Source organism: Crocodylus porosus, unplaced genomic scaffold, assembly GCF_001723895.1.
Source record: "Crocodylus porosus isolate Cpor-Errol unplaced genomic scaffold, CroPor_comp1, whole genome shotgun sequence".
NCBI classification, from domain to species: domain Eukaryota; kingdom Metazoa; phylum Chordata; order Crocodylia; family Crocodylidae; genus Crocodylus; species Crocodylus porosus.
Window position 1 is genome coordinate 115246346 of NW_017728906.1, and position 72089 is coordinate 115318434.

The window sequence follows — 72089 nt, forward strand, 5'->3', positions numbered from 1 at the left end:
TTCAGATTGGATGTAAGGAAGAACTTTTTTATGGTAAGGGTTACCAGCATAGGTGACATGTAAGGGGGACATGGGGCAGGGCATGTGTCCCCACTGAGATTGGCCCTTGCTGGCCAGGGTGTGCAGGTGCCCCCCCGAGATTGGTGCCAGCGACATGGAGAGAAGTGCTGGTGGAACTTCTGGTCAGCAATGAGGTTCACAATGGGCAACACACTCAAAAGTAGAATGCTTAAGATAAATTATAGGAAATTGAGATAGAGGTGTGTCTAAAACCGTACATCTCTCTGACTTTAAAGTGATTAAATCAAAGTTATTCGATTGTGATTATGTAAGACTGTAGTTTTAAAAGATGGAAAACCCCTCTCTGCTCTTAGGCATGATGGTGTCATTTTGGGAATGGATGATTTTGTTTACTCCTCCCTTTTAAAATATTGCTGATAAGACTGCCCATTACATATAATGTAGGAGTTAAGAGAACTTTATGCATCCAGTGACACTTTCTGGAGGGGATTCAACCCAACATCTACTTTCAGGAAGCAGACTTAAGTACTTGATTAGTCTGTGATGGGGTGCTATTCTCCACCCCGCTTTTGCAGTTAAATTATACAGAAAAAAAATGCAAGATGAAAGGGACTCTACAGGACAAACTTTGAACACAAATCTTTGGGTTATGGATAAGGATACTCCCTGGAAGGGCACAGTCCTATTATCTAATCACTGCCTCCAGTATTGCTTAGATAAGGTCTTTAGATAAATCCAGAAATGAGTCCCCCTCTCTTCTGGGTGTCTTGCTTCATCACAATCATCTTCTTGCTTTCTCTCTTTCTGGTCCCATGAATTTTGCAGTATTTCAGTATAATACCCACGGAGGTATGCCCGCTTGCCAGTTCCTTCTCAATCCTGCCTCACCTCTCATCTTCCATCTACCATACCTTTGCTATTATTTATTGTTGATGGGAGGGGTTCTTGAAGGTTGGTAGTCACCTTGTGTGGTAAGCTGATCTGTCCATCCTGATCAGGCACAGCTGGAGCCTTTTGCCTTCTCACAGAACTTCCCCTTTAAGGGGACATGACCCATAGGTTTCTGGGGCACTTATAGGGATCTTGGCTTTCACAGCCTTGAGACCTTTCCCTCTGGCTGCACTCTTCTCTTACACCTGCAGTTGAAGACTTCAGCCTCCAGGGTTTGACCTTGTCTGAAGGACAATCCCCCTTTTTGGGGCCACCTGAATCCCAACAGTCTCTGCCCTTCTGTTTCAGGACCTGGCCTCTGGTGCTTATTGCAGAGGATCATCCTCAAGTTCCCTTGTCTTCGGTATTATCATCACACCTTACAGCCGCCTCTGGTCTGCCAGTAGATCTAACTAAAACCTAAACCTAGCCTCATGGCTGTAAAACAAAAGCTCCCAACCCTGAGCTAATACTTTCATGCAGCCAAAGAGTACCCCTTGGCTTTTTCTTCACAGCTGTCTGTTACTGCCTAGGCACTGGTCAGCCTGCCTCCTTTGGCAGCCTTATGAAGTGACTGGTCTTATGTGACAATTGTACATATGATGGCGACTTAATCCCCAAGGTTTTATTCTGTGCTCCCTAAATTGCAGTCTTCCTGGGTGCCTCTGGCAGGCACCACCATCACTGAAGGAAAGGCCAAGGCACCCCACAGCTCAGGGAATGACCAGAGCCTCCCACAGCCACTCAGCCCACTGGCAGCATACCCTCCAGCCATGGGGTGGGGGGGCAGGAAGGCTCCACAAAAAATAAAAGTTGGGCCACTTCTGGATTCGGCAGGAGCCTGCCTACTGAAGGGAGAAGCAGCAAGAGGCTCTATCCTCTTTTTTTTTTTTTTTTAAGCAGAACCTGTCCACCTCTCCTGCGGTAGGGGATGAGCTGTCAGATTAAAGGCTGCAACATTACAAGAAGCAATGTTGTAAACTAAACTACGTGGGGATGTGGCTTTTTTGCCAAATTAAAAATGCATTTGAAACCCCCAAACATCGCACACTTGTAATGTATCATGTTGTTAAGCCACACAAAGGAAATTTTTGTCACGTGTACATGGTGACAAGTTACACGTACAAGCAGACATATTCCCTGGACCAGTCCCCTTCCAGCTACTTGATTGGTCCTTTTGTCTCTCTTTCCTCTGTACTAGGTGCTGTTAATTGACTCACTATCTGCCTTTGCCCTGGTCCTTTGCCCACACAAACTATTTTAGAAGAACAGGTATGGTTCTTGGTTGTATAAAGCTTCAAAAGAAGAAATGGAAAGGGAACCCATTTGTAGCACGACCCCTCAAGAGTCTCGTGTTTAAGATATCTTCCTCAGGCATGTGGCTATGTGTTCCCTCAGACTCAGGAAGTTATTGAGTATGGACTTCTAATTTCTAAAGAAAGTCTCTTATCTTCTAGGCTATTGTGTAATAGTCAGGAATCAGTAGCATTTCTGGATAGGCTACATTTTTAATGGAATTGGCTGTGATTGCTGGTTTTGACTGAGATCAGTTCTGTCAGTCAGCATGAGGTATACCCTAAATTTATTTATTAAATTTGGTTCCTCAGAGGACTTAAGTGAGTAACATCTATATTATGAATCCTGATTGGAGTTAGCATGATATTAGTGGTAAAATGCTCAGGTTAGCAAAGCTGTTTGTAGTCATACATAGAAGCAGCACTCTAGGATACACATGCAGTTTGTATTTTGGTGGGTAAGTAGTACTTCTATGGTTGACTAGAAGCATTAAAGTGACATTTTGAGTTGCTTACACAGATTGGCCTACCCATTCACCGACTCACACTGCTCTCTGCTCCCAGACCTACAGGCTGTAGTAGGTAAACACAATTCTATCAAGTGTTAGACCTTGGCTTTTTTCACAGTCATTGTAAAAGCTACTCTGGTAAGTTACACATCAAGAAATTTCCTAAAAGGTGGAAGTGTGTTTGCTGTGTGTCATGTAACCCTTGGCAAAAGAATACTTTTTCCAGTAGCCTCTCCTGTTCTCACTTCTAAGTCTAAAGTTTAGTCATAAATACTTTCTCACAATAGGTCTCATGCAATTGATTAAGCAATTTTTTGCATTCATATTTCACAAGAGTATCACAGTATCGCTCACCTTAAGCATAAACCTGTGGTAAGGTGGACCACTTACTAAGAAACTGTTGTGAAATAGAGTTAGATATCAGATACATAATTGCCATGTTGATCTGCATTACCTATGCTTAAGTATAGTCTTTCTTCTTTAATACACCTGGCAATTACATCCTCATTAATAGAATCATGGGCTGTGTCCAGATGACTGCACATGTGCAGGGGCATGTATTTGCTGTGGAATAAATAGCAGCAGTGCAAATCTGTGCTGCTGTTTTTTGCTGCTGTGCACACAGCTGCATGTGGGCTTTGGTGTGGTGCAAAATGCTCTGCTTTGGGGAAACAGCCATTTCCCTGCTCCTCCCAGCTCCTGGCATGCAGGGGGACCTGGGAGGCAACTCAGGGGAGGGAGACAATCTGGTCACTGTACCTGCTGGGGCTTCTTTTTGCAGCAGGTTTTTTTGACAATCGAATGTCCCAATGTCAAATTTTGGCACTGCACTGTAAATTGTACTGCAAATTGCACTGCACTGCAAAAATGGTTGCATGTGCACTGTGTGTGGTTTGCAGTACCTCAGACAGCTATGACACACTGCAATCTATACATGTATACTCATGTGGATGTGTTAGAGTAGCTTGTCATATCTTACGCTTTACAGTTACACCGATTTACAGAGTGGTGCTAACAATTGGTGAAGAATGCAGCAGCAAATCAAGATTAACCCTTTCCTGAATGTAGAGCTCTGGGAAATATAAATGGTATTCAGTCTCATGAGGATCTTTCTGTTAAAAAGATCACTGAGAAGCTATTGTAGTTGTTTGACCTGTGTACACTGAAAACACAGGACATGTTTCTAAAAATGAGAGAGAGAGAGTTTCATTGTGGAATTAAAAAGAACTGTTACCCTTGTAGCAAAACCCCCAGTTTTTCGGTTTTTATTATTATCTTAAAATGCATTCCCTCCCCTTCCCCAACCATTTCTGACTTTTCTCTCCCTCTCTATTCCCTATAGATAAGTATAAGTGAGCTCAAAATTAGGATAAGCTTTCAGCATTTTTATTTTTGGTGGCAAGTTTTTGGTTTTGGGTGTCCATTGTTTTATAATTATGAAGTTTGTATTTATTTTTACTGTTGTATATTGTATTGTTATTTGTATTGATTTTTGTTGTTTCATATGCATATTTTATGGTTTAGGCCTGTGTTTATAAGTGAACCAAAGTAATGTCAAGTTTCCATTTTATATGTCAAGCCTCCAGCTTCTGTCCTCTGCCTCGGTATTCCATGTTGCAACAGTATAATTCATTGTACCCCTCCCATATAAATTGGTTCCTGGATGAATGAAAAACAATGGTAGGAGGCCTCTACTGAATGGCCTGTAATGACTGGGCCATTACCTCACATTGATTCATCCAGGAACTACAGACCTCACCCAGGAACAGATACAAGACGAGCTTTTGAAAAACAAAAGACCCTGCAAAACCAGCAACTCTCACCATTACAGACACCTGAAACTGCACATCCCTGCATGGAGAACACATGCTCAGTACGCCAAAGGCTGACTCTTGCCTGGGCATGCCTCCTGTCACTAGGGTCACACAAGGTCTGCCCCTATTAAAAGGGGCAATGAAGACAGATCCAGTGGGAATGCCATGCCATCTGGACCAAACCAGCTTCACGTCACCTATCCACCCCAGAGGCCCTGCTGGTGACCCCCTCTGGAAAACATCTACTGGACAAGGATCCCTTTCCAGCCTGGATAGGTAGATATTACCTACATACCTCCTTCTACAATTTGGACTCTCTCTTTCTCTCTCTCCTCCTGTTCTTCAGTGGACTTCAGCCCCTGCACCAAGCCTCTCTAACCCCTGCTGACATTGTGTGTGTGTGTGTGTGGGTGTGGGTGTGAGTGTGGGTGCAAGGGAACCAATTTGGCATTGTGTCACCATCTCCCCTGTTCAATAAAACCTCTGTCACTTGCAACCCTGAGTTGGGTCATGTTTTACTGAATCCCAGTCCTGTCCCTATCTTAATTCCAGCCTCATTTTCTCTCTCTGTCTCAGCTCCAGTTCCCACCCTCTCTGCTAGTTTCCCCATCTCCTCCCAATTCCATCTCCCCTTTTCTGCCACCTCTCAGCCTCTCCTTGCTTTCCTGCTGTCCCTGCTGCTTTTCCTGTGACTTTCTGCTGCCTCTCTCTCTGTTTTCAGGCTTCCCCCCTACACACAACTTCTGTAATTCCCACCCCACTCCTGCATCTTCCCAGCTCCTATTAGCTGTCCTGCAGTTCTCTCCAGCTTCCAGCACCTACTGCTTCTCTCTGCAACTTCTCTAACTGCCCCGGAGCCATCCTCTGGCTCCCCACGCCCAGAGTCCCTCTTTAACACCCACATTTTCCCTTAGTCCCATTTTCCCCTTCCCCATCTACGTTTTCAGCTCCCCTGTAGCTCCAGCTGCAGTCCCACACTTTGGGCAGGCATACTACCCTGTTCTGCAGGCTTTGGGCATTGTCTTTTAATCAATTAAGATCTATTAACCTAAAGTTACCCCCGAGCCTCAGTTCTTCAGCCCAGGCCCCTGTAGTCTACTGGTTCTAATCCTGGTCCTGGTAACTTTAACCCCATACACTTCTACTTTCCTACTTTAATCTTTCCCCAGGTATCCCAAGTACACCAAGCATATACATACATACATATCACAATACCCAACTTAGGAAATCACTTGTGTGTATGTGTAGGTGAGTGATATGTGTATAAATTAGTGAATACACACACATATATATATATATAGATATATGGATATAGATACTTTGTGTGTGTGTGTGTGTGGTATATGAATTAGTATATGTGTATTGAATGTGCAGGTGTTGGTAACTGGTAACTGATTCTGTCTAAATTTGGTGTGTGTAGTGTGTGTGTGAACCCAGACTAGTTATTTTGAATGAGTGTGTATCTGAGTTGCCAGTGTGAGAGTATGTGTATGCCTATATATATGGCATTGTGTGCATGATATACGAATTAGTGACCTGTGTCTAACTTTTGGGGTGTATAATGTATATGCCTGAGCTGGTAGTGTGAGTGTGTATTCCTAATAGAGGTGTATGCACCTAGTGAGTGTGTACTTAATTGATTTTTATATGTGCATGTGCAGTTGTACACCACACTTTCCTGTCTAACGGTACAATATTGAAATCCTGAGCAGTGACCTGACCACTCACGGCAACACCCTTTGTACAATGACAATGCCCAATATATGCTGGACCAGAAGCAGGAGCAGAAGAGTTCATTGTTTCAGTGTGTGAAGAGGAAGAGGCTTGGTTCATGAAAGTCTGGGGCTTTTCATGGAGTGGACAGACTGAAAGATCATGTAAGAACTATTGTATGTTACTGGTGGTAAGTCCAACCAGGAAAACATAAAAAGAAAGCAGCAACCAGGTGACTTTACAAACAATTTAAATAGAGTTTCTGGAAAATTTCAAAAAAACAATGAGCAACAGAAAGATTGACATTAGCAGAGATAATTGAAATTTTGAAAGTGAATGGCAATGATCCTGCTACACTAAAACGTACTAGACTATAGATATTTTATCTAGATATATATTAGTGGGGTTTCATTTTAGTCATGGGAAAATGTGGAATATGGGTTACTTTTTTTAATCTGAAAAGTGGGATTTTTTTTTTTATCAGTGAAAACCAAGATACCTGATCATCATCAAGCATCCCAATTCTTGACCTGAATCTTTAAATGTGTCAAATTGTGTATCATTAGTGAAGTACAGCTCTGAGAAAAGTGTAGCTCCTTTTACATGGGGCAAAATTATCCTTAAGTAGTATCTCTTGGATTCCTTTAGAAACCCTGGCCACACGCAGATGAGTAGCACAGACCACACATGCAGGCATGCCCTGCACTGATGTCTTGCAGCATGGGGGGCAGTTGAACCTGGGAGATCCTGGGGTCAAAACAACCCATAGCATATACAAGTGGGGTGGTACATGTGATAGCAGCCCACACTGCCCAAAACCGGAACCTGGTTGACTGGAGCCACACTCCAGCTGTGGGACTGGCTCCCAGCACTATAGAAGTACCATGGCTGCAGCTCCCCAAGGCTCCCAGGACCCCAGGTGAGGCAACTAGGGCCAGGCCAATGCTGACCCCAGCCTCCCTACCCCACTTTGGGTACTGTGATGTACACCAAAGGGTGCATGGCATAGCTGTTCCCCATGGGCAGGTAGCAGCAGAACAAAGTGTGCCACTGCTACTTGATTTTGGGGAAACCAAAGCCCATGCTTGTGTGGACGTTGCCATTGTGTATATGTGTCCAATTACCTTACCACCTCTTTGATATGGTTTCCAGAGATCAGGTGTTATTATACCTGATAAAATTATTGCTGATATATGAACATGTATATTGATTTGCATGAACTGAAGTCCAACACTGCCTGTCAGCTTTCTTAAGAATTAGTAGGTGATATAGCATGTATATATTGTATACTCTTTTTTCTATGGACAGTTTTATTTATCATGGGTTTTTTCCCCTGACTTCTTTGCAATTGTCTAATTTTATGAAAATCTACACCCTATGAACTTTAAAATGATATATTATATTAAATTAATCCCCTCACTGCTGCAAAGGGCAGGAAGTGGGGAAGGGGCAGGGGGTATAGGGTTGTCAAGCAGTTTCCCCCATTTGTGTCTGCCCCCCTGCTACCTCTGCACCCTGTAATGAATGTGCTCAGACTTAGATACATCAACAAAATGAAAACATAAGGATTTACAGGAGATGAAAGAAGAAAAGCTTCCAATAGGAAAAAAAATGAGTATTTGTATTTGGTATAATTCAAGGTAAAGAAAATAGGAGTATTCTGACTTAATTGAATTGTAAAGGAGCAGTTTTATGCACATCTTTTTTTATTCAAATGCACTTGTATAGTGAGCTGATAATATTTTACAAGCCTTCGTAATGGGTACATATTTCAGAATTCTAAACCTGTGCCAGTCCTTGATAGTAACTCTGACAAGACAGCACATTCCAGTTATTCATGAGTGTATAATCACTGTGTGAATGATAAGATGAGGAATTAAGACTTTTGCAAGGTTAAGCACACTCATCCACTTCGTCTTAGAAATTTTTGACAAATGGAAGATAAATAATTTAGTCAAAATGATTTTTCTCGCTGCTTTGAATTTTCTGAAAAGGCATGAAGAGCCTTATTTTTATATTTCTCCCTTATACTTATACAGTATTTTTATACTGCTCACTTATAACCCTAGATTACTACTCATGGGAGCACTCCTTTGAAACTATTGGAATTCTTTTTGTAAATTCCAATCAAAATGAACAGGGCAGAATCAGGCCCCAAACGTGTACATAGCACATCCAAAATTTGATTGTCACTAAATTATAAATGTGTAAACTCTTAGTTTATTAACAGGACACAAACTCTGTTTCTCCCCTTGTTATGTAATCCATGGTAAAATGTGTGTGGTGGGGGCTGGGGGTGGGTAGAGGGGAAGGGTAAGCAGCAGAAAAGGGAAAGGAGAGCACTTGTTGGAGATGTCTTGGGGTACAGACAGTGCAGCTCCCAGCTGTAACTCAGAACAATTTTTGCAAAGTGTTCTGAGTTACAACATTACCCCAGACTAAATAAAAGATCACTATTGGTTCAGGAGGGGTGGCGGATCTAGCTGCAGCTGGGAGCCTGCAGTCAGGTTCCCACAGCAACAGCCAGGCTCTCTTCCAGGGCTCCCTGTTTTCAGAATGGGAAGGGGAAAGGCAGTGGAGAGGACCTTGGGGGGAGCTCCATTTTTTCAGCTTTCCAAGGGGGGCTGAAAGCCACCCAGACTTCCTCCACTCCCATTCTGAAAACGGCAACAGGATGGGAGCTCCACAGACCTAAGTCACAAAAGATGCTACATTTTGAAATGTCTTTTATCTGATAACTCATAGAATCATAGAAAAGTAGAGTTCAAAGGGACCTGAGGATGTTATATAGTCTAATAGCTATATATTAGTGATGTTTCATTTTAATCATGGAAAAACGGGAATTTGGGGTTCCTTTTTTAAATCTGAAAATTGGGAATTTTAAAATTCTATTTTATCAGAGAAAAGCAGGATTCCTGATCATCACTGTCTCTGCACTAAACGCTTCTTCCTTCCAGAGGTCTTGGCTTCTTTTCCTTCTACCACAGATTGCCTCTTCCCCACTACTGTAGGCTTCCCTGCTTCAGTCATGCCATCTCAGACTCCCTCTGTCTCTGCTCTTTGAGGTTTCACACAAGTAGTCTCTGTGGACTCCAGCAGAGTCAGGCTGGCATACACTCAGACAGACACATATATGCTACAGCTTCCTGGCTTATATTTCCTTCCCTACCCCCAGCTTCTGGAAAGGGGGTTCAGAGGTCTTAGGAAAGGGATCCATCCAGCACCATTTAGAAGAAAGAGTGCATTTAACCAAATCACACCCAGCAATCAGACAGAGTAAAAAAACCCATACAAAGAAACTCTCCACATATAACAGCTACTCTTTCAACATATGATACCTAAACAAACAAGACAACCATATAACCATCACACACGTGTTGTTAAACTCACATACGGAACTCATTGTGTTATTTCAAAAGCTTCAACCACCACTGGAAATCTCTCTTCATTATAAAGTTTCAGACTTTAGGCCCAAATTTGGGTAATATTATTTTTCCCTGATTAAAAGAGAATGGAACACTACAAGCTCATAGGGAAATTGATATCTAACACTGTGTTGTTTTCTGTGGCAACATATCCTTGGAAAAATATCAATCCCTGCACACTCCAGTGACATAACTGTGGAAATAAAAAATGGGAGATAAAAATCAAGGACAATAATGAAACAGATGATCTGCTAATAAAACAGCAACATTTTGGCAATCAAAACCAGAAAAAATGGCAATGATATCTTGGACTAGAATGGCAAAAGAAATAACTGGTTTGCACTGCAGATGGCAAAAAAAATAAAAATTAAAAAAAAAAGACGGAAAAAAAAAAGAAAAGAAGCATCTTGTATACATACTTGTTGCAGAGAAAAAGTCCCATACTGTGTTGTGGAGTAATGGGAGCATTCCTAGTCATTTCTTCTGCAGAAGAATTTGCACAACTAAAACCCAAGCCTTATCAACTCAAATTTGGCATAACTCCAAAGATGTCTGCAGACCCCTGGGGTAGTAACCATCTATATAAAAAGCCCATAATACTTCTTTGTTTCTGGTCTGTGTTGTTATCACCTGTCCCAACCTTTGGATCACATACCTTGATTCAAACTATGTTATCAGACTTTTCCCTAAAGCCTGCTGGCTCCTGGAATGGAGGACAGTCACTTGATTCACATCACACCCACCCTCTACAACAAAAGGCAAACCTGACAGATCTTAAGAAAGAATAAGAACGTGAGGTGAACCAGTGGTTCAGGGATGTCAGAAATTTGGTTCAATATGGAGATATGAGGGAGTATTAGAAGAACTGAGAATATTTACTGTGGAGGAAAGATGACTGAGGAAATTGATAACTGATTTCAAGAACGGGGATTTGTTATAAAGAGGATGGAGTTCAATTATTCTCTGTAATCACTGAGAAGGGGACAAGAAACAATGGGCTTAAAATGAAGCAATGAAGGTTTAAGTCAGATATTAATACAAACATTCTAACTCTGAGGGTGGGCAAGAGTTGGAGTAGATTACCTCCAAAAAAATTGTAATCTCCATTAATGGAAATTGTTAAGAGGAGAATACACAAACACTTTTCGGTGATGCATTACACAGAAATAATTCTGCCTGACTGAAGTAGAGAAATTTCTGCGATCTGTTCTAGCCCTATGTTTCTATAATTCTGATTCAAGTGGAATTCTGCTTTCCTCCTTGTATATCCCAACTACACCTGTGTATCTCTGTGTTATGTTGGCATTGTTGTTCTGAGGCATATGGAATTCAAATGGCTTTTGGCTTCTTGTCATTCTTGATGTTCAGGTTGCTGGGCTCTGTGGGCTCTGGAAGTTTGGTGCTAACAAGCGGCCTCCTGGGGCATGTCCAGATGAGTGCACACATATGATCTGTGGTGCCTCAAAGCTGTCTCAGGTACCACAAACTGCACATGGTGCATGTGTACTCATTCACTATGCTGCAGCACAGTGCCAAAATTTGACACCAGGAGATCCCAGTGTAAAAAAAAAAGTGGTGCTATATATAGACATACCTCCCTTTGAGGCATGGTTCAGGAGTGCCTCAAAATGTTCTTGGCATCTAGCTTGGATAGATTCTTTGTCTTTGAGGAGCATCAAGCCATCCTGCAATTGCAGGAAAGTAGGACTATAGGTCATAGATGGCTTTTGTTGTCTGGAAACAGCTGCTCATGTCATGTTTGTCAGCACAGAGTTCAACTTCCTTGGCTTTATCTTGCCACAAGTGGTTTGATTTCTCCGATCCTCCTTTGAGCCTCGGCTTTGAGGATTTGATAAGTCTCCTTCTTCTACTGAGATGAGGTGTCAGTTTGCCTGGCAGAATAAGCCTTTCTCTTCCAGCCAGAGGGCATGGATCTGTGCAGCTCTTATTGAACCAGTCTTGGTATTAACATGTCATTTAGCCAATGGATTCAAAACAGGCCATATGGATAACAGTTTTAAACTTCTTTCAGAGTTCGTCAATGTTGCCTTCATTTGAAGCCAGGCCAGAGCATGTTTTATAGAAACACTGTTGTAAATCCTTACAGACCTTGACATCTTGAAGAAATTTGGTGTTAAGAATCCTTTACATTGCATTTTGCTGTTTTTGCTGTTTTGGAGCAATCCAGATGTTCATACTGGATCTGACAAGATAGTGATCTGTCCAGCAGTCCTCAGTTCCTTATATGGCTCATTTGACATCCACTCAATCTCAGTCTCTAACAATAACATACTTTAGGATGTTCCAGTGCCTAGAATCATAAAATCATAGAAAATTGGGGCTGGAAGAGACCTCAGGAGATCATTTAGTTCAACTCCCTGCTCAAAGCAGGACCATCTCCATCTAGATAATCCCAGCCAAAGTTTTGTCTAGCCTGGTCTTGAAAACCTCCAAAGATAGAGATTCCACAACCTTTATGGGTAACCTGTTCCATTGTTTTACTACCCTCCTAGTGAAAAAAAATCTTCCTAATATCTAACCCAAACTTCCCTTGCTGCAACTTGAGACAGTTGCTCCTTATTCTGTCATCTGTCACCACTAAAACCAGTCAAGCTCCATTGTCTTTTGAATTCCCCTTCATGTAGAGGAATGCTGCTATTAAATCCTTTCTCAGTCTTCTCTTCTAAACATGCCCAATAAATGTGGAAGTAAAGTCTGCAGGAGGTGGGATGTAAACTCAGAAATCTTGGCTTGGCAGATTAATGCTCTACCAATTGAGCCACTGAAGCCTGTAAAATTTTAACCCAGTGAGTGCCATAAATTGAGACTTAAGATCACTTGCCCACACCCAGATTTGCATTGCCATCCTTTTTGTTATAAGCATAACACTCAAGCCTATCAGCCACAGAAGAGATCACTGTTACCTTAAGGATGTCTTGTATTTGTCACTCTGTCTGAAGACTGTGTTTGTGATGACAAGATCATGTTCCACACATTTGCTCAAGAGACGGATGCCTTTGGAGTTGGCTTTTCCTATTCCCTCCTTCCCAATGGTGCCTCTCCAGAGTTCCAGGTCAAATCCAACTCTGGCACTGAAGTCAGTGAAGAGAATGATCTTGTCCTCCTTGCTAGTGTGAGTCAGTACTTGTGATGGATATAGTAGGTACTTTGAGACTGATTTGACAATTTCACCTATTGCACTTAATAGCGATGTGTAGATTCCTCAGTGCTTTGCAATATGATAATGTAGCACTTGATTTCTTCACTATGAGTCTATGCAGCTACCACACAGAAATTTGGAAAGTTGTATTGCACATTAATTGCAATTTATGTGGTGGTTATAAATAACCTGTTAAACATGAGTTGATTCACTGAACTGACCAGCATCAAACTTCAATCCTAAGAAGAATTAAAAAGTATTTCATAAAGCATGTTTTTGTTTGTTTTTCCAAATCCTGGCTTAGCATTTTATAGAACTTGTAAAAAACTATAAAGATTTTTTTTGTTAGTATCAGTATCTTCATCAGATTGAAACCAGAGTTTTCATCACAGAATAATTTTTCTGCAAATCGAAAGCCATGTGAGATATGTAATCCTGTCAAAGAGTGTGAGCTGTAATTAAAGTGCAAAAGTATGTAACAGTTTCCAGGAGCAAAATAACTGATGATCTGGGGTGATGCAGTAAATTAACCAACAAAGCGAACAAACAAGCAAACCCAACATACAGTTCACTGGAAACTAAAACACCCTGGGGGTTTAGACAAACTTTTAAAAGTGTAACTTGCATTTGCCTCACTGCTGATGTTTATTTTCACCCTAATTTGTCATCCTCCAGAAAAAGATTTTGCCTCTCAGCTATAGATTATAGTTCCAGTATCTTTCCAGGCTGAATGGAAAGAACACTTTTTAGAATTCTTTCTAGGCTATGCTCTTAGGTTTTGGGGCTGAGAAGTTCCTAAAAGACTGTGCATTCCAAGACTTCTAGGGGTTTAAGGATTTCTGGGAGATATACAAGAAGAAGAGGGAAGACCCAGGGCTTTGATTCTTTCACTTTCTCTACCTGGAGGGGAACCAGGAATGTGTAGTGATTGTGAAGATTTTAACTTAGCAATGAAGAAAGAAGACATAAAAATCTGCTCATCAGGTTTTCTGAAAAGATGGGTAATATCAAAGAGATTTGAGGCCCTGATCGGATCTAGACCGAGGCTTGGAAGGCTCACTCCCCACTATGGGGGGGGACCAAGAAATCCCTGGGGGAGTGAGCAGTATCCCTAGAGGTAAACAGGAACTTTACGATTTACTATGGCCAGCCAAAGCTGTGCAGTAAAAATGGTGAAGAGGAGCATTCAGCTTGGTCTGTCCCTACACCATATGCTCAATATGTAGGAAGAAGGGTCACACGGCAAAGGACTGTAAGGAGAAAAGCTGCTGCAACCTCTGTGAGGAAGAAGGAACTGTGTTCTACTCCTGCCCTCAGTCCTCTGCAAACACAGCAAGGCAGCAGAGATAGGAGGAGAACAAAGAGCAGCAGGAAAGGGAATGAGAGGCACTTGCAAAGAAGCTACAGAGCCTGAGAAGCAGGTGGTAGAATCAGAAGATCCAGGGACAGTCAGAAAGGGAAAGGGAGGATTGGGAAGGACAGGATGAGAATTCCCATTCCCTGGCCTCCCTCCCCCCAACCCACAAAACCTAAGAGCCAAGGGGAAAGAGGAGAAATAAAATGCAAAGAAAGGGACCACTACAACCCTGAAAAAGGGAGGAAGAAAAGAAAACAGCTCAGCGGAAGGAGGGTCAGAAAAGGAGAAAAATGAAATGGAATGGCAAGAAGTTAAAAGAAAGAAAGAAAGAGAAGGGAGGAGGAGAAGTGAAATGAGGGAGATGAAGGGTAGAAAGGAAAGATGCAGAGCCCCAGCCAAACATCTCTGCCAGCAGTCTCCCCTCCTCAGCTTTCTGCCAAGTACAAATCCCAGACTAAACAAGCTTTAGTTAAAGTGCCCCCACCTCCATTTTCCAGTGTGGGGATGCTAAAACACAAGATGCTGGAATTTGCTAAAGCATGGTAATTGCTAGGCCTGTGCGAAGTGGCCAGTATTCCATTAGGATGTGGCTGATTTGGAGGACAGTGATTCAATTCAGTGATTCAGATCACTGTCCCAAATTGATTTGGCTGAATCAGATTAGAAAGATTTGGTGCTAATTCGGTGTGATTTGGTCATAATCTATAATGGGGAATTGCTAAAATACCTATAACTTTGTCATTTTTTGTTTTTGCAGAATTGGATGAAAACAACAGGAATAGTATCCCACTTCTATAGCATGCATCCTGCCAAGTTTCAAGGAGATAGGTGCAGGGAATTCTGGGAAACTGCACCTCAAACTGTTGAAAGCAAAAATCCTGTCACTTGTGTGTGTTAACTGGGTTTTTGGTTGTAGCCATGTTGGTCTAAGGAACAGACAGGCAAGGTTCTTTGAGTAGATGTGATATCTTTTATTAGACAAACAGAATAGTTGGAGAAATATATCTTGGCAAGCTTTGGGGTTTAAAAACCCTTTGTCAGGCTTAGGAAGCATCTGCAGTTGGTATGTTTGCACCTCCTGCATAGATTGAATTAGTAAAGAAGCCAGAGGCTGGGCAGATATGCAAGAAAGCCGGTCAGTGAAAATGTAAATTGAGGCATCAGGGGGTGAGAGACTAACTGGAGGGGAAGGTGGGGGCAGGGAAGGGGGATGTAGCAGGTAGAAGTGGAGAGATATCTGGGGAGTCAGATGTCAGGCTGGTTATAGTGTGTCATGAATCCAATGTCTCTATTGAGTCCATGAGTTTTTATATCAAGGAGGTTGATTGGCATTGGCAGCACCTGTGGTGGAGGAGACTGGCTTGTGAATGGAGTGCTGGCACAGGACAGTGGATCTTTGTCTTCCATGTCCTCCCATCTCTGATTTTCTGCCTCCCTGATTTAGTTCACCAGCACCTCTCTCCAGTGCTTGAGGGTTTTGCTGCTGCACATGCTCCCCTTCACCTTCAGGTTGCCCATGGACCATATTGGACTGCAGTGGATCTAGCCATTTTTGATTTCTCCTTTCAGCTGTTTCACCAGTACCTGCACCTCTGGTGAAAGTGGCCTGCCCCAGCCAGGTACTTTGGTCCCCTGGAACTTATTTGTTTGGTTCTCAAGCTCCTTCACAATGGGGATCACCTAGCTAAGGAGGGCATCTCCAGTGCTGAGGCTCTTGGTGGCCTCAAGAAATAGCTTGAGGACCACCAAGATCTGGGAGATGGTATCCCACTCAATTTTGTTAAGAGGGTCGCTGATCCAAATCTCCACAACCAAGGCCATCTCATGGATGGCCTTCTGTTGTTCCACCAGCTTTTCCAGCATCAGTTATGAGGAGTTCCACCAAGTGTCTTTTTAAAAAAGTGTTGGGGAAAAATTACAACAAGTAAGAGGATTTTGGGGGAAGAATAAGTTGAAAGGAATGGACTAGATAGGGATAAATATAGGGATTCTAAGGCAAGGGTCATTAGTAAGGTATATCCAATCCTTTCCAAGAAGAGAGACTAACAAGAGACTGACTGAGGAAACTAGCCACTGCAACCAGTACCTGTCACATGCTGTTGCTTCCAGACAGAAATAGCTCAAAAAAGGCAAAGAAAGCCTTCACACAAGGCCTTATATGCTGTTTCTACATCCCACCCCCAGAGCACTGCGATCGGAAGGGAACTCAGGGAAAGATCACAGTCACTGGCCAGCTACAGATATCACTATCAGAGCAGTCTTTCCCCCTCTCCTTCCCCTCCCTCTTAATTTCTGTTTTCTTGCAAGATCACCTTCCTAATAACCAAATTGCTGAATCTTTTTTGAATCAATTTGGATGTTTTGAATTGATTCATATCTTTTAATGGGTCTCCTGATTTGATTTGAATTCAATGATTCAGCTGCCATATTGGTCTGAATCTTCTCTGAATCGAATTGGTAACCACAGCTTTGCATACCCCTAGTAATTATCATGCTCCAGCAGACTTGATTAATCAAATCTGCTCCAACATGTCCTGTAAGTACAAGAACTATCCCATGGCAGAGTTCTTTATAGTGTGCAGCAATACATATGTAGATGATGACAGGGATGGCTGAGACATAGGTGCTTCAGTGTTGGGGCTGTCTGCTAGCTAACCCCACACTGAAGCACCGTCATGCCCCATCCTGCCCTTCCACAATACATTGAGCTGGGTCAGAGCAGTCTGGGGCTGGTTGGAGATGCTCTAAGCTGAATTAACATGCTGAGGTCCCGGGTGCATGTGTGAACATGGTGCCCAAGAGCATAAACTCTGATGTGATATGCTCCAGAGTTTATTGTCCCATGCTGTGTAGCATGTTTAGATGCACCTGATATGTACTAAAAAAGGAAAGATAGATTATGATCAAAGCATATCTAGCCTAAATAAAGACAGATATTATCCATATACAAGAATGTTCAATGCCAACAAAAAAAAAAAAAATACCCAAGACCCTGCAAAGAATATTAAGCGGTGGGAGTGAGGCCCATTTAGCTGTTCTGGTTCAAACATTAGTAGAGAAACTGGTGTAGCAGTGCTAATTAAGAGCCCAAGCATCAAGATAAAGAGAACAAAAGAAGTAGGTGTGGGTGTGAATGCTATAAATAATGTGTGAAATGAATTAGAAAATGTTTGAAATCATAAATATCTATTTACCAGTGGATTGAGAGGAGAGGTGCAGATTCCTGGAACAAACTGGAAATCAACATGACTGAGGGAACACTTGGTAATTTAGTTTTCTTTTCTGGCAACAAACACAAGTCCAGAAGGGTGAGGGACAAGCAGGAAGAAGTTATCAAAGATTCTGACTTACAGGATACAAAAGAAAGGGGACCAGGGGGGAAAAAAGTAACCTTCACAAGAGGAGATGCAACAGGGAAATGTTTCTCACAGATTGAACTTATCCTGACATTGAAGCACTGGACAAAGAGAGAAGCAGAAATGATACTGTGTTTTTGTTTTTGTTTTTTTTCAGACCACTGAATGTTTACAGCAGGGTTAGAAGAAGGGGAACAAACACAGACAAAGAAAGGAATCTAGAAGCTAGACACCAAGTTACTGGAGGAAAAGGAGACCTGAGAAGAGTACAAAAAACTGTAAATAGGATGGAAAACACTAAAAGGGGGCTTTGGAATAGTAACAGACTGATACAAGAGTTCACAAAGGACTAAAAGAGTAAGAAAAGAACAAGCTAAAAGGAAGGAAGTACACAGGATGCAATTGCCGTGGGAACTGGTAAGGCAACACTAGCAGAGCATGCTAGGATTTGAAGTGAAAGAAGAACATGAGGAAACAAAAAGGAAATTGGAACAATGGTTTAAAGTACAAGGAAGGTGAGAAGTGTTTCTGCCATGAATTCAATGGGTGGAGGAAAAGGAAGACTGTACTGAGTACTTCAGCAAGATCAGAATGGGAGGGAAAGCGGGAATATGGTGCCTCCAAGGTGAGAAAGGAGAAGAACATATCAAAAGAAACCATACTGTGAATAGTAAAAGATTTCTATCAGGAACTATATGGAAAGAGAGAGAGGTAGAACAAGAGGCTAGACAGATCTGTCTGGAAGGACTGCAAAAGAAGCTAAGAGAAGAAGACCAACAACAACTGGAGGAAGAGTGGAAAATGCAGGAAAAAAGGCGAGTTTTTTAAAAAATGGGAGAACACCAGAAAAAGACAGACTGGTAAAAGAATTCTATGTAACTTTCTGGGACTGACTGGGGCCAGACCTGATAGAAGTCTACAATGAGAGATAGAGAGAAAAGACTGTTAGAAAGAATGAAAGGGGAAATAGGAACTCTGATACTCAATAAAGGAGGCAAAACCCAGATAAAGAACTGGGGACCAATAGCTTTGTTAAATTTTCACTACAAGCCAAAGTGATAGTGAGCAGACTAAAAGAAATTTAATCTTAAGGATATGGTGACAGCAGGTGCATCTATATGTGCACTTTAATGTGCAGTTGCCTATTTTTCTGTACATCAAAGCATCACATCAGAAACTGTACTAATATGATAATGCACAGTAAAAATGGGCTACAAGATATTAAGCATCACTAAAAGAGCATGCACTTCCACTGCTGTGCATTAGGAAAGCATAATGAGCACTTATTTAGTACCTCATATTAGAGGAGGGGCACGCAATTATTTTGCCTGGAGGGCTGCTTAATGAGTTTTGGTGAACTGTCAAAGGTCACAAGGGTAGTGCAACCCCTCAACAAGTGCCCTGCCCCCCAGTCACCATCTTGAGACCAGATATCCCACCCCTTACCTCCTGACCTTTGCCACTGGAAGTCCCATGCCTTGCCTGAAAATACTTCTTCTTTTTTGGGGGGGGGAGGGGTTCCATCCTCAAGTCAAAAATCCCCAAATTGTGTATAAATAAGCAGACATCTACAAAAACATATTTTATTTCAAAAAATATTTTTGTCCTGATTTGTGTATTTTTTGTTGTGTATATAAAGGCGATTGTATAATACTTCAAAATAAAGTCTTACTTTTCTACATTGTAGGGGAGGGTGTGGGCTTTTCTGGGTTGCTGCCGGTGTATATGTGTGGTGTGTGTATGTATATGTGGGGGGATAGAGAGGTATGGGTGTGGGTGGATGGATATGGAGTTTGTGGGGGGGCTGCATGTGTGTGTGTAAGTCCATGTGTGTGGATCTGAAATGTTAGGGAGGGCATCAGACAACTCCTGGCTGCAATGTGGGGTTCATGGGACTCTGGTTCTGTGCCTCCATGTGCAGCTCCTGCTTAGAGTACCAGGAACCCTTTGAGCTGGCCCAATCTGATGGTGTGGGACTCCCCACAGCTTCTAGCATTAGTGTGCCATCGGGCCAGACTGACTCCATGTGAGTCCTGATGTTATACCAGGTAACTGTGCACCACAGGCCTGGTCCAGCTGGGTCCATGCCATGCTTCATAGGTCCTAGCACTGCAGTTGGAAACCTCATGGTGCCTTGAGGGGCTGGACCAAGCTGGGCCACCTTAGTATCATGTTACCAGGAACTGCATGGTGCTGGTAGGTGCACAGTTGGCTCTGTGCCATGCCGTGCAGTACCCTACTGCAACACTGAGACTCCTGCTGCACTCTGTGCTGAAGCTGGAAACCAGGCATTGTGACATGGAGCCAGCTGGCATGGCATGGAGCCAGCTGAATCAGCTGGGCACCTCCCAGCAGTGTGCGGTTTCTAGGTACAATACCAGCACCACAGAATGCAGCAGGAGCAGGAGCCAGCCCAGCCCAGTCCCTGCAGTTCACAGCTGGCTCCTGCTGCTGCTGAACCTGTCCTCAGGGCCCTGCTGCCACTTTCCCTCCATGTCTGCTACCACTGCCTTTCCCATGCTGCTTCCCTTCCTTCTCTGCCCACCACCACCACATAGAATGGCCTGGTGGGCCAGATTTTCCCCTCCCCTACATTAGAGGTACTAAATTTAATGAGTAGTAGCAAAAGCACATTAATGAACATGTAGATGTTCCCAGTGTGTACAAAACTAGATGCATAAATCAACTTTGTGGAATTGGACAGGTTGCAATTGAACCACAGGTATTATCCTAAAATTACAGAAATACAGGAGTTGAAAATCCCTTAAATGCCCTAGAGGCACAATAGGATTTAGGCTGATCTCCTTTCTCTTCTATGTTTTATATCCCTATAATTTAGGTGAGACCATTAACATTTTGGGGTGGTGGTAAATATTCAAAATCTCATTCTAGATATAGAATTTATGTGATCTATTAAAGACTTTTGCTGTGGAGAAATGTTAACTGCAGCTCTCCCAGTTCGGTAGCATAGAAAAGATTCATAAGGTGCATTTGAATAGTTAAGTATGTTTGTAAGATGTCATGGCGATTGATTGAGCAGTCATTCTCCAGAAAAAATTCACAATTTTACATTGTTTAGCAAAAACTTGTTGCAGACATAGACTGTACCAGCCCTGTAGGCATTTTGAAATTATAATGTGATTTTCTGTTGGATCAGGAGTTCAGCTGAAATTTTGTTGTTATTTATTTGGAAGGTAAGGAAGACATTAGGAAAAATGCTGCTGTCAAAAATATGAATAAAGTGAATAATCATTTATATTAGATATAATGCTCTAACATTTGTGCTTAACAAGCACAAATTTATAGCAGATTAAGCATCATCATGTTCTTGTGCTCAACTGTATGTTCTGATTATAAAGTTGTCATTTAAAGCATGTGGAAGTAAATGCTCCAAACAACTGGATCAGATATTTTTCTGAAGTCCTTATTTCCTGCTTTACCTAGAAATAATAAATAAAAAATAATAATAATAATTGTGTGTGCATGTATCTGAGTGTGAGAATGTGGTGGTGAAGAATGAATACACTGATGAAAGTAACATTATCTGAAAAAAGCATATTTGCTGACTAAAGTCATTATAGCCACCACCATGATCAGGTGTGAAGAGGCTCCTATTACTCTAAGGGTGAAGAAGCAACATGAAGAGCCCCAGGAGGAGGAAACCTTCCCATTATGAATGGCAAAGGAACAAGCACCTGGGGATTTACCTACTACAAGCAATATTACAGCAAAAACCAGCAACATTAAGTTTTTCCGGGGTTGAGCTGGTAAGATAAATCAGGAAATAGCCAGGGAGTCACATGACCAAAATGGGGCATGGCTTCCAGCTATATAAACCCAGGGCCTGAGTCAGAGCTGTCAGTATGGCTCTGGGAGCTTCTGAGGAAAGACCTGCAGAAAAGCTGATGTGTGAACTATTCTAGGAGATATGCAAGTAGAAGGTTGCTGGCATTTCAAGGGAAGACGATTCAGGGTAGTGGGGAGCTGAGTGATACTGATATGGCATAAGAGCTGAGATTTGTGCTTAGACCCAACTGGGAATGTATATTATAGCCAGAGGGCTTACTTTAGGTTACAGATCAATATCGGTGGCTTGAATGGAACTAGGAATGAGTGGGTTGGAGGTCCTATTAGTGCTGGAAGGGGGGAGGGTGAAGCATGAGCCATGAGCCCTCCTGGAGGTCAGGCTGAGGAAAAAGACAGGGTCCAGGGAGCTCAGCATTGCCCAAGAAGCCTAAAATGATCCCAGAGAGGAGAAGAGCTTGCATCCAGGGGGCCTGGAGCCCAAGAAGCTTGGAAAGAACCCAGAGAGGGGCAGAGCTTGGATTTAAATCTGTCAGAGGCAACAAAGTCAGGGAGCCCAAAGTCTGGGAGTGGCAGAAATAAAGGCCCCAGAGGTCAAGAACAGGGGCTGGAGCCCAGAAGCCAAGTCCAGGACAGTGGGCCTTGGCTAAGGGACCAGCCAGAGGAAAGGGGTGGAAGCTGGCAAGACCAAATCCCCAGAAAGGGAGTAAAGGCCTGAGGTGGCCTAGTGGCTTGGGGGCAAGTGCCCCACTTGATTGATAATGACACAACACCGGCAAGGTGTGGTCACAGCTCAGCTGTAGAGGAGGTACAGAGACTGTGATTAGCCCATAAGGAAATGAGTGCCTTAGGGCATGTGTGTGCCAGGACAGCTAGCTTAACAGGAGAGATTGGTATGATCAGGGAATTTGGTAAGAGGGGATCTGCTGGTGGGAAGCCTCCCTCTTTTACTCTCTTAATAAGAACAATGTGTGGCAGGCAAGGAATAAAGAGAGGGTATTTTAGAGATAAAGCTAGGCAGGGACCATGTGGCCACTGGGAGGCATTGTGGCTGCTCCTGGGGTGTGGTACTGTTACACAGGCTGAAAGTGGTGATATTTTAATATGTGTTGTTAGACGGTAATCATAGACAACATACAAAAATTTCATGCAGGTATCAAGTTCATAGATCTCTGGGAAAGCCAGAAAAGTCATCTTGTTCACTTTAAATCACATGATTTTGTAGAAAATTAAACTAGTAAACATACTTTAAAAAGACATCTATTATAATGTATTATTTACCTATGGACGTTTGTGAACTTGAAAACAGTAAACAGGGATTAGAAATTGTCTGCAACTTGTGAACTTTAACATACACTAAGTGAATATTAACACAAACTTTGACACAAGATTAAGGTGGGGAGAGGAGGGATCTACAGGACTATCAAGCTCAGTCGTTTGCTCTTCCAGGCACGATAGCATATAATTCCTTCAGTAAACATTTTAGTTCCATTTTGAACATAGTTTTGAATGTTGAACCCTTTTCTCCTACTGGGAACTGTTCCGCGCACCACTTTAGGAGGGATGAGGACAACATTGAGAGGGTCCAGAGGAGGGCCACCCGAATGATCCAGGGACAACAGGGCAGACCCTACAATGAGAGACTGCCGCACCTGAACCTGTTCAGCCTTCACAAGCGAAGGCTGAGGGGGGACCTGGTGACTGTCTATAAACTCACTGGGGGGACCTGAAGGGTTTGGGAGAGACCTTGTTTCCCCTATCACCCCTTGGCATAACAAGGAATAACAGCCACAAGTTGTTGGAGAGTAGGTTTAGATTAGACATCCATAAGAACTACTTCATGGTCAGGGTGGCTAGGATCTGGAAGCAACTTCCAAGGGAAGTGGTGCTGGCTCCTACCCTGGGGGTCTTTAAGAAGAGGCTTGATGCCTACCTGGCTGGGATCTTTTGAGCCCAGTTTTTTCTCTTGCCCATGCAAGGGGTTGGACTTGAAGATCTACAAGGCCCCTTCTGACCCTACTTCTATGATTCTATGATTCCAGAGATTCATTGATTTTTAAAAGATAGAAAACTTGCTCTGATGTTTGGCCAAAAATTATTCATGTGAAGCTTATACTGCCATATCAGTATAAGACTAAGGGTTGTTGTATATATTTCTTACAATGAATTGTTATGAGCTGGGCCTTGCACCTCTTATTCTAAATCCCCAAATTTTCTCAACCACTTTTTATTTTTGCTGTGGACAAGTGTTAGATTTTGGAGGGGGTGGGGGAAGGTTTTTTTACTCTGTACTTAACCATTTCTTGTTACCTAACTTCATATTGATTTATATCGTTGACTGTTAAATAACCTAGTATTATATAACACATCTCCAGTGTTGATTGTTACATAACCTTCTATTCATTCATAATAGGATCAGACGTGTATTATGAGTGTGACATTCAGCTTCAATATTGTATAACATAGTAGTTAAGGAGAAGTCTAAACAAGTAAGAAGTACTAGTGTGCTGTTGAATTGTCTGCCAGACTTCAGTTAGACCACAGGAGAGTGCATCTGCTCCATGTCTGCCCTAAAATTACTTTTTCTTGAATATGACTCTAATTTTACAGTTTTGATTCATCAGTAGGTTATGAATAGCTGCTGTATATTTGATAAGCAAACAAATACTAGGAAGCTTGTCAAATGCTATTGCTACTTTAAATAATATCTCATCTGATTATATATTTAAATGTTGGCACATCTCTGCATACAATATTTTATTTCTTTTAGATATGCTTTGAAGGAACCATAGATAACTTGACTTACACTTATTTCAGACTGAAAACAAAAATAGTTTACTTTTAGTTTCAACAATATAGTATCTCCTCCGTGTATTTGCAGCTACTTATAATTTGGGTTGGTCAAATTTAAAAATATTCTGCTCTTATGTCTGTTTTCTGAACTGCTCTCATCTAAAAGAATAACGAAATGTACACAAAAATGAAACAAGAAAAGAGAGATTTATCAAGGACAATTATATGTAAATTACTTACAAAAGTCATTAGCTTTTAATGTTTTTAAAATCTATTGTGTCGCCTCCTTTTTTCAAAGTTTTCAATGATTTTGCATTTTTTTAAAAATTATTTCAAAATAATTCACTGCCCATTCCTAGCAATCTTGTGCATTACAGATAGGAAACATCTATGTTTGACAATATCTTTGGAACTTTAAATTGCATTCTCTTGTATTTCAGCCTTTAATAGACTCATTATTATAATTATGGCCTTGTTGCCTTTTTATATTTCATAGTATATATCTGTCTATCATGTAGTTTTGACAATAAGGCAAAGTCACCTTTTATTTTTATATTCTGTTTATTTTTGTATTGCTGGGCTATTCACTGTATTCCATCTGATTTTTATTTCAGAGTAAATCTGAATATCACCATTTTAAGTCTTTAGACTTTCAACTGTCCAATAAGAGTGTAAATAGATTGGATCAAAACTAGAGAGCCTACCTGTAAAATATTTATTTATCCACAGTTTAAATAAGGATCCTAGCCTAGCTGGACATATTTCATTGACAGCTAAGGGATTGAGGATAAACTCTGCAAATTCAGATTAAGTAAGAGGAGGAAAAAAGCAAAACAAAACTATGCCAGTAATAGCTGTTCAGGTAAAGCATAATCCACAATAACTAAAGCTCTCTTCATAGTCTTTTTTGTAAGAAAACCAAACTTTCACTTTACTGATGAGTTTGGGGAGGCATAATGTAAAGTGAGTGGATATTTCTGTCAAAACAAGTGTTTTCATATGAACAAATTGGTTAGGTGGAATCAAATTGTATCTACAGGCTACAACTAAGTTTCTGTATAAGTTAACAGAACTTACACCTACAAGCTAAACATGTGCATTTTTTTAAATGTGACAAATTACAAACTTTCATCTGACCTTAAGGTACACTTTGGTACTATCCAGAAAATAGTAATTGTAAACTTACAGTACTTTTTTAATGCAACTATTGTAAGTTTACAATTTCACTTGATGCACCTAAATGGAAGTTACTTACCTATGTAAATGCTATTTTCACCACTTACGAACAGTTTGTAATTTCAATTTTGGTGTGGATTCATAAGCAACTGAATAGAACCACAGTTTGACTGGACAGGTGTACAGAATACTACCTTTGCTCAGCCCCAAAATTCTAGTCTTGTAACAAAACCAAGAAAAGGAAGATTTTGACATCAGAGGGAGAGCTACCGCTTCCCCATTCCTCCCTCCCCCCACCATGTTTTATCCCTACAAGCCAATGTTTAGGGCACTTACCCTAGAAAGAGGGGATGCAACCCCCTTGTATGGGTTGATTCTGCTTCCCATAAAACTCCTTTAACCACCAGGCCATATATTAGATACTAGTTGCTCGTCATCCCTCTCTTGAAGCTGATGCATTGCACCTTGTATGTGATATTCATTGGGTAAAATAAATGGATAATACTGGGGAAGTTTCTGACCCACTGGAAACAAGGGCATGCATGTATTTCACAACTGCTGCCTTATTTGAGTCCTCCTGCCTACACACAGATCACTTTCTTAGTTGGCTAAAGAACTAGTTTTAAGGGGAAGGCTGAGGGAGCAGTTCTGGTTCAGTGGTGTAAGAATGAGGCCAAAGGCTCAGGCCAGCTTCTGCTTATAGAGGCAGCACTGACTTCCGGGTGCCACTGCCATCATGACTGCAATTGTGTGGCTATGGCAAAATCTAGCTTTCTCATCCCCTGTCCCTATCAGTACCTGGGCCAATTTCTTCTGTCTTTCCTTCTTTGCTATGTCATTAGTTTAGCTGATGCATCAGTTGTGGCCTGGTGGTTAAGGCACTGTACTAAGAAGTAGAATGTATAGGTTCAAAACATCTGTAGGTGAACAGCCTCTCCTGCTCCCTGAGTGAGTTTTCAGGGTACTGCTTTTATGATGCACTCACCTTCTTGCATCTCCCCTCCCACCCCAACAATAAGGGTGTAAGGAGATTGTGCTTTGCCAAAGTGCAAAATGGGTACTTACACAGCAGGGAAAGTGCCATTTGATTGCATAATGTGAAATAGGACTTTTATGGTTTTTAGAAAAGAAAACATTTTAGAAAAGTTTTAGATGATTTTAAAAATAATATATAACAATGCACCTAAAATAATGGAATATTGGTGCAAATGGTCACCTTTTGTTACCGTCTGAAACAACACACATCAACACTACTGATAATGAAAGGTCAGCTTTACAAAGGAATTATCTGTACTCATGTCTGAACTTAGGTTTATAATAGTTGCTGAACAGAAGAGCAACATTAATAGCAGTGAGATATAGCATTGCATTTTACTGATATTGGTGGCTACAGAGCGTATATCAAACTACAAATTCCATTTTGACTCTAAAGATGGCTTGTTTTCTCTGATGTCTTTTTACTTCCAGCTTGGTCTGAACTTCCAAAAGGGTTTGATATGTGGTTAAGAGGCCCTAAGGATGTAAATAGTAAACCACAGCATCCTGTGAATTTTTTTGCTCTGGGTAAGGGTTTGCTCAATCTACTAAAAGTCTGGGAAGCCAGCACTACTCTCAGTGTCTGCAGCTAGACTATGGAGTCAGGTCTCAAAAGGGGGTGCTAGAAAGAAAAGCTGTATTCTGCCATTGTGTTTAAATAACGGAGTAATGAAGAGAGTTTGTTTTCTGATAACTTTCTGGAAATGTAATAGGTACCAGAGTCGTAGGAACCAACCACAGCAGGTTGCTGAGTGTCCAGGAAAAGTCAAAAGCAAAAATTTACCTTTAAGCACAACTGACCAGAGCAATGGCTATATAAACATATTACAAATTAAAGAAGGAATTACTATATCTTTTTACATATCATGCCCACCCTGACAAGATGCATACACCTTGGTTTTAAAAAGGCAGGATGAGGAGAAAAATTTTTTTCTAGAGTTTATGGCTGCATAGAGAAGAGAGAGAGGCTAATTTTCAGCTCATTCAACCTCCCTTTCCTGCTCAAACAAAATTTATAATTCTAGCTGCCACTGAAGACTGGATCTGATTTTGAGAAGAACTAATAATAGTTCATAGGACTGTAAACTAGGTAAAGGAAGGCCAAGGGTAGCTACTAGACAGCAAACTAGTCAGAAGAAAGGTTAGCTTGATTGGTGGAACATTAACCATTAAAAAGGAGACCCAAGAATTACAGCTGTGGCGTGAACAATGATGATCCATTAAGTCACTCCCTCACCTGCCTGCATAGAAACGCTACTGCTGTGTTCTGGTGGAGTTGGAATTAAAGCAAGGTGCTTCTATTTTGGAGAGAAAATCAATTTCCCTATTTGAGAGAGACTCCAATTTTTAGAGAGGTGATATTTGGGTAAAAGTCGGGTGTGGAGTGTGAGTAAATGCACAATATTTAGTCTTGCAGGTTCCCCCCACCCCAGTTGATACTGGGGACAAAAATCCATGAGTAAGACTAGATTTTTTTTAAAGTCTGCAGATCTTGTCCTGAGGACTCACAAATTATGGTGACTATTTCACAACTCCACTATTTCAGTGTTTATTATGAAAAGTCATATATACCTTACAAAACAAAAGCCCAACCTGGCTCTCTTCTTCCAGCACTGTCTCTTTTGCCCTTCTCCACTTACTTTGGAATCCTCCTCTTCATTTTCTGCTGTCACTATAACCTTCTGCAACCTGGATCTATTACATAAGGCTACATACATACATTTTAAAAGCCCAAGGTGGAACTGACATAAATTACATAGTTTTCTGTAAGCTGTGTAGTTTACATTGGTAGTGAACAGAACACCCTTTGGGGGGAGGGGGAGGGCAGCAAATCTTAGACTGTTTTTTGTTGTTGTTGTCATTTTTAAACCAGTCTGTGTGTGCTGAACTTCCATTCTGTTATGGGTACAGATGGTATTGTGTGCTGAGCTTCTGTTCTGTTACAGATAGAGACCAGTAGAAGTGTGATGTCATTTAGATCAGGCACAGACTTATATTAGTATTTATTTTCTTTCTGCTACTATCTGACTCAGTAATCATAACACTTTGAACAGGATACATTCTAACCTACTTGGATATTTTGTCAAATTCATATTATTTGGTTTGCTGCAGCTGTGCAACCCTTAGAGTAGATATTTACACAGGAAAATAGCCAAATTAATTTTGGGGAGGGGGCAGTGCTTAAATATCTGGTCACTAACACAAGTAAGATTCGCATAGACACGCTTTTTCTTTGTATATATTTTCAATTCAGCTGCCCATTCTCACTTCTTTTTGTTGGGGGTATTTTGTGGGTTGTTCTTTCTGAGGGGGCTTGCAAAGCACTTAATACAAGGCTTATGCAAGGCTGTCTGAATTTACTAATCATTTGAATCACTCAAAGTACTTGTAACTCAGTTTCAACTAGGTATCTTCCAGGAAGGCCATAACATGCATTATTAAAGTTGATAGTAGCTTTGACTTTCATTTCAACGAGAGTAGAATCATGTCCATAGGAAACAGCATATAGTATAGAATAATGTGAAGTATTGAAGCATTTTCTCTCTTTTGGATGATTAACCCACCATGCAGCATGGCCATGAGGAAATATTTATATTTGCTTTCATGCTTCTGAGTTCATTAAGAGTCTAGTTAAGTTTGGAACAGATTTATGGTCATGAGGGATATATAAATAGTTAGCTAGACAAATAAAAAGTTGTGTAACTGCTTTAATCAGAAGCAAATGCTACAACTTGGAGCATACTCTCTTTTACTCTCAGGCAAAGCTATAAGCTATTAAAGAAATTTTGCTTATTCTCATTAAAGTCCTTGTCTAACTTCCAGTGGATTTCCTGGGAGTCTTTTCTTTCACTTTAATGAGAGCTGTACAAGCTTTTAGGCTTATAAATGTTTACCACAACATATTTCTGCCTCTATCTGCTAAAATCAAGATATTCCTTCTACTGTCCTCTGTGTGTATATGTATACATATATGTAGGTTAGATACTGATAAACCTGGAGGATTAATACAGTTCTTTGCTATTCTTGGCTGTTGTTGTAATTACTAAAGAGCCCTCAGAGATCCCCCTCAGGATTAGGTCCTCAGTGTGCTGGACACAGGGGGAAAAAATGACAACATCTCTTCCAAAGAGCTGTGGAACACTTAAATTGTTTGAGTGATTCTGATCCAAGTTAGTAATCTGTTTTCACCTAACAGTTTTTTCTACAGCCTTTGTAAATTTAGTTTAGCTGTTTCGGTCAAGTTCCTGGGGGGCCAAGGTTTTCACCGCAGATGACACTAATTGACATTCTTGTTAGCGGTGATCAGATGAAAAAGATCACAGACTAAACAATCTTAGGAAAATGATCTCCCATTTACATCCACATAACTCATGGTGGGAGAGCAGATTATGGACTATGCACTACTGCCTCCATGCTTTGTCAGTCTTTTTCAAATGTAGCTAATGTTTAATTTCAATATTTAGAATCCATCACCTCTGTCAGTACTAAATGTCATGGTTTCAGTGGATAAATTTAGGGAATTTATTTAATTGTAAATGTTCTTTACTGAACTTTGTAGATGAATGCAAGACAGAGCTAAATACATTTTCCTAGTATCCCCCCTCCCCAAAAACAAACAAACAAACAGCATATCCAGCTCAGGCAAGTGATCTTACTCCACCCACAGAGACATCTAGCACTCCTATCCTCTCAGATATGATCCCAGAGATGGATGCTAACTTTGTGGTCATGGTCTCTGAAAATGCATGCCTCCCTCTTTATCTTTTTTTTGGAGGGTGATCCAGAGTATATCAGCCCCAAAGCAGGACAGGGTGTAGGAATTCAGTGTTTTACTCACTGGATATCCCTGCCGACTGCTCCTACAGGTATGCAATATGAGTGCTCACAAGCATTTATGGGAAGATACAAGAATTCCTCTCCAGAATGCGGAAGTATACCTGCTGAAGAAAGTGGAATGCCAGGAAATGACATATAGGCACACTTCTGCCCCAACTAGGAACCTCCCCCCCAAACTTCTCCTCAGGGCTCCTTTGTGGACAGGGCAATGGAGCTGATTACAGGACTGGCCACTAGCCACACAGCACAGCACAGCACAGCACAGCATGAATAATTTGAATGCTAAAGTGTTTGAGCATTCTGATAAGAATCAGAAGAGGTAACTCTCTGTAGGTGAAACATCTCTACTTCCTGAGTATCCTAACCATCAGGCTATCAGACTAAAACATGGGAAGGTGAGAGAGTGGAATAGAATCCAGAATTGCCTAAAACTGCAGTTAAATAGGTGGGGAACTGCCATCTAAGTCAGGGCTAGCTACCTATGGCCCATGGCCAGATTTGGCCTGAGTAGCCATTAGATTTGGCCCATGGAGCTGGTACTTTGATGCGTGCAGTCACCCTCAACAGAGATGCATTATTCAGGAAGCGCATACACCAAGGCCAATGATGAGGTCTGGGGTATAGAAAAACTGGCCCCCTAGCTGGTACTCCAAAACCTATGAATTACATGTATTTGTTTGGCTATTTTTCCTGAATTCTAAGTGTTATCATCCTACCATGCAGAATCACCAGATAGGTGAAAAAAGAGGAGAATTAATAGCTGTACCATCACAGTAGCATACAAGAAGTTGAGATGTATGATGACTGTTCATTTAAAACTCTGGAGAGTCAGATTTTTTTTTTGTTATTGTAAGCACCATTGATAATTTTTTTTCTAGGATTACAAGGCTATAGGGTAGAGTTGTCTCCACAGTTTCAAAGATTCTGCCTGTGCAGAATAATACAAAGTTACATATACAGACCAGCAGCTCAGAAATGCATACATTGAGTAAAAAAAACTCAGAGCCCTGGAAAATTATAATTTTCCATGTTCTTAGCCTTTCCTAAATTTCTTATGTTGAGCTCCTGCTTTAGGTAACATAGATCTTGGGTATTAACTACAGGTATGCATGGAAGCGAACTAATGAGGTCTAGGGTGGTCATTATCCCATTTTGAACCTTAGAAAATATCTGAAAAAGTATTAGTGGGACTACACAAATGCTTCCCTTTGAAAGGTCCTTTGACATCCCACAAATCTGTAACCCCTGTGCTATCCAGTACACTTAGCTGTGTCTGAATTGCAGGCTCATCTGAGAGCACCAGGGGCAGGGGGAAGAGCACTGCAAGATGCCAGAGGACTGGCAGCCCCTGCTGGGCCTCTTTCTAGAAAATACCACTTCTATATTTAATTATAGCATTAAGAAAATGGGACAAAAGCATTCATTTGAACAATCCAATGTGAGGATTAGGACAGTTGTTTTAAACAGAACTGTTCCAGTCAAAATGTATCTATGGTCTCCACAATAACATCCAGTTATCCCCTTGTGCTGATCCAGAGAAATCCTCATATACAGCCACCTATTACATCTGTGGCCAACAAGAGTACTACCTTGATTAGGAGCCACCTGAAAGCAGTGTTGTTGGGGCCAGGGAGTGTTCAGCTAATCAATGAGCCCCTCGACCAGTCACATAACAACCCCACACTTGTGTTTCTGAATAGCAAGAGCTGAACATGACAGATTCAATCCTTTCCCTCATTGCCACCACACATTAGTTTCATTGCCTCAAAGAATAATAGTGGGCACATCTACATGTGCATCAATGCACTGTAATTATGGAGCATTAATTTGAGTACCTGTAATAACATGCACTAACTTAATGCACTGTAATCTGCACGTCTTTTGCATGATGCAGCACACTAATTCTGCTGCACATTAGGATGGCTTTCACTGTGACACACTCACGTGCAATAGAATTAGTGTACTGTGCTTCTAGCATCTTTTGCAGATGTTCCCTCTATCATAGAAAATTAGGGCTGGAAGGGACCTCCAGAGGTCATCTAGTCCAACCCCAGGCTCAAAGCAGGGCCAGCCCCAACTGTATCAACCTAGAAAACAAGGGTGTAGGGTGTAGCCGTGTTGGTCTAAGGGCATAGGCAGACAAGGTTCTTTGCGTGAATCTGATATCTTTTATCAAATCAACTTAAATAGTTGGAAAATAATTATTAAGCAAGCTTTCCAGTTCAAAAACCCTTCTTCAGGCTAAGGAAGTTTCAGCAGTCGGTGTGTGCTCTTCCTGGATGGAATGAAAAATAAATAAGCCAGAAGCTGGTCTGGCATGCATACAAGACAGGTAGTCAGTGAAAATGTAGCTTGAGGAGTCAATGAGTGAGAGACAGGCTGGGGAGCAGGGAGAGAGAGAAGGGGGATGAATAGTGAAGAGATACCTACCGAGTCAGATGCAGGCAGGTTATAATGTGTCATAAATCCAATAACTATATTTAGTCTATGATTTTTACTATCCTGGAGGTTGATAAAGTAGAGTTCATAAGCTTGTCTCTGGGAAGTGTTTTATAAGTTTCCTTTGAGGATCAGGACCGAAAGCTTGGAGAAAGAGTGGTTTTCTTGTGAGAAATGTGCCCCCAAAGGGGGCCTTTGATAGATTTCTGGTGTGTGTTCATTCTGGTGCACAGTTGTTGTTTGGTCTCTCCTACGTATCTTCCATCAGGACATTTGGTGCATTGGATGAGATATATTACATTTCTGGAAGTGCAGATGTAAGATCCGGGAATGCTGATGACTCTGTTGTAGGGTGTAGTAATTGTGGGGAGTAGTAGAAATGTTTTGGCAGGTTTTGCATTTATTGTCATGGCAAGGTCTGGATCCTTTTGGTGTGTTCTGAGCTTGAGGAAGTTTTCTTCTGGTGATGAGGTTAACGATGTTCGGTGCTTGTTTGAAGGCTAGGATGGGTGGCTCTGGGAAGATCTTTTTAAGCAATAGGGTCTCTTTCTAGTATGGGTTGCAATTGTTTGAGGATTTTCCATACAGGTTCGAGGGAGGGGTGATATGGCATAACCAGTGGTGTGCGATTTGTACAGGGTTTTCTTCTGTACTGCAGCAGTTCTTTATGTGTTATCCAGGTGGCTCTTTTAAACATGCAATCTATCTCTCTGGAGGAGTGTCTTTGTTGGGTGAAAGCCTTTTTAAGATTGGTGAGGTGGCAATCCTGGGTGTTCTCTTCAGTGCAAATTTCAGCTCCCTAACCATTTTTGTTGCCCTCTGCTGGATTCTCTCCAATTTATTCATGCCCTTTCTGATTTTCCCAGGGACTGAAGTGATGCTGACTGGTCTCTAGTTTCCTGTAATTTCCTGGATCCTCCTTCTCTTTCTAAAAGATGGGCACTATATTTGCCCTTTTCCAATCATCCAGGACCTCCCCCAGTTGCCATGAGCCATCAAAGGTAATGGCCAGAAGCTCTACAATCACATCAGCAAACTTCCTGGGCACCGTTAGATGCATTACATTTGACCCCATGTACTTGCACACATCCAGCTTTTCTAAATAATCCCTAACCTGTTCTTTTCCCACTGTTGGCTGCTTACCTTCTCCCCAAACTGTGCTGCCCAGTGCAGTAGCCTAAGAGCTGACCTTGCCTGTGAAGACCGAGGTAAAAAAAGGCATCAAATACTTTAGCCTTTTCCACATCATCTGTCCCTAGGTTGCCTCCCCCATTCAGTAAGAGATTCACACTTTCCCTGATCTTCCTCTTGCTGCTGACATACATGGAGAAACCCTTGTTGTTACTCTTTATGATCCTTGCCAGCTGCAACTCCAGTTGCACTTTGTCCTTCCTGATTTCATCTCTCTATGCCTGAACCATATTCTTATAGTCCTCCCTAGTCATGTTCAAGTTTCCACTTCTTGTAAGCTTTGTGTTTTAGGTCATTGAAGAGTTCCTTGTTAAGTCAAGCTCAGCTGTAACTGAATTCCAACTAGCTACACGTTTCAATGATAATAAGTCCTTTTTTAGATACATGGGGTGCCAGAGGAAAAGCAAGAGCAACATTGGACCCCTGATAAACCAGAAGGGACAACTGACAAGCAACGCCCAGGAAAAAGCCAACCTACTAAATGGGTACTTTTCATTGGTTTTCCATCAGTCCCATTACAGGAGAGCAAGGCCTGGGTGAGGGAGATCCCTTGCCCTCCATCAATGCTGACCTCATGAAGGAACACCTTGAGAGGCTGGACACCTTCAAGTCAGCTGGCCCTGACGGTTTACAACCCAGGGTACTCACGGAGATGGCTAGCATCATAGTTCAGCCCCAGCACAGATCTTCAAGAGTTCCTGGTGCTCTGAAGTGCCTGAAGATTGGAAGAAGGCCAATGTGGTGCCTATTTTCAAGAAAGGGAGGAAAGTGGATCCAGCAAACTACAGGCCCATCAGCCTGATCTTTATCCTGGGGAAGATCTTAGAAAAAATCATCAAAGAGGCTATCCGCAATGGACTGGCCATTGGCAACATCCTGAGGGGTAGCCAGCATGGGTTTGTTGCGGGTAAGTCTTGCTTGACCAATCTCATTTCCTTCTATGACCAGGTGACCTATCACCTGAATGAGGGGGAAGAGATTGAAGTTGTATATCTTGACTTCAATAAAGCCTTTGATCTGGTAACCCATGATCACCTCTTGGCAAAACTGGCCAACTGTGGCCTTGGGTCCACCACAATCTGCTGGCTGGGGAATTGGCTCTGTGGCCAGACCCAGAAGCTGGTTGTTGGTGGAAGTCAGTCATCGTGGTGCCATGTGACCAGTGGGGTCCCTCAAGGCTCTGTCCTTGGGACTATATTGTTCAACATCTTCATTAATGATGTGGACATTGGAGTCAGAAGTGGACTGGCCAAGTTTGCCGATGACACCAAACTCTGGGGTAAAGCATCCACACCTGAGGACAGGAGGGTGATCCAGGTAGATCTGGGCAGATTCATGAAATGGGTGGATGAGAACCTGATGGTGTTCAACACTGAAAAATGCAATGTTCTCCACCTTGGGAAGAAAAACCGGCAGCATTCTTATAGGCTCAGCACTGCTATGCTGGCTAGCACTATGGATGAAAGGGACTTGGGGGTCATGATTGACCACAAGATGAACATGAGCCTTCAGTGTAATGCTGAGGTTACTAAAGCAAGCATAACACTGGCTTGCATCCATAGATGCATCTCAAGCAAATCCCGGAACATCATTCTCCCCTTCTATTCGGCTTTGGTGAGGCTGCAGCTGGCGTAATGCATCCAGTTTTGGGCTCCACAATTCAAAAAGGATGTGAAGAAGCTTGAGAGAGTCCAGAGAAGAGCCACATGCATGATCAGAAGTCAGGAAAGCGGATCTTATGAGCAGAGGCTGAGAGCTATGGGACTCTTCAGCCTGGAAAAGCACAGGCTCATGGGCGATAAGTTTTATCAGAGGTGTACACCAGGATCTGGGGGAACAATTGCTCACCAGAGCCCCCAAGGGATGACAAGGTCAAATGGTTATAAACTACTGCAAGACCATTTTAGGCTGAACATAAGGAAGAACTTCTTTACTGTCCGAGCCCCCAAAGTGTGGAATAGATTGCCATTGGAGATGGTTCAAGCACCTACTCTGAACGCCTTCAAGAAAAAATTGGATGCTTATCTCGTTAGGATCCTGTGACCCCAGCTAATTCCTTGCTCCTGGGGCTGGACTCAATGATTTTCTGAGGTCCTTTCCAGCCCTAATGTCTGTAAGATCTTTTTCCACACTTACTAGTCTTTCTGCACATCAGGATGGTTTTTTGCACCCTTAGTAAGCTTTCTTTAAAGTACAATTGGCTTTCCTGGACTCCTTTCCCCTTGACTAGTCTCCCAAGGGATCCTGCCCATCAGTTCCCTTAAGTGAGTTGAAGTCTACTTTTCTGAATCCAAGGTCTATGCTGTACTGTACTCTTTCCGTCCTTTTCTCAGAATCCTGAACTCAATCATTTTTGTGGGGTCCGTGATGGGGCATCTTTTGTTAAGTGTTTGAAAAAGGCCTCATTCACCTGATCTAGTGGTCTATAGTGGATACCCTCTATGACATCACCCTTTTGGCTGTCTGCTCTGACCCTAACCCAGAGACTTTCAACAAACCTGTCTCTAGTTTCATATACTGTTTATTTTGCCTTTTTTCTAAAGTTTACTTAGAGAACACTTACATGCAATTAAGGGTCAATAGAAGTTTTCTTCCTTTGATTTCAATGAGAAAAAGAACCAAGAAAAAGATTTTTAAAACTGCTAGGGAGATTTGGACATCCAGAACCTCTATAAAAATTGGAAAATCTAAGTCAATAGTACAGATCTTATTCCACCTAAGTGGCCATAGATGCTAAAATGTGGTTCTGTTCTATGTTTGTCAAATACCTGAGAATTGTTTAATGCATCAGTCAGTCCAGAGGCTGCTGTGACTGTTGGGGTACCTTAGATGTTGCAAAAACCCTAACTGATTTGCTTTGCTTTATAAAGGATCCTTCAGGCAGAGTGACATGGTGGTGCTTCATCTCCTCTCCAGGTATGGGTGGCTGTTGGCTTGTAGAGAGCTCCTCTTCCCTTTGACAGGTCTTGTTTTTAATCCTGCTGGGCATCCACACTCAAGCAAGCCAAGGTGGGAGCACCAGTTTAGTCACCAACAACCCAACCAGGTTGAACTGGTTTACATGGTACCAGATAAAAGACCAAGAGAAGGCTTGGCTAACATGTGTTTTTATTTTTTTAATACATTGTCATTGTCACACAAAACAGCAAAGATGAAGAGAATCCACCTGCCTTTTCTGTTAACTTTTCAGAGACCCAAGCAGGGTGAAACAAGATTGCATTTAGTTTTCAAAGTCTGCTTATGTGCCTAGTAAGTGGAATGGAATTTAATCCTAAATGTCTAAATGGGAAATATAACAAGTAAATCTAGGGACTTTTCAACATATTTATGAAATACATGCTATCACAGTTTGGTACATACTCTTTTCATTTATGTACGTTTAACAATTTCAGTTGCTAATTTTACTGTAACTTCAGTGCTGGTACCTTTGAGAGCTCATCTACAGTCTCAACAATAAATCACCTTCTGTGCACATGTGGAATGGTTGGAGGCCCAATTGTTAAGACTGAGGATTAGATTCCCACTACACCATTAAGTGAACATCAGGAGGCCCCTTCAAATTTACTAGGTTCCACATTCTTAAAAATCTCCAGCAGGTAACATGCCTGCCAGGGAAACGGACTTATCTAGTTTAAAAAACTAAGGACATTTTTACATGTGCTTTGGAGTGGGCGGGGGAGGGGGTGGCATTTTAATTAGAGAAGCTCTCTCGAGCCCCTCTAATTAAAATTCCTACAGCATCTCGTGTATTCAGTGTCCCACATTTCAAAATGGTGACAGAGTACTTTAAAGCTCATTAGGTAAGCTTTAGTTAAAGCGCCCTTGTCAACACTTTGAAATATGAGGACGATGAATACATGAGATGCTGAAGCACCATGCAGTGTTTTAATCAGAATACATCATAGCACATATAAAAGTGATCTAAGTTTAAAAAAGAGCTTATCTTCACTCAGCCAGAAACTGGAGCAGTAGGCCATGGGCAGTCAGGTCCAGGGCCACTCAAGGATTAAGGTGCCAGTCAGAGTCAGAATCAGTGAGCAGACAGCTGGACTTACCCACATCTTTATGTTGCCACACACATTTAAATATTTTGGCGGGGCATCCCCTAACTGAATCCCACATAATTTTCATATATGGAATTATCCTATAAACAGGAAGCTTTGGTTTTCTCTGATTTATCCTATAAAAAAATCTGATTTTAAAATTTAAAATTTAATGCTTCATTTAAATCACAGAAAAATGTGGATTTGGGGATTAATTTTTTTAAAACTGAAAATTGGGGATTTCTTTTTAATTCAGAGAAAATCAGGATCCCTGCTAAAAAGCTCCAGATTCTTTTGAAACTTGTCCTCAAATTTGATTAAATTATGAGATTGTATTATTTCTCATTATGCAAAAAAAAAAAAAATCCTTTATTTTTAAACATTGTTGGAAAGCTAGATGGTCATATTTTGCTTACTTCACTTTATTCTTTATTACTTTTGCATGGGAAATGCAAAGGACAAATCAGCTCTTTTCCTGGAATCTATACCAATTGCTGGCATACATATAAGAATATAAGTCATCTGGATTATCAAAGCTAAGCAGTGTCCAAAAACTAGTAGAGAATAAATAAAATAAGGGGGGAATGGGAAGTGGGAAAAATCCCACTGTTTTTGTAGATAGAACCTCAATGAGCACCCAACTAGAGCTTATGTAATTTTTAAAAATGTTCTATTTGCTAAAAAAGAAACCCAGTTTATTTGAACCAATAGCATTTTCCAAGAAAATCGGAAAAAGGTTTGTCCAGAAAAAGAGGATTTAAAAAATATATATTTAATAGAATAAAAATATTGTATTTCAATATTTTCCTAAATGGAATATTTCAACTTTTATTTCCAAATGGCATTTTTGGCTTTGGCTCAATGACACCACACTGACTTACAAGGAAATGAGTCTTGCTTCTGTCCATCAGTCTGGCCATTTTTTCTGTCCATCAGTCACTACCATTTTATCCAAAGACTGTGCAAAGTGGGATGGGAAGGAAGAGGCAGGTTCCAAGTGCAAGTACTGCCTTCTAGGGCCATGTCCATTTCACTGAGCCACATTTCCTATCATTTACACCCCTTTTGTCCCCACATCTTTCTCCTTTTCAGAGCCCCATTGGCTAGCTTTAACAGGTGCTTATAGTAGCGCCTTGTTGGTGGCCTGGTGATGATGATACTTTGGTGAAAAGTGGTATACCTGGATACAAACTTCTCTTAATGATGATGTGGATATAGAATCTTGGTCTTCTTCCTGATTAACTTCTACAATACGGGGCAAGAAGATGAAAGGACCTTTATTCTCTGTTGTTTCCAAGTTATATAGAGTTTCATAACTTCCTAAGTTTGTGAAAACAGAAAATAATTCTGATGAAAAATGTTGACTAGCTCTACTGTAAAAGAATTCAATTCACAGGACAAACTCTTAGGATGTGTACCGATGAGCCTGCACATGTGATTTGCAGTGCCTCAAAGCTTTTTGAGGTGCTGGAAACTACATGCAGTGCACATGTACACATCACCATACTGCTAATTATCAGTGCAGTGAGTTTTTCCCCCTGCAGGGAGATCCCAGTGTAAAATAAAAAACAAACAAACATAAAACACCCAATGACAAAAAAACCCTGCCACTAAAATGGTGGTGCTGTCAGAAATGGAAACTTGCCAGCCAGAGCTATGATCTGGCTAACAGGCAGGCTCTGAGCAGCTGGCTCAGCACAGCTGCTGCCCTGGGAGACACTCAGGACCCCAGGTAAGGCTTCTGGGACCAGAAAAGGTGCTGGCCTCAGCCTCCCTTACCCCACCCAGGTCAATTTGCCATGTGCAGCAGGCACAGGCACATCCTGAGACAAAAAGCAGCAGCACAAATACAATGTACTTTGTCCCATGGGAAATGTTTGACCCTGCATGTGTATACTTGTCTGGACTCACCCCTTCTTTCACGTCATGAGATGCATCTTAAAAAATAGTTATAGAAAAGTTATTTTGTTATGGATGGTAGTAAATATTATAATCCTCATATAAGAATTTATATATATATTTTACATAATAAATAACAGTAAGATCTAAATTAATTCATTTTATTTGGATACCTAATCTCCCTACACAGGTTTTTAAACCAATATTATTGTTGTCTTAAATGATGTCATGTTAGAAACCTATTGTTGGAATATTATTCACAGATTTTAACTCATCCAGAATCTTTTACAAAACTTGATCAGTGAATTGAATTTCCTCATAATTCAGATTATTTGATAACACAACTGGATTTTTGCCAAAAAAAAGATTTTCAAGTGGTGTGGAAAAGATCTAGATAAGGCTATAATTTAAGCTAAAATCAAGGCTTAAGTTGATTCTTGCTTTTTAACATAATAATTATGTAGTAAGGGCCAGATTCTAGTGTACATATTAGGTATTAGGGCTGTGCAAAATTTAATTGCCAATTTTTTTCGACCCATTTTGAGGTTGAAACAGCAAAATGAAAATGGAATAGATATAATCTAAACAGACTTGAAACAAAATGAGGCAAGTTGAAACGTTTTGCCTTTTCAACACTGTTTCGATGTTTTGTCCATAGGCTATAATAGGGAAAGACAAAACATCCTATAACTTTGTCATTTCAGGCCTGGTTTGGATGAAACTTACAGACATGGTAGCCCCACTTGAGGGCATGAAGTCTGCCAAGTTTCAAGGAGATAGGTGCAGGGAGTTTGGGGAAACTGTACCCCAAATTGTTGAAAGAAAAATGTGTGTCATGTATGTGTTAAGCCACAGTGGAGTCAAAACTGCAAGCATGCTACCCCCTTCTCAGGCCACAAAGTCTGCTAAGTTTCAAGGAGATAAGTGCAGGGTTTTGAGGGAAACTGTACCTCAATTTGTGGACAAGCTAAACTCATGACATAGATGACACTGTGTGTGTTAAGGTGAAAGCTGGGTGAAAGCTGCAAGCCAGATAGCCCCTTCTGAGGCCACGAAGCCTGCCAGCTGTCAAGGAGATAGGTGCAGGGGGGGTTCTGGGGCCCTGCATCCCTAGCTGCTGACAAGCAAAACTTGTGACATGGGTGCTTCTGCAACTGACTATCTCTGACTTGGGGTAGAAGGAGTACCCAGCTCTGTATTGATTCTTTCCTCTCCTTAGTCTGTTTTGTAGGTGTTAATCCTCATTAACTCATTATCCTCCCTAGCTACTGTGTATTGAGCTGGTCCCTGAATGAACTAGCTAGCACAAGCATCCATGTCACAAGCTTTGCCTGCCAGCTATCTCTTTGAAAGCTGGCAGGCCTCATGGCCTCATCAGGGGCTAGCATGCCTGCAGTTTCAGCCTGCTGTGCCTTAACACACACAGTGTCAGTCATGTCATGAGTTTCGCTTTTCCACAATTTGAGGTACAGTTTTCCTCCAAGTCCCTGCACCTATCTCCTTGAAACTTGGCAGGCTTTGTGGCTAGCATGGCCTAGCATGCCTGCAGTTTTGACCCCACTGTGGCTTAAAACATACACATGACACAAGTTTTACTTTCAAAACTTTGGGGTGCGGTTTCCCTGAAACCTCTGCACCTATCTCCTTGAAACTTGGCAAGCTTCATGCCCTCAAAAGGGCACCATTGTGCCTGGAGCTGTGCAGCCAACAGCAGCAGCATGACGCATGGCAGGGTGATACTGAGGATGGCTGTGTGCTGCCTGGCCACCACCATGCTGCTGCTGCCACCCGGAAGCTGGCCACACAGCTCCAGGCACGGCTCCATGGCAGGAGTGAGAGGTTATGTAGTATGTAGTATGTGGGCATACCGCTTCATGGAAGTCCCGTATTTCACCTGCCAGCCCAGCAGCACATATGTGTCCATCACAATGGTTGCCACCACACTGTTGTTGCCACATCCTGTGCCACTTGCCCACAAAGCTATGCAGGTGGCCATGGGATGGTATTGCAGGGTGTTGTGGCAGAGTTGCTGTAGTGGCCTCTGTGTGTGAACCTTCTATCAGGCCGGCTGGCATGTGTGTGACTCACAGTGGCACCCTTTCCCTCACCCCCTGGCCCTGCTCCTGGGAATGGGCACAGGGGCACAGTCCCCTCCCATGGCTTCTTGATCTATTTCCCCAGTACCTTCCCTTTCCTCCCCCTGCCCTGCCCCTTCCCCCCCCCACAGACTTACCTGCTGGGGTGAGTGCCAGTGTCTGTGTCTGTATGTCTGTGGGTCTGGGGAGCTTTTGTGAGGGGCATCAGGATGACTGTTGAGACTGTGGGGGTAGTGCAGGGCACCAACAGCTTGGGGAGGGTGTGGGAGGCCTTTAATTTTTATCACAGATTTTGGTTTTTTAATCAGAGATTTGCAATTTTTAATCAGGGAATACCAGGATCCCTGTTGATAACTATATTGATTTCCCAGTTAAGATTAAGAGCAAGAGGATCTATGTTCCTTCTCCCATTGTCACCCCATGCAACTAAGATACAGAAATTCAGAAAGAGACATCTATTGAAGTTAGTAACAGTGTTTCTAAAAAACTTCAGTGGCATTATTACATCATCTCTTGTTAGACTGGACCAGATCAGTTCAAAATTCTTTAAAAGATTCTGTCCAGGATACAGACTTTCCCTTTTGCAATGGATTTAACCAACTGAAAATCCACTTAAGACTATGGTGCACTTGGTGCATGTTGGGTAGGATCAAATGGATAGGGTTGTGGTTCTTGCCAGTATTCACAAAAGGGCTAAGAGTTAGACAGACACCCTAAAACAGAAAAACAGTGAGATTCTTTAGGTCTATGCATATTTAAAACACAATGACACAAGGAGGCAAGATCAAATATAATATGTCAAATAAAGTTCTGGTATGAATGTAACTCCAAAGACTTCAACAGGAATTTTTGCACAGAAGAATAAGACCGTGTTCCAAAATTGGTTGGGGAAATTACCTGAGACCGCCCCCCTCTACAAGTTACAGGAATTGAGCAATTACCTTAAGACCAGCTAGAGGTGCAAAATAGTTGTCACATGATAAAAAGCTCCAACCAGCTATAAAATTACACCTTGAAAATATGTATTAACTCTACAGGTGATTGTTATCAGGCTTTAATTTGCATGTGTAGAAGGGTATTCCCTGCAGCTAGAAGCCCAGTTAGCTAACGGGGCCTGAAGAGACAGGGATGCACCTTGCCCTATGTGAAACCCCTGAGCCTTGGGAATTATGGCTGCTATGATTCCCAAGGCTTGGGGGTGCAAGACACCTGCAGCCCAAATGGGGCACTTAGTTCTGGCTGTGCCTCCCATGCAGTCAAAATGGAGGGTGCTTATACACGAGCACAGAGGCTGCTCCAATACACTATAATTATATCATGTTGGAGCAGTCTCAATTAATTACCACACGGCAATTAGCCTCCGCATCCCATGTATCAGCTTTCCCCCACTTCAAAATGGCAGTGGAGGTGCTTAAATTAAAGCCTGTTTGAGATTTAGTTCAGGTGCCCAGCCACCATTTTGAAATGCAGGGATGGTGATACATAAGAATGCTACAGTGCTTTAATTAGAGCAGCTCTGAGAGAAGCTCAAATTAAAGCACTGCCCTTCCCTCCCCCTGAGCACATGTAAAAGTACACATCAAGTGTTGCAACTGACAGGGCTCTGTCCCAGCTCCATGTGACCCCTCAGAAATAGGAGCTTTGAGCTGTATCAGCCTGCTTCTTGCTAAGAAAGTGTGATTTGGTTCTGATGTGTGGTCCCATGTGTGGCATGGCAGGAGGTGCAATTGTTTGGATCATGCCCATTTTCCCAAATGCATCACAAAGTATTGTGGCTAACCTGTGAAAATATAATGGGTTAGGTTGTGGTTATATGATAAAATGCTGAGTTCTCCACTCTACTAATTCTTCCACATTTAACATTAGCATTTTTGAATAAGTAGGACTTAAATACATTTTTAAGCTTCTAATTAAGTTGGTAACAGACTGCCTAAGCAATTACTTTGTGACTGACATGATTCTGTTATGTGTTCTCATTGACCTAAAATCATTAGTACAGCTGTCCAAATTAGACATTAAATTACAGTTTAAAAATCACTAAATATGACTCCATCTTTTTTTCCATTCATGATGATGATTCTTCTGTTTCTCATCATCTTCTTCACCTCACTTGCTTTCTAGTTTTAACAATTGTTTATAGATATTGTCCTTATATTTATACTATTCAAACATCTTTGGTATGGACAGTTGGTCAGCAATAATTTTTTTGTCAATACTTTTATTTTCATAAGAATATCCTATTCATCCCTAATTGAGGTTTAAAAGTTTATTAAAATAAAAAATATCACATACATAAGTGACTACAGGGTGTGTGTGTGTGTATGAATGTAGCTTTAGATATTCATTTAGACAAGGAAATGATGAGATACTGCAAGGGATTGTGTGTTACATAAATACTCTATTCATGTACCTATGCCATCTCCAATGTGACAATGATCTGAAAAAACAAACCAAGGACACTTCAAACACTACTGTTGCTGAAGTGAGATTTTACATAAAACCAGAAACACAGTGGCTAAAGTAACTTTAAAGTAGCTTTCAGCATCTTCAGGATTCATAGTGGATGGATTATCTAACAAGATCTTGGGGCAACCTTTTTTTTCTCACAAAATAAGAGGTGCATGGGTAATTTAGATTTGACTCCAACTAGTCTGGAGGAATAGCTAGTTGAGAATTTTTAAAATTCAGAGGCAATTTAGCTTGAAGTGATTTCAAAGCAAAGGAAGGTGTAATAACAGAAATGAGATAAATAACAGTAGAAAAAGAGAGGGATTCAAAGAGGAACCTTCAGAATACATGGAAAGCTCTATTACGGAGAAGAGATTCTATATAAAAAGGAATATAACTGAGAGATCTGATAGACTTTTAAAAGACACCACATTAAAGGCATAAGAGTAAATTATCCCAATAGAAAGGAAAGACTGGAAATAAAATTAAGGTAAATTAGCCCATAAAGTTCTGTTCATATTCAGTTACATTAGTTCTCATTTTGGAGGTAGTCTTAGGGCCTTGTCCCATGGTAATTTTAGGTAGTTTCTCTAGCTCTTAACCCCTGGATTGGTCACGTGTCAATACTTTCAGTGGCTTAAAGCACTCATACAACTCAAAGTTACACCACTCCAGGGAAGAATTATTTCTGATCCATATAACCTTACTTCTATTCCATTAAGGTGTGGCCATTCCCCACAGCTGTGACACTCAAATTGAAGCTCTCCAGTATCCCAGGATGTAATGGTCCCTCCTGTGTGTATACATATGTATACGTATGTAATGTTAGCAGAAGCAACTGAGGGTGCGATATATGTGACTGCTCCAAACTCCAAGCTAGCACTTAGCCGGTCAACATTTGTACAGCTTACAGCACAAGATATAACAAGGACCACAGTGAAGCATCCTCTACGAATAGATTGGCATATAAGTTTTGAAGATCCATAATGTTCATCCTCAATTCAGAATCAATGCCAAGCATACATATGTGATTATAGACTTTCATAGATTTCATAGACATTAGGGCTGGAAGGGGCCTCAGAAGATCATCGAGTCCAGCCCCCTGCCCAAAGGGCAGGAAGTCAGCTGGGATCATAGGATACCAGCAAGATAAGTATCCAATTTGATCTTGAAGGTGTTCAGTGTAGGTGCTTGAACCACCTCTGATGCCAGGCTGTTATAGCTTGGTCAGGCTTCAATCATCCAGATTTAACAAGATGCTTAAACATGTTCTTAGCTTTAAATAATTCAGCAGGCTAGGGAGTCCCAGGAAAACTTAATTAGAGATGTGATTAAATATATTGCAAACTGAGGTCTAATACATAACATTTAGAAAGGAGTTTAAAATAATGGAAAGGCAGTCAAGAAACAAATTAAAAGAACAAGGGATTGTGAAAAAGCTATGGAACTACATTTTGTGCAGCTTCAACATACTAAAGATACTAAAAATGAAATGTATGGTCTAAGTTAACCTCACATTTATTATGATAAAAGAAGTTCCTAAATGATAGGGGTACAGAAATAAAAAATAAAATATGGGCATTCATCACTTGAAATTTGAGAATGAAATATAATTTATTTCCCAGAAGTACCTTATATTCACTTGACATAAATTTATGTTGGCTATTATATCCCTTTCATCACACTGGTTTTATTACTAGCTAATCTGCCTTTAGAAAGCAAAAATATATACAAATAAATAACAAAACAATGAGTCAGAAAACACATTAAATCTTTGGAGCTTGACCATCTCCAAAAATAAATAAAATAAAACAATAATGACAAGGTTAGTATGCAGTCTTAGTTTCTATGATGAGTGCACAAACATTCAGTGAACGACTTTTTTGTCACTGGATAATGCTTAGGTATGTACCACTGACTGGGTCTAAGCAATTGTGTAAACTAGAAAAATAAGTCCAATGTAAAAGGATTTGAAATGCACAGTTCTGTTCTTTGAATTTATCATAAGAGTTACGTTTTGACCAGTAGAGGAAACCCTGCCAAGGGGAGGGAGAGATTTTTTGGCACACTGCAGTGAATGTGGGAATACATGAAAAAGGAGGATCACTCAAGTAAGATTCATCTGTTACAAATAGCATGTGGATTGACTGAGCATTAAGCAATTCCTCTAAAACTGGAGGTCAATTATATAAAGCAATGTAATCAATTGACAATATGCCAGTAATACTTTAATTATTGTTTAAAAAGCTGGATGTATTTTTTTGGTCTATAATTCTGATGACTAGTATGATGCCATTCTACATTTATTTTTGTTTAGTCTGCTTCTATCTCATTCAAAATGGGAAGAGATGTTAGAGTTGAAAACAATACTGTGTTTACAAATAGGAAAGACAAAAAGCAGTTCTGGTTTCAAAGAAGAAGGTAGATGATCGTTCTGGGCGCATCTGCGTGTGATTTGAATGTTACACCATAAATTCTGGTACAGTTTACACTGAAGTGTACTGCTCCTAGATGCAGCATTTACATGTGTGCTTGGAACTGCTGCATATTGAGCTGGAGCAGCACAGCCCTGGCTGGTCAAGGGCCTGTGGGGTCATCCTGCCAGCTGGGAGCTGTTCCATCCTGGCTCAACATACTGCAGAGGGGCTGCCTGGGGCATGAGGGACCTACAGTGCAGGATTAGCTGGCATGCAGCACCTACACTGTAGCACCGTCATGCCCCAGCCAGCCCCAGTCACTTTATACATGCATTGCAGCTGAGTAAATAACTCCATTGTATTTGACAGTACTATTCTATGGTGGAGTTAATTAGTTAATTTGGGTCTAATAGGGACTCACATGCAGACAGTGGTGCTTTACTGCACAGCTAATTTGTCAGCTCCACAGTAAACTGTCTCATGTAGACACACCCTCTGGACATGTCCAGATGAGCACACACATGAGTTTTCCTAGGGACAACCATCAGCAGCACAAATATGTGCTGCTGCCAGTTGTCCCCGGGGAATGCCTCAGTACATGTGCTCTTGTATGGGGCAAATTGCCCTGGTGGAGTAGGAGAGGCTGCAGTGGTGGTGATCTAGGCATGCAGAGCCTGACCGGCAACCGGTTTTGCTCTGAAGAGTCAGGTTCTGGTTTCAAGTGGCACATGCTGCTACCATGTGCACTGCACCCTTTTTTGGCACCCTTTTTTTCATTATGGAGTTTCCCGGTATCTAAATTTGCCTGCGCAATGCAAATATGCAGTGTGGAGAACCAGATTGTGTGCGTGGGGTGCATTTTGGAGCATTGTGCAGCACCACAAAATGCACATGGGAGCTCACATGAATGTCCCCTCTGAGTACCAGAAAAAAAATTGCAACCATGATTTCTTTTCATAAAGATATTTTCTGTCTACCTTTAAGCATTTCTATACACCCAATTCACAGTATCTGAATACTTCATAAAATCTGTTTCATTGATACTTAAAACAGCTCTGAGAACTAAAATTATTTGGCACCCAATTTATAGCTAGTAAATGGAGATATAGAAAAAACAAGGGCAAAAGCCAGGCTAACAAAGCAAGCAAAAAATGGGACCCAGGCAGAATATATAAGCCTAAGCTGCAAAAAAGCAATTCAGAATACCATCACTCCACTTTCCAAGAACTTCTTTAGACACCTAAATTCATCTGATATCTAAATTTTGGCCCATAAATTTCCTAAAACACTAAATTTAGGCTTCCACCCATACTCTGAGCAATCCAGTTTAAGGAACTAGATGCCATATTCTTACTTAAGTACCAGTACGCTCAAAGATCAGCATTTAGTCCCCAGATTCTATTCCATCTTTAGGCCCATAAGTGAATTTCGGCATCTAAATTCAGTCCTGTTCCACCCTGCTCTCAGTCCCTAAACAAATCTCAGTCCAAAAGGAGCCCTCGTCCTTCTTGCTTTTTTGTAACTCGATCTTAAGGTTAAGACAGATGTGTTACAAAAGTACCTGCTTTAATGAATTTTCAGAACTTGAACAGGGTGGATTAGAACTGCTGCTAAATCTACATAGACACCAAATAGGTAGAGGATGATCTTATAACAGACTATCTGCCTTGAATTCAGTACAAAGCATAGCAGCCATAATCACTTTCATTCAAAAATATGTTGGTGAAAACTGAATACTGAGTCATTCTTTATTCAGCCAAGACTGCAAAAGACTTGGGGTCCAGAAAGAGATCAGGCAGGATCCTGATTCTATAATCTAGGGCACTTAGCTGTGAAAGGAAGTCCTGGGTTCTAGCTGGTGCTTCCTAGGATACTCATAAATTTTATATTAGATGGTGTTTGGATCAAGTAAAAAAAACAGTGACAGTTTCCAAGAGTATCAGGTCCATCTAGGCTTCCTCCCTATAAAATGGCACAGTTTTAAAGTAGTATTTTTTTCATGCAGTCCATTTTCCATTGAATGGTATGATTTAACAATGTGTATCTGTGTATTTCTTTCTAACCCCCCCCAAAACAGTCTTTAGGACTTCATTGTTATGACGCATATATATATATTGTTATTCATTGTTATAAATATATGTGTGTGTGTGTGTGTGTATATATATATATATATATATATATATATATGCTTAAGCTTAATTTTAAAACATGTCTGCTAGCACATACTGCAACTACATCTGCATATAGTCCTTTATAATGTCAAGGCCAGTTATTTGTGTTGTTATAACAATGAAGTCCTAAAGTCACTGGATTTGTTTTTTTAGAAGGAAAACTGACTTGTTTCTCATGACCTGACAAAATTATAGTTGTTAATATTTGCAATTCTGACACATGATTAAAGCAACTATCCTTAATTTCCGTCTTTCCTTTTTCTGCTGTCAAAAGCAGGAGCCATATCTGGCTCAAGTCAGAGTACAACCATAAGAATTAGCATTGGCTTTTTATGAGACTGAAACGTCCCAACCATCTACTATCTCTACATAAGAACCAACTCTAGACAGGAGCACTGTCCTATACCAGCTCCAGCTCCTAGTACTTTTCCATACGCTCCAGAAGTAGCAGAAACAACCCTTGAAGAATTCAAAGCCATAAAAGAGACTACCTGCCTCCTGAACACCCGTAACAGTCAGAACCAGAGTAATTAATAAGCAATAACATGTGCTTCTTGGAGGCATTTGATATTTTGCCTAAACAGGTAATATTAGTTAATATAAAGCTTGTAAGTTTGTAAACTGCAAATGCAACTTGTCTGTCATAAGCTTAACCAAAATGATAAAATTAGCTGTTCATGAAACTGACTGGGCCCCATAGGCAAAGCTATAGCTGTAAGATTAGGAGACCTAATAGTTTTTTGCTCAGGGTTCAGCCTTGATGGTAAAACTGGATCTAACTGCCCGGCACACCCAACACATCCCAAGAAAGCGTATTGAGATGAAGCCTAAAAGGAATTGGAACCAGGGCGGAGCAATGTCAATTTCAAACCTAAAGGTGCTGAATAATAATTTGCTTATTGGATAAAGCCTAGTCTGGGTAGTAACCTTTTATGATCATTTTAACACCTTTCAGTCCCATAGGGTAACAGCTATAGGGCAACATTATGAATGGCTCTGAGGCCATCAGATTAACCTAAGCCTAGGTATAAAAAGCACATGCATGAGGTAACCACCAGGAAGGAGAGACCAGAACAGTCATTTCTGTTCCATGCCCAGACCCCGGATTCCCAGTGTGAGTGACGATTGGATCCTGATCAAGGGACCTTCCCCGGTAATCCCTGTGACATCGTTGATCGAGGGACACCTGACTTCGCTAGAATCACTTGACGTGTACCTGGCATTGAGGAACTATCCATAAGTTGCCAACCCATGTCTGTCTATCTGTTGTTTTGAGCAGCCTGGTGGCTAACACCCTCACAATGCCCAGTTGGCCTGCAACAGAACTGATCTGTTGTTATTATCTGTTGTTATTTACTATTAGCTCTTTAATATTGCATTATCTGCTTATCACATTTATCTTTCTGTTAACTGTTGTGTGTGTGTAAAGCTATAATAAATTGCCTTTACTTCACTCCCAACTTTGCCTCCTCTATCTGAAACTGAACCGAACAGCCCAGTTGGCCTGTGATAAAATTGATACACTCACAGAGCCCAGCTAGCCTATGACAAACACCATGCTAAATTTGAACACCAAGCCTCCTAGATCAGATAAACTAAACTTTCTAAAGCCAGACTTCCTATGTCTTTATTGTGTCCTTGGCTTTCAGTTCTGCCTTCAGCCTCTTCCTCCCCGGTGTATTTCTTCTTATTCTGGAACTATCACCAACAGTTGTTTATCGTCTCTTCATGATCATTACCGATACTGTTAACAGGCTGCCAGTTTGGACAGTAGAGTTTCAATTAGAATTATGCTGCTTTCAGTAAACTATGTATTACTGATCCAGAAGCATAAGGCTTTATATATAATTAGTAAATTCTTATCCCTCACCAGCAAATAACACAAAGGATATGTCTATATAGCAAAATGTAGGTGTGACTGCAGCATGTACTAGTATATATGTACTACATAAATCTAGATAGCATGGGTGAAAAGGGGAGTGAAAACACAGTGGTACAAGCTTCATCACATTCACAACTCCTGGCAATTTGAACAATGGTTTGTAGGATATATGCTTAAGCTTAATTTAAAACATGTCTGCTAGCACATACTGCAATGACATCTACATTTTGCTGTACATACTCATGCGCACCATTGGAAAATCCTGTTATGTTGTCTATCCATCATGACTGCTAAACTCGTTTGATGGTCACTCTTTTACAGAATACATTTCCCCTGTCCTCTAATATGATGAGCTTAGTTTGTTTTTAATATATGTTCTTGTATTCAACTGTATTAAAATTTATTATCAGACTGAATATAATTATAATGCAGTTCTAATCACTGTATGGAACTTACCTATCCGTATCATTTGTAGTGCTCCACAAAATTATGTGTTACCTGTAAATTTTCCTAGCAATGATGGATCATATAAAAATATACTGGATAACACTGAGCTAAGAAAACCATTTGGGTCTCTCCTTTAAATGGTGTTTTCCCAGTTTTAATTGGTAAGTGATTGTGACCTACCTAATAAGCAGTTAGTCATAGGCCAGTACCAGAAAACTAAACAAAGGTTGATTCAGGATGTAGCTGGTAAAATATTAGAGGACAGTGAAATCTTTGATGCTGATGAATGACTTTTTTGTGTCTATATTGCCTCTAGACAGCTCCTGAGGCTGCCACCAAAAAAAAAAAAATTAAAAACATAAAAAAGCCCCATCCACGTATTCCCATTGCAACCCAGCTATGTTGTGGTGAAGACACTTTGGAGCTCCCTGCTAATAATTTTTAGATAGTCTTGAAATATGAGCAGTTGTTTAGTAGGCACCCCTAAAACAACATCATCTGGAATTCTGGTTTTCTCTGATGTTAAAAAAAAAAAATCCCCAGTTTTCAGATATAAAAAAGGAACCCAAAAATCACATTTTTACATGATTAAAATTAAACAAACACTAATATATATCTATATCTAGAGAATACCAGGATCATCACTGCCTCTGTTCTGGATTTAGAGAATACATTTTGGCACTTTTGCACAAGATGTGATCCTGTTCCATTTGCAGTTTACAACTGTAAGCATTCACACATACCCAGGCATACTCAGTAAGCTATGTTCTGACTGGGCAGGTATATGGTTCATGAATATCTATGCAGCAAAAATCCATGTCTAGCAAATGTTTAATGGAGGAAGAGGAGGCCCAGTAGCTGAGTAGTTAAGACATTTGCTCAGAAAATAAGAGATTGAAAACAGCCAATGCAGGGCTGAAAATCTTTCACAGGACTGCGTAAAGTTGAAATAAAATTTAGTCTTAAGAATTCCAGAAATGCTAGGCAGGTTTAACATGTGCTATCCTGATTTGGTATAGCAATCTTTTAATCAAATTATCATTAATTTCTGACAGATTTCTTAGAAAAGATAAATTATGTTAAGGAAACATCATCGTTTTTGTCAATAGAACATATACATAAAGTGTGTCCTCCCCACACGCAGGGGCATGAGCTTGCAACAGCAAAAATAGTAGTGGCACAAATTTGTGCCACTATAATTTTGCTATTGTAAGCGTACACCCCTGCATATGCACTTTTTACTGCAGTGCAAGGCCCCTGCAGATCCACTTTGTTGTGGGACAAATTGCCCTGCTTCAGGTAAACTACCCTTTCCCCGTGCCTCCTGGGTCTCAGCATGGTGGAGGAACCGTGGCACAACTAAAGGAGCAGAGGCACTCAGGAGACCTATTAATCTCTGTGAATCAAATCAGAAGCCTCCAATTCAGTTCAGAGAGATTTGACAATCTGCACATAGACATAGCTTTATATGTTTTTTCTACATACTTCAAGGTACCAGGTGGCTCATGAACCCTGGGATGGTTGCACAGATGGGGCATCCCATGACAGTGGGGATGGGGGGAGTGTACCCCAGCGTGCTTGGCAGTGAACCCAGAAGTGGACCAGAAGCACTTCCGGTCCCCTTCTGGGTCTGCCATAGAGCGTGCGAGGAACCTCCTCCTACCCCCCGGCTCATCAACTGGTGCCTCCTGAGTCTGGAGGAGCACCCAGGGGCCCCTACAGCCAATTGCTAAGCAGGAGGGCACACAGGGAGGAACCCCTGGGTGCTTGGCAGTGGACCCAGAAATGGACCAGAAGTGGACCAGAAGCACTTCTGGTCCATGACTGAGCATGCGGTGGGGGGGTGCATTCCTCCATCTCAGCATTTACAAGCCACACCTGGTACCTTGAGGTATGCAGAAAAAACATATAAAGCTGTGTCTATGGCCCAAATCAGAATTGAATCTTTGGATTCAGCTGAATCAAAACTAGACAGTGATCCAATTCAACAAATCAAATCACTTTCCCCTGAATTGGGCCAAATCCGAATCAAATATGGCCCACTTTGCACACCCCTATTCTTTTCTAATATTTTTTGTTGATTGTATCCTCTAACAGTCTTTTCATTATTTTGCCTGGGATTAGCCAACTGATTTATATTCCCTTCTTGCATATTAACATTAATACATTAGTTTTTTCAGTCTAAGAGCTCAATTATGCAAGATTTGCTGATGTTATTTTTGTGATGATGCTTCATAATTTTATTTTGAAAGGTTTCTACTACAGACAAAATGTTGTTTGAAGAAATAAGAGAAAAATTGATCTTTCCTTTAGTGGAAAATTGTAAATACGGGGCTCATGCTTTTGAAAAATCAGATTGGTTTCTCTCTAATAACATACAGCCCCTCCTATACTCCCTAAGTGTATTTGTATTACTAGCACAACAATAAGAATTAAAATCAAATAAAAAGTCTCTGTTTTTATTATTTTAGTCTAGTATTGTAAAATGCTAAATTGCATCTGTTTTTGTACCACAATATATATTGTTCTGTTTTAATGTATTAAACTGATAAAATGTGAAATCTTATTGTATGTTTTTTACCAATAACCACCCATCATATTATTTTAGTATTACAATTATTATAATTGTATTATTATATAGTGTATAATTCTCATTACCTATTTACTGGATTGTTTTAGTGAAAGTTGTAAATAAAATGCCACTATGATAAAATAAATATTAAGTATATTTTTTAAATTAATATTATGCATAAAAGACTGATAGATGTTAAGTTCTTGTTCCTTTTACCTGTTTTTTATACTTTTCTGCCTAGAAATTTTATATCCCTTGTTTCAAGCATGATGCCACTCTTATTGAGCAGTTCAGCAAGTTTTTTTCCCCCCCTGAAATTTGTCTAGTTTTCTTTTTCTTTATTTTTTTTACACTTTGATTTACAAGTAGTGACAAGATGCTTTTTAAATACATAATGCACTTAGCTTGAGCGAATTAAATTTCATTTCCTTGAATAAAGGAGGTAAGTAATGAACTAAGTAATAACTACAGTGTAAAGTTAATCACAACAAAGAGAAATAAAGAGATACTACCCTACCATAAATGTCAAGCTAATGATTTCAAAAGTTACATTTAAAATATGTGTTATCTGGAGACAAATGTATATTTGACAAAAAGGAAGGATTAAATTAGAAATTTATGGGGGAAATGGAGCTATTGAAACTGTATATTTATCTCTTTTTTCCCTTTTCATCTATATCCCTTAAAATACAAACTATACGTCCTTTAACAACTTAAGTTGTGTACACACACACTAACTTTCTGCCATTTAAGCCAGCTTAACTTTTTAAAACTGACTTAACTGTCAGAGCATACACATGTATGTGGAGCACTTGACTTAAATCCAGTGCAACATTTTACACCTCCAAGGTGTATTATCTTGAGCTGCATTAGTTAAGCTGACTTACCTTACAAGATGGCTGTCACCATATCAAGGAGCTGTACGTGTGTATGCTCTGATATGGCTTAAGTTGGCTTAGTTAAGTTGCCTTTAAGGCTGTTTGTAGACAACAACACTTTTTAGTGGGTTTAAAGTGGGTTAAATGCCTTTTGCACCACTTCAACGGCATTGCTGTTTGTACATTCAGCAGTGTATTGTGCATTAATTCCAGCCACTGTAGCACATTTGGTGGCATAATGAACCTTAAATGACTTTGGGATGTAGCAAATGACCTTAGGATGCTGCAAAGTAAAACACCTCTGAGGAGTATTAGTTTCTGACCTACAGCCGCAGAGGGAAGCACCAGGCTCCATGGAGCTCAGGAGCTGTGCAGGCAGACAATACAGGCAGCCTGGCAGCAGCCCAGGAAGGCAGGCTTCAAAGAGAAAGTGATAAGCCTGTTTTCAGCCCCCCATCCTTCCCCTGGGGCTTGCATGCCTGCCTGAGCTGCATGAGAGCCCAGTGCTCCCCTGCACAGATTCAGTGCCCCCCGGGACTGCCTAAGCTTGGTACCTGAGGGTTGGTGCCACCTAGTGTGAGGGATGCTGCTGCTGTGGAGGGAAGGACCACCTGCCCCCTGCCACCCCCCACCCACACACAGCTCAGGGACCACTCTGCCTGCCAGCAGCTCGCTCTCCCATCCCTGCTGGTGGAAAGGCAGGTAAGAATCAGGCTCTGACATGAGTGTACGAGACATGGGGGTTTACTTTGCCTAAAACTGAAGCAATTTAGGGAGAATTAAACCCCCGTGTCATCTACAAATGCCCTAAGTTACTTAGTATGTGTGTATACACTTTTAGACACTATTAGACAAAGAAAGGGTGTGTCTGTGGGCCCTGTTGCACATTGCAATTTAAGCTGCTCAAAGTTGCTTTGTTGTTGTGCTAGCTTGAGTTTGGAGCAGTCCCATCGTAAGGTTATAATTCTTCTTAAACTATCCTCAACCTGTGCAGCTGTGACTTGTTACTAGAGAATTGGTGAGGACTGGGGTTGGACTAGGAGCTATAGCTGCAACTTACCTCTAGGGAGCTAGTGAGCCAGGACAAGGTTTGATCCCTGCTTCAGGTCAGGTGTGTGAGACATTGTGGATTGGGAGGAGGTGGCAGGAATGTGAAGCCAGGAGACAGAGTTAGTAGGATACAAGTGGGTAATGTAATGGGAGGTGCAAAAGATATGAGGATGAGGGACAGGTGGGAAAGTGAAGGAAGTCAGCCACTAAAGGATAAAATAAAAATAAAATAGTTTTAAAAGAAATAAAGGGAACTCTTTTTTACACATTAAATGTAATAAAAACCTCTTTGGAGCCAGTTTGTGCAGTAAATACATCCTCTATGTTATATACTTAAAGAATGTGAAAAGTAATGAAGTTATCAAAGCTTAACAGTTAGCCTCAAATATATCTTTCAAGCTCCAACCTTTATAATTAATTATAAGCCTTAGAGTTAGGAACATTTCTTGTTTGGAAGTCATCCAAAAATGATGTTAACAATTATCATCATCCTTCCAGTTTTTTCACATGCATGACATTTGCCAGGAAAAGGATAAGGAAAAAGCATGCGTGAAGATGTCTTGAACAGCACTGAAATCATCCCCTAATGGGGAAAACAGTCAATTCAAGTATGTGAAACAGTCAAGTAGCAAAAATGGCATCCATGCTAATACTTTAAAATTAGATGATGGTTATTTATTCCAGCTCTATTTTTTTCTTAATTAGTGTAGCCTTCAGTGTCTTCAAAAATAAGCCAGTGTTTGTAGGCAGAACTCGAGTCTATTTTTTCATTCATGACACAATAACATTTGCCTAATAACAAGACATTGGGGCACTGATGCCACAGGGATAGAGGAGGAAATATGGCACCTTCTCAAACATCAACAGCGCATCCTGCAACAGTCTGAATTATGATGATCAACAATGTATGTTCAAAAACATAACTTTTTTATTCTGTTTTATTAGACTGCATGACAGAATTAACCAAAAGATTAAAATCTGTTCATTTGCTTTACTGCTGCTATTCAGTTTACAGTCGGAAGGATGTGAGCGTTCACATTATTGTTTTCGCATATATATTTTTGATACCTTATTTTTAACATCTATCATGAAGATATCTTCCATAATTACTTACATTGCACCTATAGAAACACCTTCACAGTTTGTGTATATTCAAGGAGAGAGATTCACATATTCAAGAGAACCTATGCAATGATGGTTTCAACGGTGGATAGTACAGCTTATATATATATATATTTTTTTTTGCATGCTACTGATGCTGCAACCTTTTTGCTTGTCTCTGGGATTTCTTCATTCCTGATATGCTACATGATAAATTACTCTTCCTTTCAATGGTCAGTCTTGTCTTTGTCTTTGCTAGAGGACACTGTGTTCACATCTGCAGTAATGAGATGCTGAAGGAAGTTGATGTTGAGATTTAGAGCTTGGCTGGTACAATGTTTTAGTGGTTATTATTAGAACTTTTATATTTGTGGGAAGACTGGGCTGCAGGAAGCAAAATAATTTATATTTTCAGTATACAGAGTCACTGGATAGAAGGGCAAAATATTAGGCACTTATTTTCTTTCAATGGGTGTGCTTTTACCATTTTGTACCTCTATTAGCTGAATTCATTCTTAATATTGTAAATGAGAAAAAAATTGTATTTCTCTCTTCTTATTGTTATAGTTTGTTTTTAAATACTTTAAAAAGTGTTCCTATTGAAAATTCAAATACACAAGGAGATGCATATCTGAAATTTTTTTATGCTTACTCTCATATCTAATTTTGTAAGGATTAAGGAAGTGATGGGTTTGAAACTTTGGAGAGGTTTTTTGTTTTTCGTTTTTAGGGAAAAAATAAATGCACATTGCTGAGCTATGGAAATTGTAGAATACTGAACATTTGGTCTTTGTGATTTTTTTAAACTGTTGTATATTTTTCTTTTTAAACTTTGGTTCAAATTTTATAAACTATTAAAGGCTTAAATTGCTTTATCTGCCTAACTACATGACAGCTGTGTAAGTGACATTTTTGACACTTATGCAGTTTCAGATTCTATTTTGCCCTCAACTAAAATATTTTATTTAATTTTCCCTCTAGCAACATATTATATTTTAACTTTTTTCTCTGTTGAAATAGAATTTTTATGCACACCTGTGTGTGCCTGCCCAAAACAAAGTCGGGGAGGAAGGTTTTCTCAGGGTTTTAATGCAAGAATCTACTGATTAAGCCTCTTACGCAGGAAATGTGAGATACAGGTTCTAAGCCATCCTCAGGCATGGGGGAATGAACGTATACCCCTTGCTTACCAGGAGCTGAGCTCAAGTGTAGAATATTTCCTTTTAGTCTTAGTTCCAACACTGGGCATCTGTTTCCCCCCCCCCTTACTCAATGGGCTCAATTTCTTGTTGTATAAAGTGCTTCCTAGAAGGCCTAAGTACCATAAAGTATTCATGGGAAGTGCTCTACATCTTTCATGATCAAGCTGTAATAGGTAAGATAAATGGAGCCCTGCTTATTCAAAATGTACGTATATACTCCCTTAAGGACCTCCTGCTTGATGTGAACATTTCCACTGTAATCAGTTTGACAAATCCCTCAGCTTGCTGCATTGTCAGCATGTAGCCCAGCCACACATCTATAGTGTGAGTAATAAACCAATATACAGGCATGTCATACCTATGAAATTCTACCCAATAACCTCAGAAAAAGAATCTATGATTCCAGTTCCCCTATTGAAATGGAGGTCACCAGAAAGTCAGTTATCACATCACATGTTACATCCGAAGAAATTGATCATCAGTTGGGACCCTGGTTTTCTCTGATAAAAACAAACAAGCAAACAAACAAAACAACCCCCCCATTTTAAGATTTTAAAAGGTAATTCAAAATTCACATTTTCCCATGATTAAAATGTAATGCCACTAATATATTAGCAGCTTTACATTTTAAATGCAGAAAAATGTTAATATATAATATATATATATAATGCGTGTATATGCATATATGTGTGTGTATGTGTGTTTCATTTTGATCACAGAAAAATGTGGATTTGGGGTTACTTTTTCATCCAAAAATTGGGGATATTTTTATCAGAGAAAACCAGGATCCTTACTCATTACAGTGACAGCATAAGTGTCAGCAGCTTTTTACCTCTCACATCAAGAGATCATCAAGGGAAAAGCTGATAGACATATCTAAAATGTAACCATTATTTGGCAAGTGAGTACTCCATATAAAACAAATTAAGGGAAGATAGCACACAGCTTTGTGTATTCCAATTAGCCATGCCCGCAAACTAGATCTTTTGTGGGCATTCTCCTATTATGTGGAAGCCATAGGTGCAAGCCACTTCTCCAAAACACGCTGAGTTAGTATTTGATCTCCCAGATGATTGTCCCAACCACTGGCTTGCTGTCTGTAATAACATGGATTTCACTTTCATTCCATCAGCAAGGACCAGCGTTCCCTCTAAGCTGTGTGGTGTCCATGGCTGCATAGGTGCACCTGTCAGCATGGCATCAGCGTGCCTGTGTGGCTGCATATGCCACACAGCTTAGAGGCAACACTGGCAAGGACTAATTTCTAGGGCTGTGTGAACCTGTGGTAGCTAATTCGATTCAGAAGAGATTTGGCCTGATTCAAGACTGAATCTCTGAATCCGAATTGAATCATGAGACCAAATAAAAGCTCTAAATCAATTTGAATCATCCAAATTGATTTGGAAAAGATTCAGCCACATCAGAGATTCAGCAATACTAAACTGACTGCTACCTCCAGCTGATAAGTCTTTTGGGGTTTGGGGGAGGGAGGGGGCATGAGGGAGGGAGGGTTTGGGTCTGTGGCTGGGACTGGGACAAGCTGTCCATCTGGGGCAGGGGGTGTGTTACTTGGGAAGGCGTGTGGGAGGGGTGTGGGTGCGATAGTGCTGGAAGCAGGGGCTGTGCCCTGCTGCCGCTTTTCCAGCCCGGCTGGGAGGGGGGCAGGATACAGGTGCAACTCACTCCAGGCAGAAGGGGAAAAGTGGCGGCAGGGCAGAGACCCCACTCTCAGTGCATACAGGTGCAGCAGCACTGGGAGAAGGGGCTATGTCCTGCTGCCACCCTGTGTGAGCCACACCTGTAGCACACTCCTCTCCCCTTGCCCCATGCTGGCTGGCAAGCAGCAGCAGGGCAGAGCCCCCATGGCTCCCCCCACCATGGCAGAGGCAGGGACAGCTAGAGAACCTGAGGGAGAAGCCCCCATGGCTGCTCTGCCCAGCCCCATCCCACAGCCGGCCCAGGCTCCCAGCACTTACAAATAAACAAAAAATACCCCGCACTCACTGCCTGCAGAGATGGCAATTGGGGCCTCTGGGAACTTGTGAGAGAGCACCCCTACACAGTACAGGGCAGTGGGGGGCAGTGGAGATTGCTCCCCCCACCTGGCAACCACATGGCAGTGCCCCATGGCACGGGTGCAGTGCTGCTCAGCAGGGTGCCACATGCTGTCTGGGAGCTGGGGAACTCCAGCGGTCAGCCACAGCTCAGCAACACCCAGCCCCAGCTGGGAAAATTGGGCAGCAGGGGCTGTGGGGGGCAGGTCTCTGCCACATAGCCCCAGACTCCCCCACAGCTGCTGCTACTGCTGGTGAGTGTGGAACTCTTATTGTTTGTTTGTTTTTTAAGTGCTGGGAGGCTGGGGCCAGGCATGGGATGAGGCCAAGCAGGGCAGTCATAGGGGCTTTTCCTGCAGCTACCCCACTTGTGGCGAGGCAGGCATAGCTGGAGGAGCCATGGGAGAACTAGCAGCCGCCTGGCTGTGCCTGCCTTTCCCCAGCTTATCTGGATCACTGTCTCTCTCCGAATAAGTGCCGAATCTTCTGAAGCTGATTCAGCCAAATTGATTCAGGACAGTGATCTAAATCTCCTAATCACAGGCTCAGGGGTGATCTGATGGCCACCTATAAGTTTATCAGGGGTGACCACCAGGATCTGGGGGAATGTTTGTTCACCAGAGTGCCCCGAGGGATGTTGAGGTCGAACGGTCATAAACTACTGTGAGACCATTTCAGGCTGGAAGAATTTCTTAACTGTCTGAGTCCCCAAGGTCTGGAAGAGCTTGTCATCGGAGGTGGTTCAAGCACCTACTTTGAACACCTTCAAAAGCAAATTGGATGCTTATCTTGCTGGGGTCCTATGACCCCAGCTGACTTCCTGCCCTTTGGGCAGGGGGCTGGACTCGATCTTCTGAGGTCCCTTCCAGCCCTAATGTCTATGAAATCTATGCAATTGATGAAATAATCAAATCACTGTCCTCTGAATTGGCCGAATCCATATCAAATACTTACCTGTTCACACAGGCCTACTAATTTGGTTTTGCCATTAAATTCCAGGAGAGGTTGAGAATCCCCAGTGGGGATAGATGCCTACCTCTGGCCAATAGTTAAACACTAAACTGCCCTTGAAGTGTGGGACTTGAAACATAGTCTTCCCCTTAGCCTTTCCTACTAAAGAGCTTAATTAGATTCCACTCAAATTCCTGACTTCTAGAATCTGCTTCTTACATATCAAGATCCTATGTGGAGCCTATATGGAGCCTTTTTTATGCCTAACTATATTTTAGTGGAGAGCTGGGTGTCTTGAAGTTTTACTTTAATGGTGAGTATTGTAATACTTAAGCCCCTTTGTTGGTTTAGCCAAAGAAGCCTAAAGTAAAGTATTCTGAATTTGACCTGAAAAGATCCTGATTATTTGCAGATGTCATCAACTTTAATTGTTGCTAGGATGTTCAACATTTTTGAAGATCAGGCTGAAATTGGGCATCTTCAGATTGAGGTTTAAGTTACACTGGATATGTTTACATGCCATTAGTGCATGGTGCCTACTGTGCACGAAATTTAGTACTTGCAAAAGGAAGTACTAAATTAATCTAGAGTAGGCTGCCCTACTCTAGTAGGGCATTATTCTAGTACTCTGCATTAGTATGATCACATTTTTTTTGTGACGGTTAATGTGCAGTAGACTAATACTACTGTGCATTAGTCTAATAGCATGGTTTCTGCCATGATGCTGTAATGCTCAGTCAACCATTCTACTGTGTGTTAAGTATCTGGTGTAGATGTGCCCATTATCGACATTTGGCCATCATCATCAGCTCTCTCTCTCTCTATGTAGACTAATCTACTGAAGAATAAACATCACTAAGTAACCATGTTAATAAACTACTGCACAGTAAATTAGTAAATACTGCACAGTTTAGTAGTTGTAAATACTATGCAGTAGGGCTCATGTAGATGCTGACTGGGAGCAAATTTGCTCAGGCAGCCACGCTACCTGGGGGCCCAGCCCTGGCATTGCTCAGGACTCAGCTCCTGAGCTGATCAGCACAGGGACATGGGTTCTTTCTGCCCCTCCCCCTTGTCCTGGCACTCTGGTGCTTCCAGCTCCCCACAGGAGCAGGGGAGGCTGAGCGGTGAGCCTCTGTTTGGGTGGGGAATCCCTGCTCAGCTGTGGGTGGTCAGGAGCTATAATGGTTTTTAATTTTAATCACAGAAAAATGTGGATTTTTAGTTAATTTTTTTAAATCCTAAAATTGGGGGCGGGGAGGGGGTTATCAGAGAAAAACATGATTCATGGTTATTAGGAACTTCAGTTCAATTGTATTCCACCCTGCATGAATTCCTGAAAATGTATTAATGCAAAAAGGTGGATAGGTCCTCTTCCTCCCCTTCTCACTGCTTTATTGTGACTCAGGCTTTAAGGTAAAATGACAGTGTGTTACAAAAGTATATGGATTAATTGATTTTCACCTTGAACAAGGTGGAATGCAATTGCAATTGCACATCAGCACCAAAATCCACTTAGATGCCTAATGCCAGAATATGGCATTTAGTCCATTTCTAATACATTTTCCTTCAGTAGAAGATATTCAATATAAAAAAAAAAGCAGGCATCTGGCATTTATCATTTATATGCTATTTTGAAGAAAAAATGCATATTTATAATACACCTTGATCATTGAAAGACATTTATTTTCATTTTTTGAAAGCTGAAAACACTTTTTTCACCTTTTACATCACTTTTCTCATTCTAAACAGCTTGAAAAGGGTCAATGTGGTCCCTATTTTTAAGAAGGGTGGAAGGAGGATCCGAGCAATTATAGGCCAGTCAGTCTCATCTCCATCTTTGGAAAAGTCTTTGAAAAGATTATTAAGGATCATATTTGTGGGAGTCCAGTGGGAAAAATAATGCAGCAGGGCAACCTGCATGGAGTCATAGCAGGTAGATCATGCCTGACTAATCTGGTTTCATTTTATGATCAGGTCACAAAACGCTTAAACACAGGAGTAGAGGTGGATGTTGTTTTTCTGGATTTTAGGAAGACCTTTGATACAGTATTTCATCCCATTCTCATAAATTAAGAGGCTGTGACTTAGATGTTTACATGGTCTGGTGGGTGGAAAATTGGCTTAGTGGTTGCACCCAGAGAGTGGTAGTAGATGGGTCAGTATCGACCTGGAAGGAGGTGAGTAGTGGGGTCCTTCAGGGCTCGGTCCTTGCACCTGTATTCTTCAATGTCTTCATCAGTGACTTGGATGTGGGCATGAAGTGTACTCTGTCCAAGTTTGCAAATGATACTAAATTGTGGGGTGAAGTGAACACTCTGGAGGGTAGGAAATGATTGCAGGTGGACCTGGAGAGTTTGGAAAAGTGGGCAGAACACAATAGGATGCAGTACAACAAGGATAAATGCAGAGTGCTTCACCTAGGGCATAAAAATATCCAGCACACCTACTGGCTAGGAAATAACCTTCTCCTCAGCATAGAAGCAGAAAGGAATGTCAGAGTCATAGTGAACTCCAAGATGAACATGAGTCGTCAGTGTGACAAAATCATCAGCAAAGCTAACCGCACTTTATCATGCATCAGCAGATGCATGACAAATAGAACCAAGGAGGTGATACTTCCCCTCTATGTAGCATTGGTGAGACTGCAGTTGGAGTACTGCATCCAGTTTGGGGTGACATACTTTAAGAAGGATGTGGATAGCCTTGAGAGTGTCCAGAGGACAGCCACTCATATGGTTAAGGGTTTACAGGCCAAGCCCTATGACGAGAGACTGAGGGACCTGGACCTCTTCAGCCTCTGCAAGAGAGGGCTGAGAGGTGATCTTTTGGCCATCTACAAATTAATTAGCGGGTCACAGCAAGGTATCGGAGATGCTGTGTTCACCAGGGCGCCCCTTGGGGTAACAAGGAACAATGGTCACAAACTGACAGAGCAGATTTAGGCTAAACATCTTCACAGTGAGGGTGGCCAAAATTTGGAATGGGCTTCCAAGGGAGGTAGTGCTCCCCCTACCTTGGGGGTCTTTAAGATTGAAATAAAAGGGGGCTGAGGTGGTGCAGGTGCTAAGGTGCCAAGTTGACAGCCAGAGGTTGCAAGTATGAGGCCGTAGCAGAAGTGCTCACAGCGTGGCTCTGTCATATTCCAATAAATCTGTGAATTATGCTAAATACCTTGTCCCAAGGACACAAAAAGGAAGGATTAATATCAATGGTAAAACTCCCAATATGTAAGTGAAACTAGAATAAGATACTACAAGAACTTGTCTGCACACTGACAAGCATGTGTTTCTATGAATAAACACATTTCACTGGGACTTCTTGCCTGTGTGAAGCAAGACTAAGACTATGTGCTTGTTTTAGATCTTGCATGATTCTTAAAGAATCTGGGTGATTGGTGTTTTTATATGATGAAGATCTTGGGATTAAAGAATAGCTTTTTAGTTAAAGAACTAAATTAAGTATAGGGAGCAGCAAATCAACTTCTATTTAAACTCAGTATTAGAGTCTATTAATGTAATTTTTTAATGCAGAGATACTCAACCCCCAATCTGTGGCCAAATTCAGCCCCCAGAGCTATGTCATCAAACCCATAGATCAGGGGTCAGTAACCCCTGGCATGTGTGTTGAGCATGGCACACAAGGCCATTTTGCTCAGCATACCACTACCAGCCTGGGCTCCAAGCAGCTGGAAGCCACAGAGCCCAGGCCGCTCCCAGAAGGCAGCTGGGAGGCTGCAAGCCCTGCTGCAAGCAGACTGGCCTCCGTGGGCTGGCTGCATCCAGGAGGCTGCAAACAACCGGGCTCCGGAGGCTGCAAACTGCCGTGCTCCGACAAGTTGGCACTCCGCACTTTCCAAAGTAGACATTGTGGTTTTTTCAGCATTCTGGCCAAAAAACTTTGCCTATATCTGCCATAGCTCCATCCATAGATCCATGAAGAGCCCTGCAGGCAGTGGTCATACATGTTAGGTTGGCTGCACAGCATAGTGTGGAGCCTGATCTGAGCATGTACAACTGGGTCAGGGAAAGGTAGGACCATGGAGTCTGATCCTGGTGGAAAGTGTTTGATTCCAGCATACAGGGATGATGCAGGGACTGGTCTAGCCCACAGACCAACCCAGCACCTTTCATCTCATCCACAGAGTCAAAACTGAGCACTACTGATTTAGTGGGATATAGCCCAAGGCATGATAACACTGTAATCATGTGAAGTAGTTACTATTTCGTAACTTGTAGATACATTTTCCATTTTCTTTAGAAATTTTTAATCTTCTAGACAATACACTTGGGAACAACGCAAGGTATAAAACATCTGGAATTCATAGTAGCTTACAGAGCAAAGTTAGGCTTTTTTTGTGTATGTGAGTCTGAAGTTTCAAAAACTAAATCCTTGAACTGATCTGTATTAAAACCATGAGCAGACCAGAAACTGAACTAAAATCTTCAGAGTTGTTTGCTTCAACAGATGTCTTGTTTGTTTTCATAGGATAAAACTATGTAAAACAATATTTATTTCGTAATTGTCAAGCACTTTTAAATATTAAAAACCCTAGTAAGTGTCCTTTCAATTTTAAGCACACTGTAATTTCAAATGACTGCTATTTAGCTTTGACTTTATAATACAGGATGTTACTTAAATTAACCATTTGATATTCTTGCAAAGAAAGAATGTTCTTATGATGTTTGGGGAAATTGTTTAATTATTCTGGCAATAATGGTTTATTCAAATTTTTCTTCTATTATGTTTTCAGACAATCTCAATAAGGTATACAAATGTACAGAATGGTAAATTCTGGGAAAAACAGCTCTGGACTGCCCATGCTCTCTTGTCTTAAAGTAAATAGTTGTCAGCCTCAAAAATAGCAGTGAAAATTCATACCACCATTTGCTTAGCTTCTGTGCTGCCATAAAAAAATGGATAGTAAGCAAAGGCAGTGTCTATTTACAACCTTAGTGCCCAATTTGTAAAACATAAATTCACAGGAGTCCTCTGAAAGATGTGTTACTAATATGTATCAGATACTGAAATACTAGTTTGAATAGGGCTAAACACATAAATTATGTATGTGTAAGTTTTCTCTGGGAATTACTGTGGGAGTAGATCCTTCCAGGTATTTGTGATTATTGATTGTGGATCTTTTACTGTTTCCAGTCATCTTCTAATGAGGCTTTGCCCAGCCTCCATTTCCTCATCAGACAAAAATTTCCTCCACTCAGTAGAGTTGCAGGAACAGAACAGATACGAATACCTTGCAGGCAGAATCAACTCCTGCATAGGTTTCTGATGAGTGTTTATAGGAATATGCCGTAGATGGTTGCTGGTCTTTGTGACATTGATACTGTTCCTTCAATAGTCCTTATGTTGTTTACAGCAAAACACCAGCTAATTTTCTTGGACTGCTGTTCTGAAATTACCACATGCAAATTGCCTCTCAGCAGAATAAATTGAGAAGAGTATATAAAAATTAGTTTGGCATCAAGGAAAGTAGTTGAAGCAGTAGAAGTCAGGAAATCAGCTTCTAAATTATACTCTACAGTTTTCTTTGCAATCCATTTAAATAGGATAATAACACAATCCATACCGATAATAGTCATTGTGAAGATATATTCACTTTTGCATATAAAGTCCTTGAAATCTTCAAATAATACTTCTAGTGCAAAAAGGAGGGGGAAAATCATATTTTGATGTCTCAGAGTTGTGGAAAAAATAGTTAGAAAATTTTTTATTTGCATTTCTGATTGAGTCACAACAGTTAAGAAAGATGGTCCCTTCCTATAAAATAAAAATGAGGTAAACACAAAAGTAGTAAAGGAAAGTAGTAAAAGTATAGTATATATAGTATATTATATTATATTATGTGTGTGTGCATATAGAGAGAAATAGAGAAAAAGAGAGAAAGGAGGACAACCAATACTTCTCAAATCAGAAATTCAAAACTGTTTGTACATGATATGACATTCTCCAAAACCAGCTCACCAAAATAATGTAATGTATGTCTTTCAACTTCTCAGCGTAAAGAAACATATTGAAAGGAAAGCTTCAGCTTTCCTTTCAAATTCAAAGTTATTGTTAGTTTAAGTTAGACCCTGGGGATAGATGTTCAGTACATTATCCAAAGACATTATGCATCTTACTTTAACAGAGTCGGGAGGCACAGAGCTAAATCCCTACACATTGTGTTGAAAATATTGCCTTCATATTATTTTAATGCATTTTGTAGGGTTGAATTGCAGGAGATATTGAGATGAGGAATCAAGAGAGAGCTAAAACATAAAATAAACTTCAAAATGTAAAAGTCCTTAATATATGCACTGTGTTTTAAGTAACATTGCTTTTGAGATACTAGTCTTTTGGGGTACTTTAATTTTAATAACATAACAGAGGGAGTTTTCCACAAAACTAGGAAATGACTAGGAATTCAGCACATCACAGTACAGAATTTAACATCTGGAAGAAGAAATTATTTGTTAGTTTGTTTTCTCCTTAAGGTAGGATATCATGACAACAGTTAAAAAGGGATTTGGTAAATGGATGAATAAAAAAAAAAACAAAATTCAATAGAAAATAGGATCCATTCTTTTTATGATTAGAGTCTGGAATTTATTTCTACACAATTTTAAGAAAGTTTATTAGGAAACCTGGCACAGACAAGAGATTACTTATAACTGAAAAAACAGTATACAGGTATTAAATAAAAGAAGTCATACTACATAATTATACAAGACTGAGTAGTCTTTTTTAACATGAAATTCAGTAAGAGTACAGAACGAATGTGCTGCTCCCTTTATTAAGTACCCCCTGCTAGCTCATACTGGGTGCATCTACATGAGACACTGTACTGTGAAGTAGCACAGTTTACTATACAGTAGGCATGTGTACCTGCACATGCACATACCAACTGTGCAGTAAACCTTGTTAATCAAGAGTACATTTGCTCCTTGCAAATTTACTAGTGATTTACTAACTATGCAGACGAGCTCATGTAGACACCTGACTGAGAATAAATCTGCTCCCAGTCAGATGGCCACCAAGGGGTGGGAAATTTCTCCCTGCCCCCAGGAGCTGCCTGCTACTCAAGTGGGCTCCTCTATTGAAGCCCAGGCAGGGACTATGTCCCCCTGTCTGGCAGCAGGAATCTCCAGATCCCCTCCACTTTGCCATTACGATTGGTGAGTGGTGGGGCTGGGAGATTCTGCTATACACTCATGGAGCTGAGCAGGAAACAGGCTCTCCAGCCACTACCCTGCAATCACAGAGGAGAGGCTGGGAACTGTCCTGGTCAGGGATGAGGTTTGGAAAAATCTTCAGGGGTAGGGCAGGTCCCAGTCCCCTATCCCATCCACTGGTGGGGCAGTTAGTAGCAAGCCCCTGGCTAGGTGGGAAATTCCTGCCTAGCCAGGGACTTGCTGCTCTGTTGGCGCCTGCACCTCCCCTGAAGCTTTTTCCAAGTCCCCTGCCCTAATCAGGAAGCCAGTACTGGGAGGTCCCTGCTGCTGAGGCAGGGGGAAATTACCTCTGCCTTGGCAACAGGCAGCTCCCTGGGGGAAGGGAGCAATGTCCAGCCCTAGCCGGAAGACAGCTGTGTTCTGCTCTCTGCCAGCCCCCAGCTAGCACTCAGGGGGAGCCTAGAGCTCCCACTGCTGGCAGCAGGGGCCCACTGCATGGCCTCAGGAAGCAAGAGCAGTTTCCTGACATTAGCAGCAAATCTTCTCCCATTTCCCAACACATGTAGATGCCTGCCCAGGAGCATTTATGCATGAGCAGGAATCCTGGTTTCCTCTGATTTAAAAAAATCCTCAGTTTTTGGTTTTTAAAAAGGTATATATATATATGTGTATATATATATATATATATGTATATTTGTAGTGTTTCATTTAAATCATGGGGAAATGTGGATGTGGGTTTGTTTTTGTTTTTAAACTGAAAACTAAGGCTTTTTTTAAAAATCAGAGAAAACCAGGAACCCTGCTCATGAGTAGCTTACTCATTACTAAACTGCTCCTAGATCGAATGCACATGTAGACACACACACTGGGCACATCCACATGAGTGTGCACATGCCTTTTGCCCTGCCTCAAACCCCTTTGAGGCAGGGCAACAGACACATGCAGAAACAAAAAAATATTTGCAGCTCAAGGAGAAAATTATACCCTTGGATATCCAGGGGTCTAAAAAAATTGATGTTTAAAAAGCTGAAGGAACCAGAGTCTGGGTCCTCCATGGAGGCGCTCTAGCTGCCAGAGCATCTCTATGGTTGGCCCCTCACCCTGGTGCTGAAACACAGGGCCAGCCAGGCCACATGCTTCAGCACGAGGGCTCCGGTGCTGATGAGTAAGGGGTTAGGGGGGCTAGAGGAGGGGGGAGGGGACTATGAGGAGGAACCCCTAATGGCCCCACCCACTCCCCCAACCCCTGACAAGGCTGTCCCACTGCCAGTCCTTTGAGGCCCCCCAAACCCTGCCAGGGCTAGCACCTCCCCCCACCAGCCCCCCCAGGGCTCCTGACTTATGCTGAGGCTGGCCCCTACCCCTGCCCATCCCCCAAGGCCCTCTCCCCCTGCCCTGGCTGACCCCATCCCCCCAAGCCACCCTGATCCTTGCCCCCTCATACTTAAAACAAAAGAAATGTCCCCTGGTACTTGCCGGCAGTTGTAGCTGCCATTTGGCTGACTGGGGCCCTCCCCTCACAGTGAGGGGCAGGGTGACAGCTCCAGAAGCCTTACCCCAGCCTGAGCCCTCCTCCTCCTCTGCTGTTCTATGCTGCCTGGGGGCGGGAGGGGCTCTGTCAGGAGTCCCTGGAGCCCCATCTGTGCTTCTAAGGTAAGTAGAGGCTTTTTTTTGTTTGTTTTTTTTAAGTGACGGTGCCTGTGGTTGTGAGGGTAGCCATGAGGGCCTGGGGGTGCAAGTTGGGGGAGTGAGGCTGGGTGGTGCAGCAGTTGGGGGACTGCAACAACTGGTGGGGGTGGGGCCACGGATGCAGCAATTGGTGCAGCAATTGGCAGAGTGGGGGTGGGGCTGGGTGGGGCAGCCATTTGGGGGCTGCAGCAATTGGTGGGGGATGGGGCCATGTGGGACATCAATTAGGCTGGGGTGGGGCATGTGGACCTTGCAAGGGGGGTGTTAGCCTGTGGGGGCCCATACACCTTGTTTGGGGTTGAACTCCCTGTTGGGAAGCCAAAACCTCTGTTGAGGGCCATACCCCTTGTGTGGGTGTTGAACCCCATTGGGGGGCCATAACCCTTGTGAGAGGGCCGAACACCCTGTTGGGGTGGCTAAATCCCCTGTTGAGGGGGCAAACCCCTTGTGTTGGGGCCATCACCTGTGTGAGTGGAGTAAAACGTGTATTCATTAATTCATGAAACATGCATTTAGAGTTGACTTTATTATTATGATAAGAGGCTTGTTTTAACACTGTAGATACAGCAATAAAACATTGTCCAACTGATCACTGTCTCTGTTTTTACAGTGGTCTTTTCTTTTACTTGTGGAGGGACATGGATTTGGGGCGATTTTACCCATGGATTTGGGATTTTTTCATCAGGGATTTTTCAGTTTTCCAATAGGGAACACCAGAATTCCTCCTAGGGAGGCCAGTGGCAGGACCCTGTCTGCTTAGAGCTGGCACCTTGGACTCAAATGGCTGTGGCTGTCCTCCTGGCCAAATGGAGCCAGGAGGACATGCTTTGACAGTTCAGAGCAGGCCATCACAGCCAGAACATCTTTCGGGTGATAGCTGCCCAGATAGCCAGGCAGGGGGCACAAATGGCAGAAGTGCCACAGAAAGGCCAACCCTGCAACCAAAGTCCACTGGCACCTGGCCCAGAGGGGCAGATGACTCTACTGGCTGTGCAGTCCCCATCTGAGGCTGGCAGATGCACAGCAGGTCACAGCCAGGCAGCAGCTCCCACTACCAGACCCCTGCAGTGGGTAGAGGGTGCAGGGAACTCTCAGGGCTGCTGATATTAAACAATAATTAAGTAGCCATTTGCATTCCTATAGCTACCAATAACACTACGATAAAAACAAAATAATATTCAATGAAATTTAAGAATGTAGTGATAGTCAATCTGTGTTTAAGCATTTGGATGAATAGGGATTATTTTCTGGATTGGAATCTTTGTCTATGTTAAAGATAGACAAATAATTTTCCAAAAATCACTTGAACAATATAGGTAAGTATACTTATAATATTAAAACAGAAGGCAATATTTTGGAAAATTCCTCATTAGTTTAGGAAATAAAATTATGTTTTCAAAATAACTTAGGCACTTTGACACTTTAATAGCATAAGTCTCATTAGAAGTCCTTGGGATTTTGGCGCTTCAGGGCCATATTTCCAAAGATATGGAGGTGCCTAAAGCTGAAGATCAGTGATTAATAAGAAATTCAAAAGGGTAGATGCAAATCTCAAATCCAAAACAAGATTTTTTCCTTTCATTCAGCATGGGAAACATGTCCGTTATTTTGGATTTGAGTATAAATTGGCTTTCCTTACTCCTTCCTTCCAAATAGTGCCACTCCAAAGTTGCAGGCCATGTCCAACTCTGGCACTGAAGTCACTGAGAAGAATGATCTTGTCCTCCTTGTGAGTGCTAATCAGTGTCAGTACATGCTTAAGGTTGGAGTAAAATTGTTCTTTGACATCATCGTCAGCATCAAGCATTGGGATGCATGCACTGATGATGATGGTGTATTAATTGTTGCTATACTTAAGACGGAGGGTCATAAAATGTTCATTAATTCTGACAGAGATCCATATACTGACTGATGAGCTGATTATTGATGGTGAAGCCAACTCTGAGAACACATCTGAACTGAGCCAATTTTCACATCCCAAAGCAGGTGTGGCCTCTTCCCTCAGCTGAGCCTCATCTGGTCATCTAGTCTCACTCAGAGCTGCAGTGTTGATGTTCCATCTCACTACGTCCCTGGAGACAATGATGCTTCTTCTTTCTGGTCATTCATTGTCTGGGTTATCCTTCAAGGTTTGAAAGTTTCATATTGTGAAAAATCATTGTCCT

At 41.4% G+C, this 72089-nt stretch overlaps 1 long non-coding RNA gene across 1 annotated transcript; it reads right to left on the reverse strand.

Annotated features, from left to right (window-relative positions):
- Positions 1 to 32001: 32001 nt before the first annotated feature.
- LOC109306103 lies at positions 32002 to 47018 on the reverse strand. The gene is made up of 3 exons (XR_002099852.1): positions 47008 to 47018; positions 44366 to 44370; positions 32002 to 32095 (listed from the first exon to the last, which is right to left on the reverse strand). It is a non-coding gene; the product is annotated as an uncharacterized LOC109306103 (long non-coding RNA).
- Between the last annotated feature and the right edge of the window lie 25071 nt (positions 47019 to 72089).